Source organism: Bos indicus x Bos taurus, chromosome 26 (genome assembly GCF_003369695.1).
Source record: "Bos indicus x Bos taurus breed Angus x Brahman F1 hybrid chromosome 26, Bos_hybrid_MaternalHap_v2.0, whole genome shotgun sequence".
In the NCBI taxonomy this organism is placed as follows: domain Eukaryota; kingdom Metazoa; phylum Chordata; class Mammalia; order Artiodactyla; family Bovidae; genus Bos; species Bos indicus x Bos taurus.
In genome coordinates this window covers 40,702,654-40,774,742 of record NC_040101.1, presented here as the reverse complement: position 1 = coordinate 40,774,742, position 72,089 = coordinate 40,702,654, and the positions used below count along the sequence as shown (strand labels likewise).

The 72,089-nt window shown below is 41.7% G+C and overlaps 1 protein-coding gene across 4 annotated transcripts; it reads left to right on the top strand.

Annotated features, from left to right (window-relative positions):
• The first annotated feature begins 17,998 nt into the window (after positions 1–17,998).
• Positions 17,999–71,135, top strand: STAMBPL1 (STAM binding protein like 1). Of its 4 annotated transcripts, none has more exons than XM_027528901.1 (11): positions 17,999–18,406; positions 48,826–48,908; positions 52,281–52,498; positions 56,170–56,245; positions 58,423–58,518; positions 60,906–61,263; positions 62,930–63,054; positions 65,504–65,641; positions 67,586–67,698; positions 69,501–69,600; positions 70,818–71,135. In XM_027528901.1, the coding sequence occupies exons 2-11, from the start codon at positions 48,879–48,881 to the stop codon at positions 70,872–70,874; spliced, it is 1,311 nt and encodes a 436-aa protein (XP_027384702.1). In that variant the 5' UTR covers positions 17,999–18,406; positions 48,826–48,878; the 3' UTR covers positions 70,875–71,135. The 4 variants fall into 4 exon arrangements, with proteins under 4 accessions (XP_027384702.1, XP_027384701.1, XP_027384703.1 ...); XM_027528900.1 differs by lacking the exon at positions 17,999–18,406 and adding an exon at positions 18,469–18,646; XM_027528902.1 differs by lacking the exon at positions 17,999–18,406 and adding an exon at positions 18,950–19,369.
• Positions 71,136–72,089: the final 954 nt, after the last annotated feature.

Below are 72,089 nucleotides of genomic sequence, written 5' to 3'. Positions count from 1 at the left end.
TCGCTGCTCCTAACAACCTATAAAATTCACTCCTGCCCAAACATCCCTCAGGCAGAGTACTCCACTGCTTCTGAACCACTCTCCTCCTCCAATCCACAGATTGCTTTCCCTTAAACAAAGGACATTATATTGAACGGTTTTATTTTTGTCATTTGATGGCTACTATCTCCTGGCACCAAACACAGTGCTTTCTGTTTTAGCCTGTGACGCTGACATCGGAACCCTGTAAACTACTATTTCTTTTCTCTCCATTGGCTTCCTGTTGGGTTCTCCCAATAGGGAAATCTCAAGGGAGACTACACGGCTAATGAGGGAGAAAGAGACTCCCTCATGCCTCCATGTTTGCTGAGCCTATCCGCGTTAAGCCCAGGACAGCATTTCATTCTAGGAATAGCCTGGTCCAGCTTCCTTCCACACTCCCTGAACCAACCTAATCACACCCTTCAGCGGTCCCAGGACCAGCTCTCTCTCTCCCAACTTGATGCAGCTCCTCTGCTGAGCTCCTGCAGCATTAGCAACAACCAGACAATGACCCGTCTTTGTGCCTGGGTCTCAAGAATTTCAGGGTCCTTCCCGAAAGTTCCTGAATTCTGATGATCCAAACCTGTGCTCTCTGTTCCTCCAGTCCAAGAGGTAGTGGCTGCCCCTGAACTCTCTCAGTTAGCTCAGGAATCCCTCTTTCCTTTTCCAACCCTCCAATACCCACTTAACTGATTCCTTATATTAAATCTTTTTTTTGAAGTAACTAGTGTGGTTGTCCTCACTGGAGCCCCCTGACTGATATAATAATCTAGAGATGTTTAGACACTAAATATAGCATGAATTCTTAGTCCGATATGAGATACACAGGAAATAGCATATCAAGGGTGACATGCAGTTTTGAAATTTGGTAGATTTTGATACCTTTCACAGCAATTCCAAACTCTAGGAGCAAGACTAGGGAAAGGTTAGGGAGAGATGATCTGTTCCAGTTTTTGCAAAATTGTGAATAAGGGACATAGGTTTAACTCATATAAGTTTGTTATATGGTTTTAGAACTTTGGAGTAAACTGTTGTAGAGATAAAGATTTTGAGAATTATTAGCATATCAATCAATAGTTTTTACTGTAAGAAATAAGAGAGTTTAGATACCTTGTTACAGTCTTTTTTTCTTGTCTACAACCTGTACAGATTCCTTGGTTGTATAGTTATATCTTAAGAGTACTGGAGTGGGTTGCCATTGCCTTCTCCGAAATAATACAAGGACATTTGTTTTTCATTTGAGCACCTTTTAATGTTAAGAACTGCTATCTAATTAGATAAGGACTTTTGCTAATCAGAATGTGTTTCTGACTTTCATGTATTCGATGAGCCCCGACATTTCTTTCTGTAATTCTCTCTTGTTTTGTAATATTCACTTAAAATTAAGCCCAGGATTCAGAAGTCAAATTGCAGTTATACTTCTTGTTTTGTACTAACACTGGATCTTTATGTCAAGACTTAAAAAATCTTGTCAGATTTGAAATCACTTTTGAATTTTCCAGTAAATAGAGAAATTTATGATAATAGAGAAGGAAATGGGGTCAGCCAGCCCTGAAAATTTTTTAAAATCTGAGCATTGCAAGTGGGGATTTAAAATAGAGAACTTAATTGTTTAGCTCTTATGCAACGATTAATTCCATGGTGTGTTCTACTTCTGTGTCATTCTTCACCATGTATTTGCAGAATTAATTATAACATGCTTTAATGGAAACAAAAGAGTAAATACCATGCTTGCGACCCCATAGTCTTTGCAATGGTGACATTTTTGTTTCCTAATTTTTTTCAAATTTATTAAGAGACAAGCAAGTTTATTTTTGTTGCTGTTCAGTCGCCCAGTCATGTCTGACTCTCTGGACCCCATGGACTGCGGCACACCAGGGTCTCCTGTCCTTCACCATCTCCCGGAGCTTGCTCAAACTCATGTCCATTGAATCAATGATGCCATCCAACCATCTCATCCTCTGTCATCCCCTTCTCCTCCTGCCTTCAGTCTCTCCCAGCATCAGGGTCTTTTCTGATGAGTTGGCTCTTCACATCAGGTGGCCAAAATATTGGAGCTTCAGCTTCAGCATCAGTCCTTCCAATTCAAGGTTGATTTCCAAACTGACTAGTTTGATCTCCTTGCAGTCCAAGGGACTATCAAGAGTCCCTTTAACAAGAAACAAGAGAGTTTATTTTTATTTCTTGGTAAAAACAGAAAGTAAAACTTAGGAAGTAAATATATTACTAACAAATGTTATTACACTGATGGCTCTTTCAAGATACAGCTACCTACTTCTGCAAATTTTCCATTATTTCTACACTGACTCAAGAATCTGCTGGATGACTTAAATTGTAAGTGTCTTTCAATTTCGCTGTAAACCCAGTTTCACAGTATGAGACAAACACTTCAGGGTGTGAGTTTATTACTCTGACCCAGAATGAAGAATGCAGCCTACTTTACACTGTGACCTACAAGTTTATTTTATTCCTGGTGCTTTTCAGGGTTTAAAAAAAAAAAAAAAGATGATTTATGTCTACTCCTTTATGAGGTCCTGTGAAATGGTCCTATGAGCCTATGAAATGCAGTCTCAAGCTGTTATGGGATTTTGTGTGTTTGGTTTCAATTTATAATAAAGTGTTTTTTGGGTATATACCCTTCAGTCTTCTTCCTATAAATACGTATACACTATTTAGTTATTTGAGAAAAAATGAGATATTTTTGCATGATTTTTTTGCATCCTATGTTTGCCCTTCAACAGTACATAGTAACATCCTTCCATGTTATAAAATAGGCTTTAATATCATTTTTAGTGACTACCTAGCCCTTCCTTGATATCAAAGAAAACAGCTCTTATTTATTTATCACTTACCATGGGCTGAGCCCATCGCCAGCAGGCTTAACAAGCATGATTTCCTAGGACCCTCTCCCCTGGTGCTGCTTCCCCATGTTTACCAACTCACCATTCTCTTGGGGAGTCATCCCATCTGCAGCCTTGCCCCTCACCTTGTTAATCCCAATGATGATACTGGTTCTGGACACCTGTAACTTGCCTCATCCTAACCCTGAGTCATCCATGACTCTACAGGAAACCATCTTATTTGAGATACATGAAAACAAACACTGGAATCTGACCATATCTCTTCTTCTCTTGGAAAGATTCTGGTGTGCCTTGATTTGCCTTTCTATCAACAAGCCATGAAACAAGCAAATAAACAAAAGCAAAACAACCCCTCCAAATCATCCAGTGCGGTTAGAAGAGAGTAGAAAAATCCACCTACAATGCAGGAGACTCGGATTTGATCCCTGGGTTGGCAAGATCCCCAGGAGTAGAAAATGGCAATCCACTCCAGTATTCTTGCCTAGAAAATCCAATGGACAGAAAAGCCAGGCAGGCTACAGTCCATGGGGTCACAAAGAGTTAGACATGACTGAGCACACACACATACACACAGAGAAATGTATTTACTGCTTAGAGTGCCATCTGGTGCATTTTTTGCCAAGTGGCATAAACATCTCTGTTAGGAGCCATGGGAGCTACCCCTTGTGGCTCAGCTGGTAAAGAATCCGCCTGCAATGCGGGAGTCCTGGGTTTAATACCTGGGTTGGGAAGATCCCCTGGAGAAGGGAAAGGCTACCCACTCCAGTATTCTGGCCTGGAGAATTTCATGGACTGTATAGTCTATGGGGTCACAAAGAGTCGGACATGACTGAGCGACTTTCATTTTCTTTTTCATTCTAACAGTTTTCTAAGATGGATTGTGTATATTGTATCATCTTCCCTCTAAGAGTAGCCACTTTGACTAAACTCCAACTCTACATTTCAAGCTATGGTTTTCACATAGTTGGACCATAAAGAAGGCTGGGCACCAAAGAATTGCTGCTTTCAAACTGTGGTGCTGGAGAACACTCTTGAGAGTCCCTTGGATAGCAAGGAGGTCAAACCAGTCCATCCTAAAGGAAACCAACCTGAATGTTCATTGGAAGGACTGATGCTGAAGCTGAAACTCCAGTACTTTGGCCACTTGATGTGAAAAGCCAACTCATTGGAAAAGACACCGATGCTGGGAAAGGCTGAGGACAAGAGAAAGGGGCAATAGAAGATGAGATGATTGGATCACATCATCGACTCAAGGGACATGAATTTGAGCAAACTCAGGGAGACAGTGAAGGACCGGGAAGCCTGACATGCTGCAGTCCGTGGGGTCACAAAGAGTCGGACACGACTGAGCAACTGAACAACATTTCAAGTTAATTAAATATCACATAAAACTCTATTAATTTAAAGAATAATGGACTGATAGAGTGAGAAGAGCCTTAGAAGTCATCTTTTCCTTTACTACTTAATTTTAAATGCCTTTTTTTTTTTGGCTACTTCACACAGCATGCAGGATCTTAATTCCCCAACCAGGGACTGAACCTGGCCCCATCAGTGGAATCACCAAGTCCTAACCACTGGACCCCCAGGGAAGTCCTGCCAAACCATCTTGAATACAGTGGCCAGATGCCCTTTCAAACTGGCTTTTCATAAAGGGGTGTTTAGTGAAAGACATGTGTTTCTTCTATAACTTTTAAAAGTTTTATTATCATAAAAGTAATAGGTGTTCTTTGCAGAAATATTGAAAAAATAGAAAAACCATACAATTAGAAAAACTGCAAAAAATGAAGAAGCTTAAAATCACTTATGAATCCATCCCCCATCACCCAAGAGCTTCCCAGAATTCAAGTCATTTTCTAGGCACTGACATAATGCTAGAGTAAGTTATTTCTATTGCAACAGCTTCCCTGCTGCTGCTGCTAAGTCACTTCAGTCGTGTCCGACTCTGTGTGACCCCATAGACGGCAGCCCACCAAGCTCCGCTGTCCCTGGGATTCTCCAAGCAAGAACACTGGAGTGGGTTGCCATTTCCTTCTCCAATGCATGAAAGCGAAAAGTGAAAGGGAAGTCGCTCAGTCGTGTCCGACTCTTAGCGACCCCATGGACTGCAGCCTACCAGGCTCCTCCGTCCATGGGATTTTTCAGGCAAGAGTACTGGAGTGGGGTGCCATCGCCTTCTCCGAACAACTTCCTTAGGCTGTCAATATCGATCTTAATCAAGTTAAATCAGATTTTAATTAAGTATCTGCTGACAGATGCATTTGTCTCCTTAGTCTAGCCTGCATTGCAAGTATATCTTTTTAGCTTTGATATAGGGATTCCCTGGTGACTCAGACGATAAAGCGTCTGTCTGCAATGTGGGAGACATGGGTTCGATCTCTCGGTAAGAAAGATCCCCTGGAGAAGGAAATGGCAACCCACTCCAGTATTCTTGCCTGCAAAGTTCCATGGACAGAGGAGCCTGGTAGGCTACAGTCTAAGGGGTCGAAAAGAGTCAAATACAACTGAGCAATTTCACTTTCACTTTTGTCAAGGCTGAAAGAGTATCCAAATGCTTCCAGGTAGAACACATCACTTTCCAGAAAAGTAAGCTTGGCTATTTGCATACTAAATAGCCCGTAAGTACATAGACAGACTGTACCCCCTGCCCCTGCCCCATAAACACACTTTTGTTGTTGTTCGGTTTCTTAGTCATGTCTCTTTGTGACCTCATGGACTGCCACACACCAGGCTTCTCTGTCCTTACTATCTCCTAGAGTTTGCTCAAACTCATGTCCATTGAGTCAATGATACCATCCAACCATCTCATCCTCTGTCATCCCCTTCTGCTCCGCCCTCAATTTTCCCCAGCATCAGGGTCTTTTCCAATGAGGTGGCTCTTCGCATCAGGTGGCCAAAGTATTGGAGCTTCCACTTCAGCATTATTCCTTCTGAGGAATGTTCAGGGTTGATTTCCTTTAGGATTGACTGGTTTGATCCTATTTTGTGGCTAAAGAACTTGCAGGATGGCTCAGAAAAGTCTCTCCATCTGACTCTGCCCATCTGACTGACCTGCTAACCAGGGACTCATTTTTCACCGCTAACTGTAATGGTGACTAGTTTTTGAGTGCCCACAGGGTGCTGATCACTGTGCTAAGTACTTACTATAATAGCTCAGTGCGTAGCTATAAACTCCCTTTGAAGTAAATTATTATCCCTATTTTATAGATGAGTAAACTAACATTCAGAGAAGTTAATCCACTGGCTCAAAGGTCACACAGCTGCAAAGTGGCAGTACTAAGATTTAAACTCATGTCTGACTCCAAAGCACTTTCTCTCTTAATCACTGCCGTAAATGATCTTGCTTTTGGCAGATATGGCCTGTGTTCATGGTTCTAATGATCCAAGTTCAGAGGAAAACGCTGAACCAAGAGTAAAAAGTCTCACACTCAAACCTTAACTCAAAATTGAATAGTCTGGGGTCAGTAATTACCGTGAGGTAGATTTCCATTGAATTATTTTATTTGGTAAGATAGTTTCTCTCCCTGCATTATTGATCCCATCCTTTAAGACCTTGCTGTCTTCACTGAATGCATGCTAAGTTGCTTCAGTCGTGTCTGACTCTTTGCAACCCCATGGACTATAGCCCGCCAGGCTCTTCTGTCCATGGGATTATCCAGGCAGGAATACTAGAGTGGGTTGCTGCTCTCCTCCAGGGGATCTTCCTGACTCAGGGATCAAACCCACATCTCTTGAGTCTTCTGGCAGGCAGGTCCTTTACCAGTAGCACCACCTGGGAAGCCCAAGAAGTAATAAAGCTGTCTTCATTACTTCTTTTCATATTGCACAGTCTTCTTTCTGCCTTTTGATACCTGGTCTTTCCCTTTGCTTCCTTGACTGGACGAAGAAGCTATCAGTGCTAGGCTCTGGGGACTCCCTGACTACCAGTCTAGTCCTTGCCTTCCTTTGGGGTAACTGGTGAACAGTTGCCTCCCCATTTCTTTCCCAACACTTTCTTTTCACTTCCCTAAACCTGGTTGATATGCTACCCATCTTCTGAAAGCATACTCTTTACGACCAGTGAGTTGTAAATGGGAAAATCCAATTGCCTTCCTTCAGACTTTGTTCTTGCCATCCCTGCCGCATTTGGCCCTGTCCACCACCCCTTACTTAATGAGATCTTCTGCTCCCTGCAGTTCAGAATGCCAGCTTTCATCATGGCTGTATCAGTCCATTTTCTCACCAGGAAAATAAAGGTGATGATATGACCTACTTTGTTGAGTTGTGTGGATTAAGTGAGAGGATGTAAGCAAATGGGCCAGGAAAAGTCAGCAGTTTCACAACATTTCCCACACTCAGTTATACCTGGCTCTCTTCTAAGATTGCCCTTTTCTGGCTCCTCTTCCTTCTTCAGCCCAGCAGACATGGACATCCATGATGTGCAGGCCTTTCCCATTAAGCCTTTAGGCTTTCATTCATTTTCTGATCACCATTCAGCAACTAATCTCCAAATCTATACCTTAAGGTCTCAGGATTGCTAGGCATTTCCACTTGGCTGCTCTGCGTTTGGAGAAGCCAGTGGCAACCCACTCCAGTACTCTTGCCTGGAAAATGCCATGGGCAGAGGAGCCTGGTAGGCTGCAGTCCATGGGGTTGCACAAAGTCGGACACGACTGAAGCAACGCAGCAGCAGCAGCAGCAGCTCTGCATTCATTGCCAACACATCACCATCTCACATAGCCTATATAATTGCTTGATTTTTTTTCCTAGCAAAAACAGTGTGAAAATTAATAAAGGGAAACTCATGAAAATAGATTTGGGGACCAGCAGGGGGAGCCCTCACACATTTACCACTTGCCATCAATACAGATTCCAACAAAAAGAGATGTACCTTGCACCTCTGGCAGGAAGTGACTACTTCACTACCACCAACAGGAGGAAGATTTTCTTCTTACCTAGTAACAGCTCCACTAATGAGAGACTGCCACAACTCAGCCAATGAAAAGCTACTAGACTTTGACCTCCCAGTTTCCTCCAAAGGACTCATTTTTACAACAGGCTTTCCCAATGTCCTAGTCTCCTCTATAAAAGTACAGCTTCCTCGCCTTTCCTGTTCCCAAATAGATCCATCTGTGGTAATAAATAAATAAATGGCTATTTTATTGCTTTAAGTTAACAACAGCACCACTGTTTTGTAGTCCAGACTCTAAAACCTCCTTCCATCCCTTCCTGCCTTACACAGGAAGAAGCTAAATATGGTTTTATTTAGTCTTCCTAAGAATTCTACTATATTTACCCATCAATAAACTGAGGCTTAGATAAATCAACTGGTTTTTAATTTTTTAATTCATTTATTTATATTTTTTGGTCATGCTACCACACAGCATGTAGGATCTTAGTTTCCCCAGTCAGGGATCAAACCTCCAGTCCTTGCAGTGGAAGCACAGTCTTAGCCACTGGACCATCATGGAAGTCCCTTAACCAACTCGCTTTTGATGTAAAATTTGTCCGACTAAAAGCATCCATGTTTTGTCCTCGACTATCTTGCCACTTCACACCCAATTTCACAAATTCATTTATCTTCCATCATGCAGAAAAGATATCCACTTGCGTCTATATGGGACTTGAGTTCCACTTTATTTCTGACCCTTACTCTCGTGTGCTTTGCAGATTTTCAGTCTTCTCACCTCCACTCCTTTCTGTGTACCCTTTCTAGAAACACAATCCTTCACCTTTTGGCCTCACATACAGCCTTTTAGTTTCACAGGTTTAAGAGAACCAACCAATTAAATCATGCCTGGGAAAGTAATGTACAATCAGTAAAAGTAAAATCTAACACTGGCTAGTGGTGAGCTAACCATGTTTCCTGACCGTAATGGAACAGATTCAAGACTAAACTTGTGGTGCAGTCTACAGTGACCTTGACAAGTCATTGCTGCTTTCAAGACCTCAGTTTCCTCCTCTGTGAAGCAAGGAAGTTGGGCTAGATGATATCTGTGGTAACTTCGGATTCTCAAACTTGAAAATTCTGCTTGCTCAAGAAAATATACCGTATTTTCCACCTCAAAAAAAAATGATAACAAAATCTTTATGATTTAAAAAAAATGACGAAGTCAAAGACAGGGAATAAATATAACCTCTTAGCAATTAGTCTGCCCTCCTTTTCGCAGGGCAGACTGTGTTTGTATCTATTTGAGTCTAAAAACATAACGCATTACGACAGAGTGACCTATGATGACAAAGTCTGACATTTATTCAGAGTAACTGAATGAGTGCATAACGTGAGAGTCATGAGTATTTCGTGCTCTGGGGTAGAAGAATCCTGTAGTTCCTAGGAGACTTGTGTGAAACTACGCGGTTTCATTCAAGGTCTATTTTGTATCAAATACCTACTTCTATGGGAAATATGTTGCTAGAGACGAATTGGGTACCCATAAACGTGACTCAATATGACTATATTTAAAGACAAGACTTTTAGGGAGTGATTAAGGACATGAGGGAGTGTCCCAAGACATTTAGGGAGTGATTAAATGACATGAGTTTGGGTAAACCCCGGGAGTTGGTGATGGACAGGGAGACCTGGTGTGCTGCAGTCCATGGGGTCAACAAAGAGTCGGACACAACTGAGCAAGTGAACTGAACTGAACTGAACTGAAGGTTAAATAAGGGCCTTCCTGATGGCTCAGATGGTAAATGCAGGAGACCTGGGTTACCCACCCTAATATTCTTGCCTGGAGAATTCCATGGACAGAGGAAGCTGGCAGGCTACAGCCCATGGAGTCTCAAAGACTTGGACAGAACTGAGTAACTAACACTTTCATTTTCTTTTCAAGATTAAATAAAGTCAGAAGGGTAGAGTCCTAACCCTGAAGAATTTGTGGCCTTATAATAAGATGAAAAGAGAGAGAGATCTGTTTCTCCCCTGGGCCTCCATGTGAGGACACAGAGAGAAGGTTGGTGTCTACAAGACAGGAAGAGAGCTCTCACCAGAAACGCAGTTGGCCAGCACCTTAATAGGGACTTGCCAGTGTTCAGAAACATGAGAAAAATTCTGTAGTTTAAGCCACCCTGTCTATGGCCTTTTGTTGCAGCAGCCTGAGCAGACAAAGACATTAGCATGTATCTACATTATGAGACTAAGGTTAAGCCCAGTTGCACAGGTATCTTTAGAGATCTGCTATTTTTACTATTTGTCTTTGGAAAAGGTCATGTCTTTGCTCCCACAGCAATAGATTAAGAGTTGTATTTTAGGAAGCTTTTATTCTCTCCAATGAAAACTTCAGTTGGGCACATTTTTCTATAAACAGAAGATATTCTTCTTGCATTGCCCAGACATTTTAAATTTAAATAACAAATACAATGCTATCTTGTGTGCTTTTCTGCTTGAATCTATGAATAGCTGTTAAATAATAGTCAAAGCTTGCCACAGAAGGATTTCTATTACATGAAGCAGCCCCAGGGGAGATGCCACTGTCACAGGACACATTGTGACAGTAAGGGTAGGGGGTCAGGTGCTCTTCTATTAACACCACCTCTCTCCTGCTCTCCCTCTACCTGTCTGTCCCTCCAAACACATCCTTTATGTCTGTATGTAAGTCAGCCTGCAAACAAAGGTCTTTAGAAAAAAGTCTATTGCTCCAAACACTACTACTATTTATCCACATTTATCAACATATTATGTACAGAAATCCAAGGGATTAAATAATACCAGTTGAAGAGAGAATTTACATTTTCATCAAATGTCTGGATGTCAAAATGTTAAATTGTAGTAAGCCTTCTATCTGTAAAGCTCATTGTAGTTTCCAAAATATTCTCATATTTATCAGTTTCATAACTATATTAAGAGCTTCACAGCTACCTTTGTAATGTGGCCATCATTCCCATGTTCTGCAGAAAAAATTAGGCTCAGAAGGATGAGACTCAGGGCAGTTTGTAGGAGAAGACAAGTTTCCAGGAATTCTGAAACCTCATTGAGTATCCAGTATACTGGATATGAGAACATAATGGGCATAGAATTCTCTGAAGCCTAAGTAACTAACAGGAAGAAAGCACCAAAATAAATCCCAGGAGTGGAAAAAGCCAAACATGCCTGCAGTTTCCATTTTTGAAGCAGTTGTTTCCTGCGTTTACTGACACAGGCTAGTTGCCATAGTTATGATATATTTCCTCAATGAGGTTTGAAGGGAAAATAGGTTATTCAGAGCTTGGGTGGTGGTGTGTGTTCTCAGTCCTGCCAAGGCTTTGAGACCCCATGGACTGTAGCCTGCCAGGCTCCTCTGTCCATGCAATTTTCCAGGCAAGTATACTGGAGTGGCTTGCTATTTCCTAATCCAGGGGATCTTCCTGACCTAGGGATCGAATCTGTGTCTCCTGTGTCTCATGCATCAGTAGGCAGATTCTTTACCCCTGAGCCACCTGGGATTTTCCAGTGGTCATGTATAGATGTGAGAGTTGGACTGTGAAGAAGGCTGAGCGCCAAAGAATTGATGCTTTTGAACTGTGGTGTTGGAGAAGACTCTTGAGAGTGCCTTGGACTGCAAGGAAATCCAACCAGTCCATCCTAAAGGAGACCAGTCCTGGGTGTTCATTGGAAGGACTGATGCTAAAGCTGAAACCCCAATACTTTGGCCACCTCATGCAAAGAGTTGACTCATTGGAAAAGACTCTGATGCTGGGAGGGATTGGGGGCAGGAGGAGAAGGGGACGACAGAGGATGAGATGGCTGGATGGTATCACCGACTCAATGGACGTGAGTTTGAGTGAACTCCGGGAGTTGGTGATGGACAGGGAGGCTTGATGTGCTGTGATTCATGGGGTCACAAAGAGTTGGACATGACTGAGTGACTGAACTGAACTGAACTGAGCCACCTGGGAAGTCCCTATTCAGATAATAACAAGCCCCTTATTATTAATAACTCCTTGATGTCACAGATCATTGGTTTGCAAACTTTTCAGCCTCTGGACTCTATACAATCTTCTTCTTTTTCATTTCTTTTTTATTGAAGTATAGTTGATTTACAATGTTGTGTTAGTTTTAAGTGTACATCTATATAGTCTTAAAACAAGTTTCAAAATTATTGAGGACTCCAGAGAGCTTTTATTTATGTGAGTTACATCTATTCATTTTTTACTATACTGCTGCTGCTGCTGCTGCTGCTAAGTCCCTTCAGTCGTGTCCGACTCTGTGCGATCCCAGAGACAGCAGCCCACCAGGCTCCCCCGTCCCTGGGATTCTCCAAGCAAGAACACTGGAGTGGGTTGCCATTTCCTTCTCCAAAGCATGAAAGTAAAAAAGTGAAAGTGAAGTTGCTCAGTCCTGTCCGACTCTTAGTGACCCCATGGACTGCAGCCCGCCAGGCTCCTCCATCCATGGGATTTTCCAGGCAAGAGTACTGGAGTGGGTTGCCATTGCCTTCTCCTTTTACTACACTAGAAAATAATATAGACACATTTAAAATATTTATCAATGTAATAAAAATAATAAACTGATCCCATGTTAAACCAAACAACTCACTTTCATTACAATATAATGGTATTTTCACCAAACATAATGCAAATTAGTAAGAAAACTGGCCCTATTTTATATTATTACAAATCTCTTTCAGCATTTGGCTTCATAGGACATGACTGGATTCTACATCTGTGTCTGCACTCTAGCTGTGGAGACAGCATCCATGCAGCTCTGGAAAACTTTACTACAAACTCATGAGAGATTGAGGACAAAAATGTCAAATCATGGATTTATGTTTTCATGAAAACAGTTTTGACCTTGCTGAAGAGACTGGATAGTTTTGACTGTCTGAAAAGATTTCAAGGGTCACTTCCATATTTTGAGAACCATTGGTATAAACAACTGCAAACCCAAGAGTTTTAAGAACAAATGTTTTTAAAAATATGATAATTTCTAAAGCACATGCTTTTAAACACACAATCTATGAGATGAGTTTTTCTTCCAGTAGAATGAGTTGGTCGTTTTCATTCACTTTTCCCCTTTGATTTTAAAGATAATCCAGAATCAGGAAATTTTAAATCTGTGAAACAAAGAACAAGAATCCCAGTTCATCTGGTCTCAGGAAGGACCCCCAGTAAAGAAAGTTAAAGTTGCTCAGTCATGACCGACTCTTCACGGACACAGAACTCCTCTATCTGTGGAATTCTCCACTCAAGCATACCGGAGTGGATTGCCATTCTCTTCTCCAGGGAATCTTTCCCACCCAGGAATCAAATCCAGGTCTTTTGCACTGCAGGCAGTTTCTTTATCATCTGAGCCACCAGAGAAGCATTCCAAGGACCACCATTTTATGTGCACACACCAAACAGTTTGGGGAATGCACAAATGCAATTTCAATTTCTTAATCAATTTAAACTCAACCCTGCCCACTTTCTCTTTGCACTATTTGTTGCTGTTCAGACTCTAAGTTGTGTCCAACCCTTTGAGAACCCATGGATGGCACCACGCCAGGCTCCTCTGTCCTTCACTATCTCCCTGAGTTTGCTCAAATTCATGTCCATTGAGTCAGTGATGCTATCTAACCATCTCATCCTCTGCTGCCTCTTTTTCCTCTTGCCTTCAATCTTTCCCAGCATCAAGGTCTTTTCCAATGAGTCAGCTGTTTGCATCAGGTGGCCAAAGTATTGGCACTTCAGCTTTAGCATCAGTCCTTCCAAAGAATATTCAGGGTTGATCTCCTTTAGGATTGATTGGTTTGATCTCCTTGCTGTCCAAGGGACTCTCCAAAGTCTTTTCCAGCACCACACTTTGAAAGCATCAATTCGGGCCCAGGTTTTTTTACTGTCCAGTTCTCACATCCTTACATGACTACTGGAAAAACCATAGCTTTGACCATACAGACCTTTGTGGGCAAAAGTGATGTGTCTTTTTTTTTTTTTAATATGTTGTCTAGGTTTGTCCCATAGCTTTATTTCCAAGGTGCAAGTGTTGTCAGTTTCAGCAAATACGATGCTATTGGGATGTTGACTGATGGGGAGAACAAAGACTACTCCAAACTTGTGGACTTTTGGGTGCCCCAAGGAGGGCTGGCCAGCCGCCAGGCGAAGACCAATCAGAGGCAAGAAGTTGCCTCTTTGTCTTAAACACCAACACCCTGTGCTCATCCAACTTCTCTGAACAGACTTATCGCTGATGTTGTGGAACACGAAAAAAAAAACTCCCTACTACTCATCCAGTGAGAACGGTATTACTGTTTTGCCACTTATTACAGTTGGGAAATACTCAAATGCAGCATTACTTAATAAAGCAATTTAGAGTTGCATTCCAGTTTCTATATGTACCATCCACTAAGCAAATGACAGGGGAGACACTATCCCTTAATTCATTTTGTGAAATAGTGTGACCTTCCTTTCTCCCTCCCTTCTTTATTCCTACCTTTAGATTTTTCTCAAACATTTGTTATGTAACTATTACAAATGAGGCACAGTGATAAATTATTGTTGTTTTAGTCCTTAAGTTGTGTCCAACTCTTTTGAGACCCCATGGACTGTAGATCATCAGGCTCCTCTGTCTATGGGATTTCCCAGGCAAGAATACTGGAGTGGGTTGCCACTTCCTTCCCCAGGGGATCTTCCTGATCCAGGAATCAAACCCTTATCCCCTTCATTGGCAGGCTGATTCTTTACCACTGAGCCACCAAGGAAGCCCACTGTGACAGATAAAACATTACTATTTTTCTGATTACAATACTGTTTATTTTATTTCTTTTCCCTGAATAAGACAAAATCATGTTCTTTACAGGAAATTTAAATTATAGCAACGTGTAAAGAAGGCAATTAAAATTGCCCATAACTAATCTCTAGGGGGTAATTTTAATAAATTATCTTATGTGTTTTCCCTCTGTTTTTACCTACTTGAGATTATATATATATATATATATGCAGTTTTGTACCATTCTTATTTATTTAACATTGTATTGTAAGCAGCTTCATAATAAACATAACTTTAAAATCCAAAGTTGGTGATAAATATCTCAGTGGAAAAAAATCTTACTCATTTGCAATTTCCTTAGGATAAATTGCTTCCCGGAAGTGGAATTACTTTGGGCAAAGAGATGTGTGTATTTTATAGCTTCTGTTAAATAAATTAACGCACTGATAAATTCCATCCCTGGGAGAATATCCAAATTGCACCACCAGATAAGGGGCTCATTTTATTGCATCCTCACTAGCATTGAGGTCAACTTTTTTATACACAATCTTTGTTAATATAATGGATAAAGGTGAAAAATCCTATCTTTTAAAGAGATTAATATTGAAATAGAATCTCTACAAGTGGAAGAAAAATTATAGAACACTTTAAAATTCTCTAAGATAAAAGTTGTAGGGCATCCCTGATGGGTTAGTGGTAAAGAATACACCTGTCAATGCAGGAGACACGGATTCAATCCCTGGTCCAAGAAGATCCCATATCCTCAAAGCAATTAAGCCCAGCTCTTGAGCCTGTGTTCTAGAGCCCATGCTCTGCAACAAGAGAAGCCACCGAAATGAAAAGCCCAAATATGGCAACTGAGTAGCCCCCAGTTGCCACCAGAGAAGAACCTGTGCAGCAACACAGCCCAGAACAGCCAAAATAAAATTAATTAATTTTAAAAAGTTGTATAAATACTTGTGCCCACCTTATTATTGTTATTATCATTATCATTATTTATTATTATTTTTTTTAGGCCCCACTGTGCAGTGTGAGGGATCTTACTTCCCCAACCAGGGATCGAATCTGTGCCCCCTGCATGAAAAGCATGGAGTCCTAACCACTAGACCACCACAGAAGTATCTGTGCCTACTTTTCATAATTCAGTTAATGAAAGGGAAGCAGAGTTTGGATCAACCCAATGGCACTGTGTCAGAGCTCTCGTAGATAAAACTGAAACCAATTCTGGTTAACTTAAGCAGAAGGGAAATGTCTTGGAAGGCCATTACATCGAACACCAAAGAGACAGGAAGGTTGGAAACGCAGGCTCATCACACAGGCAGGGTCGCTGGGTAGTTGGCAGGAGAACAGGCAACACCGCCCAAACAGCCTGTGGAGGACACCACCGACACTGCTACTGGGCCGCCCCACTTCTCACCTCTGGCACTGCTATTTATGGGCACCACAAGCCACTTTACAGAGCATGGTGTTATTTCAAAAATGTCCTTTGACTCAGATTCCAGATTCAGAGACATGGATAAAGTAGGTCACGTGACAGTACCTTAGCTGGTACGGGGAGGAGACCATGAGTATGGCCATTTTGGCTTTTATGAGAGTTTGGGATTCTAGGCAACAAGACCATGATCAATGACTACTGTAAATATTTATGTGGGATTCTTTGTTTCAGAGTATTAATATTTTTTAGAAATCTTGAATAATTTTTTAAATAGCCAATGAATTTTAGATTGTCTAGTAGGTCATGGGGCTTCCCTGGTGGCTTAGATGGTAAATAATTCACCCTCAATGTGGGAGACTTGGGTTCAATCCCTGGGTTGGGAAGATCCCCTGGAGAAGGGCATGGCGACCCACTTGAATTCTTGCCTGGAGAATCCCTGTGGATAGAAAAGCCTGGAGGGCTATAGCCTACAGGTTGGGTCCCAAAGAGTTGGACGTGACTGGGCGTCATGAGATTATCTAGTTGAGGACTACACACTCAACTGTCTACCATATCCTCATGGTCAGTGAGGTGGGGTACAAAGGAATGGTGGGAGTGTGGGAAATTGAAGCGCATATTCCATTCCAGATGATGGCTGCTAGAACCCACCATAATCCAAAAATTGCAAGTTCTTCCAACTTTCTAGCACATGCCCAAAGTCTGAATTTTTATAAAGTTTCCTGATTTTACTTATTTATTTTCTTAATTTTTGGCTGCACCCCACAGTCTGTGAGGCCTTAGTTTCCAAACCAAGGATGGAGCTGTGCCCACTGTTTTGGAAGGCAGAGTCTTAACTACTGGACCATCAAGGAAATCCCCAAATTTCCTGATTTTAAAATTTAGACTCAAATTTAAAATTTGAAAGCAAAAAACCCCCCCTTAACTTCTCCCCCCAACCCCAATGACATCATTGCTTCTTAAAAATCAAGGGTGCCTGTAATAGTCAGATCTCTCCATTTCAAAACCCAGCACAGGTGTGTGTGTCCAGTCTCTTAGTCATGTCTCTTTAAGGACCCCAGGTTCCTCTGTCCAAGGGATTTCCCAGGCAAGAATATTGCAGTGGGTTGCCATTTCCTTCTCCAGGGGATCTTCCTGACCAAGGAATGGAACTGGCGTCTCCTGCGTCTAATGCACTAAAGGCAGATTCTTTACCCGCTGAGCCACCAGAGAAGGCCTCTAGGTAGGTAACCTGGGACAAATTACCTTGCTTCTTTGTATCTCAGTCATGGGAAAAATAGCAGTAACTTTTCTAAGGCTGTGGAGAGGATGACGTATGATTTCACGTCAAGAGTGCCCAGCTCAATGCCAAGGCCATACTAAAAACACTACACATGTTAATATAATATCCAGCATATATAATAGCTTTCATTACCAGAGGACAGGGAGTGGGCAGAAAGGAAGAGGACTAAAGTGTTTCATGGTGGTGGTGGGTAATGGATAAATCTCAAGATGGAATTCCTAACAGGAGGTCTAATGAGATTTTCCATCAAAACCCTTTCCTTCCTCTGACTCCAATGCGAGTGTGTGTGCGCGCTCAGTCGTGTCTGACTCTCTGCAACCTCATGGATTGCAGCCCGCCAGGCTCTTCTGTCCATAGGATTTTCCAGGCAAGAATACTGGACTGGGTTGCCATTTCCTCCCCCAGGGGATCTTCCTAAGCCAGGGAAGGAACCCCAGACTCCTGTGTCTCCTGCATTGGCAGGCGGATTCTTTACCACTGCGCCACGAGTTCACGCTCAAATCCTGCTGTATCACCACACGTGTACACTTAAAAGGCACCTACTCTGGTCCACCTGGGTGACACTGATGGCGGAGCAAAATGAGAATTCCGGGCGAGGAAGGGAGGGGCAGAGTTTCAGGAGAGAAAGTGCGCTCCATCGTTTCACACTCCCTCTAGGCCGAAAGCAGAGACCCGCTTCCAACCGCGAGCTCTCTCTGGGACCACTGGAGGCCGCCGCCGCCGCCGCCGGGGAGAGGGAGGGGGGCGGAGGCAGAGGCGGAGGCGGCACCCAGGGGCCCGAGCAGAGGCGGCCAGGACTATCGCAGGGGCAGTTTATTTTCTTGCCGCGGCGGTAGCAGGGACGGCTGCTGCAGGCTCGGTTTCGCCAGGCCTGCGCGTCGGGGTTTGAGGAGCCACGGCGGCGAAGAGAAGGAGGGGAGGAGAGCACCGAGACCCAACAAGTGAAAGCGGCAAAGCACCACCAGTCCGCAGAGCAGAGGAGGAGGGTCGCCGAAGCCAGGGAGCGGGCGCCTGCTCCCTGGGCGCGCTATCACCCGGCGGCACTGCCTTCTAGCAAAAGCCACCGCGGCCCGGGCTGCAGCGGCCAGACGGATGCCCAGGCCACACGGCAGGCGTGGAGAGAGCCGCTGCAGTCGCCGTGCCACGCGGGCTCCGGACATCAGAGGCTGCTGGTGAGTGGGCGCGCGCGCCCGCGGGTGAGCGCGCACCGGCACAGATGCGTGTGCACGCCGGGCGCGTGTGCCACCGGCCTGGCGCGCACTCGCCCCTCTTCCGCTAGCGGCGTCCTGTCCCGGGCTTGCTCCGCGGGAGGAAAATGCGCTTTGCCAGCCGCTCACTTCCTTCCTGCCAGCCCTGCGATCGCCTGTCTCCGCCTGCGTTGCCTCTGTCCGCCCCCCGGCGGGCCCCCAGGGGTTAGTTTCACCTTGATGGGGAAAGCAGGAAGCTGTGACTCCTGGGGGACAGGGCGGGACCCTGGCGGTGATCCATGTACCCGCGTGTGTTTCTGGTATAGACTTGGGGTGCTGCCTCCGAGACGGTTCAGAGAGCCCACCGCACTGTCTTTGGGGGTGCGTGGTGTGGGGAAGGAAGGGGCGAGGTTGGAAAAACAGGCGTCCCGGAGGGACGTGTGGCAGGTCTTTGTATCTGATGCTTACTGTTATGCCCTTGACGAGCCACTCTTAAGGCTTTTTTTTTTTTTTTTCTCACCTGAATAACGTATAAGCCTTAACTGAAAGCCTTAATGAAATGCACAAAGTGGCATGTCACTAAAACATAATTTTCCAGAACTTTCTGAGACAACCCCACACCGCTGATAGTCAAAAGCCTAAGGTGTTGTAATTACAGACATTCAGAAATAAAGAAATAAACAAGTAATTCAGGAAGCAGAACCTGATGGGGAGGATTGAAGGAAATCTTAAGTGCTTGAGTGGCATGGGGGTGGCTTTATGGAAATCAGTGTTTGGTAGTAAGTAAAACAGAAATCTAAGAGAGCTCCGGAGAACACACTGCGTTCCAAACATCCTGCTAGCCACTGAGAATAAAATGAAGTCCTGGGTTTTAAGGCGTTTCCGACTTTATAATGGATAATCATCAGGATGCTGATCTATGATTTCATGATTCAAGGCCCTGTCAAGGTCAGTATGGCAGATTCGTTTCAGCAGTTCCGTTACACCTGAATGTTTGATTTTCTGTTTCGAGTTTAGGGGAGTAGTTTTCTATGGTGGTTTTATATAGAGATGAAGCCTGTTTTCTGTTTTTCCAAACCTTGTTTTAGTTGGCAGTCTTTGTGGGATGGATGCTAACTTGAACTTCAAAGATGTTCTCTGTGACTCTGTTATAGTGGGCATTATGTAGCTTCTCTGTAAAGACCTATGTTTCCATTTAATACTGAGTCAGTGCCTTTGAGAATTAGGTTCCTCTTTACGATGTACTCCATTACATCTTTTTCATTCAGAAACTTGAGATGTTATTGGAATCCCCCTGGAAAATGAACTGGCTGCTTGTTTTCTGTTCAAGCATATATACAGCAATTTGCTTGCCTCTTGGGAATCTGCTCTTGAATATACTATTTTAACTGTAATTTATGTATCAGCTGGTTCTTGGGAATTTTAGGAAGAAACTTGTTTTCTTACACTCTTTTGTCAAGGAAGCACCATTTAAATCAGCAGGTAAAGAGTCCTACTGCTTTATCCACTGTGGTCTTCAGGGTCAGTTTCTTGCCTACTTTCATCCTGTTTCATAAGCCTCATTCCCAGTGAGAGGCTTGGAGGGAGAAATGGGAGCATCGTGGTCCCCAGGATGGAGGGGACCTCAGTAAAGAGACTTGTTCCTGGAGAGGAGACTGTTTCTGGGATTGGCTTCTGAGAAGGACTGATAAAAATAGTTAAAGAATTGTTAGCAATAGTTATCTCTCTCTCTCTCTTTTTAAGCACAAAGAACTTAACACAGTTTGATCACATTCCTCCCTCAAGGATTCTCCTCAAACCTACTTACAGCTACAATCCAGGGAGTGAGGTTGCCTTTTACAGAGAAGGAAAGCCTGGTGATTCTTGCTTAAAATCTGAGGGGTAGAAGAAATAGTACATGCTGCCCAGAAACCACCAGGTGCCTCCCTGGCGGACACATTCACCCATTAGACACAATTTTAAACCACTGGGCTTGTGATTCTGTCTAATCCTAGCATTTTTTTTTTTTTCTCGGCCCTGTGAAAAATTTAGAAGTAACTTCAGTTGAAACTACAAAAAGTGACTCATGGTCATTCTGGAAAATATGATGATCAGTTCTCTGTCTCTGGAGTCTAATATTTAAGCTGTACACTAAATATTCATTTAAATGAATACCAATTCTAGAATCTTCCCATGCTCACTATATAACCTCTTTTAATGTTGACTGTTTCTAGCCATCACTTTATAGGAATCATTAAACATTTCGTCAAAATGGAGGCAATTGATACAGTCAACTAAGACCAACTGAAGGAACAATAGCAATCCTTCTAAAACAAAAGGAAAAACCACTGTAGTGCTACCTACTGACTTGCTTATTTCAGCTGTCTGAACATGTGAGTTGTGCAACTGGATGTGTTGAGTGTACATTCAGAAATCCTGAGTTGACATCAGAATGTTCAACTCAGGAATGATCTGGATGTAGCTACATCTGGATATGCCTTTTGTCAGAAATTAGTTGGATTTCTAAGCAAATCAGGTGAACTTCTAGTACAATCCTTCATCTTCTCATGCTGAGTGGAAAAGTCACTTAAACATTTGACAAATAGCTAAGTCTTTGAAGTTCATGTTTGATTTTCTTTCTAAGTTTTAAATTAAATCTATACTATTTTGCCCATTGATATGGTTGGAAAAAAGACATTAATTCAGACCACTGGTTACTTAGCAACTTGTATTTATTAAAAGCAGCCCTGTGAGATAAGAACCAGTAATTCATATTTTTGCTTAGCTCTAGTTAGCCTTTCAAGACACTCTTGGAAATGAATGCATTGTGTGATCTTGAAAATGAAGGGTGGTATACCCCCACCTCCCCCCTTTTTTTAATAGTTCTCATTTTCCATCCTCAGTCATTGGAGGTTTACCCTGTGATTCATGATCTAATTTCAGAATGAAAGATCAGAAAGCTGACTGGAATTTGCCTAGATATTAACATTATAGTGCATATAATAAAGCAGATTTTTCTCTGTTATTCTTCCCTTTTGAAACTCCAGTCAAGCTGTTTAAGATGAGATACTTAAATATTTTTTAAGTTTTTTCTCTTGGGCTGTGCCCAAAATAAATAAAAATTTAAAACTGCTTATCATGGTTTTGAAGTAGCACAAATACTGCTATTCTCTGCATAGTGAAACACGGCCATTCTTATCAAGTATTTATTTGTTAAGTAGGCACCGGAGCACTTGAACTAAAGTTAAAGTCATGTTCCTTTCATGTCTTATTAAGGTCCTTGAAAGCAAGGGAGTGGAAATTTGATTTTGGTAACATAGCCAATTCAAGATAGGTTTCTTGAAAGGAGTAGGTGTGAAAGAATCTTTATGGAAGGGCACTTTGGCAATTGGGTGGGGAGTGGATTGGCAAAAGGAGAGAGTACAGGTATAATCTGGTGTCAGATAATGACAGCCTAACGGAGGATCCCAGTGACACTGGGATGAAGAAGGGAGAACTTTAGACAGCCAGACATCAGGATTCTTTGTTTTATGTGGAAGAGGAGGTGTTAATCTGGGGTACATACAGTGTGGTCACACACATATTCCACATCCACAGAACACCTCTCCACTTGATGCAAAGCATTATTTCCTCCCAAGCCATGATGTAACCTCAGAATCTTGCAAACATTTGACAAATGCTTATTAATAAAAGCATTAGTTATGAAACATGTGCCGTATGCTGGGCACTGTACTCAGCCTTTACATGTATTATCTCAAAGATGATGTAGTGGTTAGGAACGTGAACTCTTTTTGCCATTTATGAGTTATGTGTTTTGGGGGGAGTTCCTAAGTTCTCTGAGCTTCAGTTTATTTGTCTTTCAATTGGGGTGTTAGTTTTTCTCTCATGAGGTTTGGGGGAGGAGTAAATGAATAAATAGATATAAATGGAAAGTTCTAAGAAGTGTCTGACATGAGGTTAATTGCAACGTGTTTGTTATTATTATTATTAATTCATAAAACAATTTTATGCAATAGGTACAATTTTGCAGATTAAAAAACTGAAGCACAAAGAAGCTAGGTAAATTGCTCAGGGTCATTGCTCAGAGAGTGACAGAGCTGAGCATCAAACTTAGACAATCTGACTCAGTGTCTGCTTTCCTGACTTAGGTGGGGACACTTATTGGAGTGAGAAAAGTGGAGGCTTGTCTTCATGAGAGTTGGTGGTCCAATCATTTCCACTGTAGAGTTTATCGTCTCCTGTGTAGAATTAGTACCCAGATTCTTGTACAAAATTTTTGCTATTTTTCCTTGATGTTTAATGGTTTTGTAAATGGTATTTTTCATTAAATTCCTTATTAAGAAGGGTTCCAATTTGTTTTTGCCTAAAAGTTGACCTGTGTAATATATATTATATTCATTTGTGACATCCCTTCTTATACCTAGTAAACCTTTGCTGGAGGCAGGAAGATGTGTGTGTGTGTGTGTGTGTGTGTGTGTGTGAGTGAGTTGTTTTGTCATGTCCGACTCTTTGAGACCCCAGGGACTGTAGCTTGCCAGGTTCCTCTGTCCATGGGATTCTCCAGGTGAGAATACTGGAACAAGCTGCCATTTCCTACTCTAGGGGGTCTTGCTGACCCAGGGATCAAACCCAGGTCTCCTGCATTGAAGGCAGATTCTTTACCACCCGAGCCACCAGGGAAGCCCGTGTAATACGTACTATGTATCTTTTATACAAAGTGTGTGTGTGCTCAGTTGCTTTAGTTGTGTCCAACTCTTTGCAACCGTATGGACCCACCAGACCTTTGCAACCCTATGGACCTAGGGATCAAACCTGTGTCTCTTGTGTCTCCTGCATTGCAGGCAGATTCTTAACCCACTGAGCTACCTGGGAAGCTACAGTGTATGTAGAGTATACGTAATATAGTGTGTACATTATATAAATGTGTGCATTATAAAAATATACATTATATGTAATATATATGCTGTATAATACATTATATTAGGGAGATATTTACATTATATATAATCACTGGATAAGTAGAGATGTTACAGATGAGTATATATATTATATTATTGGAAATGTATCCAATATTATAATAATTCCAATATTATATTATTGGAAATTATTGGAAATGTAGTTTAAAAAATTTCTATGCCATCTCCCTTTATCCACTTTTTAAGAGTCTCGTATATCTCCCATTCATAAGCCATGGTGAAGTTATGATGCCATTTCATGACCATTTTTATTCAGAATATTTTAGAGTATTAATATTTTAATTTAAATATTTTAACTTGAATGTTAAAATTAAATTTAATTTTAGTTTAATTTAAATTTAATATTAAAGTTAAATATCAGCTATTCTTTGACTTGTTGAAATAATTACATCACATCTAATTATAAAAGCCCAGATCTTTTTTATAATTGGACCTGCCACTAACATTATATTATACTTCAGTTATACCTCAATTAAAAAAAATAGATATCAGATTTTAATTAGAGGTGGGAAGACTGCTGTGGCAACAAAGAATAAAAAATTCTCAATTCCTCCACAACTTCTTTGGGAAGGAGTATGTCATCACTGATTTCAATATTTTAACATTACGTTGTTGTTGTTGTTCAGTCACTCAATTGTCTCTGACTTTTTGCATCCCCATGGATTGCAGTATGCCAGGCTTCCCTGTCCTCTACTATTTCCCAGAGTTTGCTCAAGTTCATGTCCACTAAGTCGGTGATGCTGTCTAACCATCTCCTCCTCTGCAACTCTCTTCACCCTTTGCCTTCAATTTTTCACAGCATCGAGGTTTTTTCCAATGAGTTGGCTCTTCACATCAGGTGGCCAAAGTATTGGAGCTTGAGCTTTAGCAACAGTCCTTCCAGTGAATATTCAAGTTCCCTTGGGATTGACTGGTTTGATCTCCTTGCAGTCCACGGGACTCTCAGCAGTCTTTTTCAGCACCACAATACAAAAGCATCAATTCGGCGTTCAGCCTTTTTTATGGTCCAACTATCACATTTGTACATGACCACAGGAAAAACCATAACTTGGACTATATATGGCCCTTTGTTGGCAAAGTGATGTCTTTGCTTTTTAATATGCTGTCTAGGTTTGTCGTAGCTTTCCTTCTAAGAAGCAAGTGTCTTTTAATTTCATGGCAGCAGTTACCATCCACAGTGATTTTGGAGCCCAAGAAAAGAAAATCTGTCACTGCTTCCACTTTTTTTCCCTTCTATTTGCTGTGAAGTGATGGGAACAGATGCCGTGATATTAGTTTTTTTTAATGTTGAGTTTTAAGTCAACTGTTTCACTCACCTTTTTCAAGGTGAGGCTGTTTAGTTCCTCTTCACTTTCTGCCATTAGAGTGGTATCATCTGCATATCTGAGATCATTGATATTTCTCCCTGCAATCTTGATTCTAGCTTATGACTCATCCAGCCCAACATTTCATATGATGTACTCTGCATATAAGTTAAATAAGCAGGCTGACAATATACAGCTTCGTACTCCTTTCCCAATTTTGAACCAGTCGTTCTATGTAAGGTTCTAACTGTTGCTTCTTGACCCGCATACAGGTTTCTCAGGAGACAGATATTGTAGTCTGGTGTTCCCATCTCTTTAAGAATTTTGCACAGTTTGCTGTGAATCACACAGTCCAAGGCTTTCTCACAGTCAATGAAGCAGAAGTAGATTTTTTTCTGGAATCCCCTTGCTTTTTTTATGGTCCAACGAATGTTGGCAATTTAGTCCTTATAATTATTTGTTCTCATAAATAACTTTCAGAAATTTGTAACTCATTGTTTTTTTCTAAAGAGGCAAAAACTATTCTTGGTCTTGTGTAAAAAGTTCATGGATACTATTTAGTTGAGGAATATTTTTTAAATCTGACTTTTAAAAATATAGCCTGTGCTGTTTAATTTTACCCTTTTGTGTAAGTAATTATTTAACTGAAGTCCAGTTTATTTAAAGGAACCGTTTTAAAAATTTGTGAGTTTAAACTTGATTAAGAATGAAAGAATTTGAGTTTTGGTGAATTTGGTGTTTTGTTTTTACACTTTTGCTGTACTTAGGTTTCAGCAGTACTGCAGTAACTGAACCAAAGATTCAACCCAGACTCATATAAGAGATAACTGTTCAGAGACCCATCACAAATTATTCACTTTGATTGCTTCACTTAACTTGACTCTGGTTTATCTGGAAACAGGTGGCCAGTGATGAGTCATTTTTAACCCTTCTAGGCCCCAGTTAACACTGCCTGCCTGTTTTGTCTTCCCAGGTACTTAGAGGTACACTCTAAGGCACCTCTGAGGGTGGGTCTCTGGGGGAGTATTACATTTCAGACTTGAATGGCTAGGCCAATAATCAACTGTGCACCTTTTCATTAAAAGCAGAAAGAAAACTGTAATCACTAATGGCCATCTTGGTTAACTTCTGCTCATCTAAGGACCCTGTAATTTTATTTAACCTGTTGCTGGAGCCTTGTCTTTTAACTCTGGGAGCATGAATTTCAGCCACTGGGAAGAAATATGGGGAGGCCTTCATGCCTGTGGGTTCCTGCTTCAGTCATCTGATGGGTTGACTCCAATTTTTTTTTCCGATCTGTTTTGTCCTTGAAAGATTGGCTTTTAAGTCGTTCCATAGGTAAATTTTCTTTAATGGGAAGAACAATTGGAAGTGGTGAATGGAATGAGGTTAGAAAAGAGAAACCTGGAATAAATCCTTCATACATTCCTGTTTTTGTAAAAATGGGGCAGAGAAACTGCTTACTGAACCATTATACCTCTTTAAGGGGGAAAAAAAATGAAAATCATTTGGAGTCAGTAGTGGGCGTGGAACTTTTTTGTCCAAATGTTGAAAAGTTCAAGAAATTCAAATATGGCTTTGAAAGAAATGTAAATGACATTCTTAGGAGATCAAGGTTCTTTTTCTTTCCTCAGAGTGTTAGTGAAAGTGTTAGTCACTCAGTTGTGTCCGACTCTTTGTGACCCCATGGACTGTAGCCCACCAGGCTCCTCTGTCCATGGAATTCTCCAAGCAAGAATACTGGAGTGGGTAGCCATTTCTTTCTCCAGGGGATCTTCCCGACCCAGGGATCGAACCCAAGTCTCCTGCATTGCCAGCAGATTCTTTACCATCTGAGCCACAAGGGAAGCCCTTTCTTTTGGTCAAGTGTAATATTATTGAAAGACTTAGAAAAGTCACTAAGGCAGTGCATCTCAAACTGTCTCAAAAAACCAGAATGACTTCCATGTCACCCCTATAAGTTTTAAAAAAATTTTTGTTTTATTTTTTGGCCATGTAGTATGTGGGATCTTAGTTCCCCAACTAGGAACGGAACCTGTGCCCCTACATTTCATAGCCCCTGGACCACCAGAGAAGTCCTCCCATAGGTTATTTATTATTCAGTAAGTCTAGACTGGGCCCGGGAGACTTCTTTTAACGACCTTTTCAGAGAATTCTGATGCAGGTGGTCCATAAACCATACTTAGAGGAAAACCTATTTAGAAGCTAAATTTAATTTCATATTCAGATTTGTGCTTCTGTTTTTAAGTTTTATGCATTTATTCCTCTGACTTTCATATACATTTTTATGGAATAACATGTGTCAATGCTGCCTTGGGGTTTTTATAATGGCACCCAATACTGTGTTTTATTTCCTTATTACTACCTATTTTTAAATAGATGAAATCAGAAAACCACAGAGTTGGTGGGAAGTTTTAGAAAGGATGTCGAACCTTCTGAATGGCGGATGTTGGGGTAGGACAGGGAGGGTTTGATCAAAAAGAGAAGTAGAGGAAGCCATATATTATGAAGCAGTGGAAAACAAAGTCAATAGTGCACAGCACCGAGGGCTGGCAAGAGTGTTTGGACCTCTTCTGGTAGGCAGTAGGTTGCCAGTTGCTTTTTTGAGCAGGGGACTAACCTGACGCAAACAAGCCTTACTCTTGGGCAAGGGACACCTGATACCTGGTCCAGAAGAGAGGATTCATGAAGGGCAGAAGGGAGCAGGTGAGCACTTAGGCCTTGATTTTAGCAGGACTGACTGAAAGGTTCATGAAGCAGAATTGTCCCAAGCTGTTTTCCTTAAGGCCTTTGGCCAGTAAATTGCTGTCTCCAGCAGCCGCAGTGGTGGTGACACAGTGTTAGAGTCCACCTGCCAACAGAGGAGACGCGGGTCTGATTCCTGGGTCAGGAAGATCCCCTGGAGAAGGAAATGGCAACCCACTCCAGTATTCTTGCCCGGAAAATTCCATGGACAGAGGAACCTGGTGGGCTACAGTCCATGGGGTTCACAAAAGACTCAAAGGTGACTTTACTAAACAACAGGCAGCTAGCTGCATGTTATGGTGTAACATCAAGGTCACCCAGCCCAGCCGTCAGGACATATAGTCTCTCTCAGCTTTGAGAGCCCTTGAATAACTATATATTTCAACTAGTATCACTGCCATACCATGGTTGGGCATGAGTCTCACATTAGACCAGGGAAATAGACTCAGGGAATAATTGGTCAGAACCCATACATCTAGAAACTGGCAGGGCTGTACTAAAACTCTGGAGCTACCTACTTATGATGTATAGGCTCTTTTTTAAAAAAAGTATTATTTGATTATAAAGTGATACATATCTGTAACAAATTATGTTGAAAGTGAAAGTGTTAGTCTCTCAACTGTGTCCGACTCTTTTCGACCCCCTGTACTTTAGCTCACCAGGCTCCTCTGTCCATGGAATTCTCCAGGCAAGAATACTGGAACAGGTCACCATTCCCTTCTCCAAGGTATCTTCTCAACCCAGGGATCGAACCAAGGTCTCCCATATTGCAGGCAGATTCTTTACCATCTGAGTCACCAGCTGAAAACAGTCCAGTGTATGTTGTTCAACTTTTTTCTTGCAAACACCAACATACATTAAATACATATGTATTAGGAATACAAGATGGGAGTTGTGTTATTTTATAACTTGCTTTTTTTTCACTTGATGCTGTAACTCGGACAACTTCCTGGTTCAGAGCATACAGATGTAAGTCTTTTCTGATGGCTTCATTTACTATAGAAATTTTTTTTTCAAATAACCTGCATATTTCCATTTCCTCCTACATATTTCAGTTTCCAGAATTGTAATATGTTTAAGCTATTCTGCATTGATCTAGAGCAAATGTGTATTTGAGTGTGTGTGTGTGTGTATGTGTGTGTGTTATTAGTGTATTATTGGGCAGGACAGTCTATGGGAAAAACTTGGAATTGCTGGGTCAACAGAAACATGTACTATTTTTTAAATAGCCAATTTTTCTTCCAGTCTTCAATATTAAGTATGATGGATCATGTAAAGTTTATCAAATAAATGAAAATACCATTTCAAATTCATAGTTTCATAATTACTAGTGAAATTAACATCTTTCACATGTTGCTTAGCCATTCATAGTTCTCTTATGACTTGTTCATTTGCCTGTTTTTATTCAACTTTTTATCTCTTTCTTACTGTTACCCAAATATGCCTTATAGTTTAGACGTAGCTGGTATTATATATATTGCATGTCATGCAAACTTTTTTTCCTTTTGTTGTCCTTTGTTGAAGGAATTGTTAAAGTACTAGCTGAACATTTTACAAATATTTAATTTTAAGTAATTTCAGACTTACAGAAAACTGCAAAAATAGTACACAGAGTTTCTGTGTATCCTTTACCCATTTCCCCCAAATTTTAACACCTCATTAATCATGGTAGTTATCAAAATAGGATACTAACATTGTTACAGTACTATAATGTCTAGTCTACAGATGTTATTCCCGTTTCACCAGTGTCCTCCTGGTCCAGAGTCCCATCCAGGATCACACATGGCATTTTGCTGTCACGTCTTCTTAGTCCCTTTTGGTCAGAAATGGGAATCCCTCAGCCTTTGTCTGTCTTTCATCATCTTGACACGTTTTCGGAACACTGGCCAGTTGTTTTGTAGAAAATCCCTCAATATAGGTTTGTCTTATATTTCTTCATGAGTGTATGACTAAGAGTGTGGCTTAGTCTGGAAACAGCCAAAAATATCTGCCTGAGGAAGAGATGCTTAACTAACCCTGGAAGGATACAGAGGAAGTAAACGTGTAAAATGGAGGGTACAGAGAAGGCTGGTGGTTTGGCAGCTGGATCAGGCCCAGCTCTGTGGGAGCTTTTAAAGATACGTGATGTTGACAGTGATGGGAAGCTGTTAAAGGGTTTTAAGGGAAGAAATGACAATATTTGAATGGCATGCCGGTTGTATGTAGAATTAAACAAAGAGGGACGTGATGGAAACAAATAGACCAATTAGAAGGCTATTCTAGTGATGCAGACATAATAAAAAGTGACACAGATTAGGCTCCTCTGAAGAAAGATGGTGAGAAAATGCAGATTTGAGAGTTATCTTGGAGGGTGACTCAGTAGATATGAGCGATAGAATGGATGTGGATTGAGGGAGGAAGGAGATGTATGGCAACTATTTCCAGGTTTTCCCGGGTTTGTGTAACTGATTGGATGTTGATGGCATTCACTGAAATACAGGAGAAATCTCTTCTGAAGTCAGATGCTTCACCATCTCTGCTCCCCTTACATGCCAACATTCACAGTATCTTTGCCTGCTTGTGCTCCTGCATCCCAGTCTGTCCACTTCACTTCCAAGCTCTATGTATTTTCCCCTCAGAATCTCTCCCAATAGCTATTTATCCTGCTACATTCTTTTTACCACTCTCAGTCCAGTCCTGCGGTACCTCAAACACAGCTGCATCCTTGCCTCCTTTCTGAATTGCCAGTATCTTTTTTTCTATGTAAGTTTACCCATCATTCACAGACTCTGTTTTTTTCAGCTTCATTGAGGTTTTATTAACAGTGTTAGGTGCTCAGTCATGTCCAACTCTTTGCATCCACATGGACTGAAGCCTGTCAGGGACCTCTGTCCATGGAATTCTCCAGGCAAGAATACTGGAGGGGGTAGCCATTCCCTTCTCCAAGCGATCTTCCCAACCCAGGGATGGAACCCAGGTGTCCTGCATTGCAGGCAGATTCTTTACCACCTGAGCCACTAGAGATTACTTCATTTGAATAAATAATGTACTATGTGTCTAGTTTGGGCGGATCACTTTATTGAGCAGAGTTGAGGATTAGACAAGAAGCTAAGCAAAACTGAAGAGATTCAGGGTCAGGTTGCCTCATGATAAAAAGAAACTGTCCTTGTCATACTCCTTACATAAAAATAAATTGCACACAGATCAAAGGTATTCATTAAAAAATAACTAACCATAAAATTACTAGGAGAAAAAGATTGGTAGACATATTTAAAATTTTTATCATTAGTGAGTTTGAAGACCCTCTAAAGAATGATGTATAACGCAGATATCATCAAGGAAAAATAGATCGATTAGGCTAAAACTTTAAAAATTTGGTACAAAAATTAAACAATCTTCAACAAAAACTCCAACTAAACTAATAAATATAGAATAATGATATAGAAGGACAGAAATATAAAATTCACCATTTTCAAACTCTACAGAAATAACTGCTTCAGAAATGAATCATCTTTGAACGCTGAAATGAATAGGCAAAAGTATATTTGCATTTCTCAAAGTAACTCGCTATAAGATACTTTGTAATTGTAAGAGGAAAACTAGTGTCTTTACAGGGAAGAAACCTGGCAGATGTAACTTAGGTGATCGAATTTGACATCGGGTAACAAGGCAAATCGGTGTCTTCCTGAAGTACTGAGAAGAATACGTCACCACTTCTGAGGTATTTTTGCCCCCAAAATGCATAACTACCTGTTGTATTTTGTATTTGTAGCACTTACCACAGTTTTAATGATTTATTTGTGCAGATGGTTAATATCTTAGCATCTCTCTGCTCAACTTCCTGCCTCTAGCAGAATATAAGTTTCATAAGATGAATAGTGTCTGAATCTTTTCTCACTAGCTCCTAGCATGAAGTAGGAGCTTTATAAATAATGTTGAATCAGTCAATGAATGAATTTACTTAGAGGTAATACTGTACAAAAAAGATCTTCACGACCCAGATAATCATGATGGTGTGATCACTCACCTAGAGCCAGACATCCTGGAATGTGAAGTCAAGTGGGCCTTAGAAAGCATCACTACGAACAAAGCTAGTGGAGGTGATGGAATTCCAGTTGAGCTATTTCAAATCCTGAAAGATGATGCTGTGAAAGTGCTGCACTCAATATGCCAGCAAATTTGGAAAACTCAGCAGTGGCCACAGGACTGGAAAAGGTCAGTTTTCATTCCAATTCCAAAGAAAGGCAATGCCAAGGAATGCTCATACTACTGCACAATTGCATTCATCTCACATGCTAGTAAAGTAATGCTCAAAATTCTCCAAGCCAAGCTTTAGCAATACGTGAACGATGAACTTCCAGATGTTCAAGCTGGTTTTAGAAAAGGCAGAGGAACCAGTGATCAAATTGCCAACATCCGCTGGATCATGGAAAAAGCAAGAGAGTTCCAGAAAAGCATCTATTTCTGCTTTATTGACTATGCCAAAGCCTTTGACTGTGTGGATCACAATAAACTGTGGAAAATTCTGAGAGAGATGGGAATACCAGACCACCTGACCTGCCTCTTGAGAAACGTGTATGCAGGTCAGGAAGCAACAGTTAGAACTGGACATGGAACAACAGACTTGTTCCAAATAGGAAAAGGAGTAGGTCAAGGCTGTATATTGTCACCCTGCTCATTTAACTTCTGTGCAGAGTACATCATGAGAAACGCTGGGCTGGAAGAAGCACAGGCTGGAATCAAGATTGCCAGGAGAAATATCAGTAACTTCAGATATGCAGATGACACCACTCTTATGGCAGAAAGTGAAGAGGAACTCAAAAGCCTCTTGATGAAAGTGAAAGAGGAGAGCAAAAAAGTTGGCTTAAAGCTCAACATTCAGAAAACAAAGATCATGGCATCTTGTCCCATCACTTCATGGCGAATAGATGGGGAAACAGTGTCAGACTTTATTTTGGGGGGCTCTAAAATCACTGCTGATGGTGATTGCAGCCATGAAATTAAAAGACACTTACTTCGTGGAAGGAAAGTTATGACCAACCTAGATAGCATATTCAAAAGCAGAGACATTACTTTGCCAGCAAAGGTCCATCTAGTCAAGGCTATGGTTTTTCCAGTAGTCATGTATGGATGTGAGAGTTGAACTGTGAAGAAAGCTGAGCACCAAAGAATTGATGCTTTTGAACTGTGGTGTTGGAGAAGACTCTTTTGAGAGTCCCTTGGACTGCAAGGAGGTCCAACCAGTCCATTCTAAAGATCAGTCCTGGATGTTCTTTGGAAGGACTGTTGCTAAAGCTGAAACTCCAATACTTTGGCCACCTCATGCAAAGAGTTGACTCATTGGAAAAGACTCTGATGCTGGGAGGGATTGGGGGCAGGAGGAGAAGGGGACGACAGAGGATGAGATGGCTGGATGGCATCACCAACTTGATGGGCATGAATTTGAGTGAACTCTGGGAGTTGGTGATGGACGGGGAGGCCTGGAGTGCTGAAATTCATGGGGTCGCAAAGAGTCGGACACGACTGAGCGACTGAACTGAATTGAACTGAATGCTTGTGGGAAAGAGGTAGTTAACCTTGGAACTGTTGAGTTCTCACTCAATCCCAGTTGGATGCCATGGTGAAAGTGGCTGGAGTGAAGACACAGTGCTCAGACTAAGCCTTAATTGAAGCCTTGAAAGAAACATGGAATAATTAAGAGAAAAGACTTAACATAAAGTGTGTTAAAAGAAAAAGCTAGCTTAAAATTCAACATTCGAAAAACTAAGATCATGGCATCCGGTCCCGTCACTTCATGGCAAATAGATGGGGAAACAATGGAAACAGTGACAGACTTTATTTTCTTGGGCTCCAAAATCACTGTGGATGGTGACTGCAGCCATGAAATTAAAAGACACTTGCTCCTTGAAAGAAAAGCAATGACACACCTAGACAGCATATTAAAAAGCAGAGACATAACTTTGCCTACCAAAGTCCATATAGTCAAAGCTATTGTTTTTCCAGTAGTCATGTACAGATGTGAGAGCTGGACAGTAAAAAAAGGCTGAATGCTAAAGAATTGATGCTTTGAAACTGTGGTGCTGGAGAAGACTCTTGAGAGTCCCTTGGCCTGCAAGGAGGTTAAACCAGTCCGTCCTAAAGGAAATCAGTCCTGAGTATTCATTGGAAGGACTGATGCTGAAGCTGAAGCTCCAGTACTTTGGCCACCTGATGGGAAGAGCTGACTCATTAGAAAAGACCCTGATGCTGGGAAAGATTGAAGGCAAGGGGAGAAGGGGGCGATAGAGGATGAGCCAGTGGGATGGCATCACCGACTCAATGGACATGAGTTTGAGCAAGCTCCGGAGATGGTGAAGGACAGGAAACCTGGCGTTCTGCAGTCTATGAGGTCGCAAAGAGTCAGACACGACTGAGTGACTGAACAACAAAGGTGAGGGAGGTGGGAGGAGAAAGGAACTACCTCTACTTCATTTAAAATGAGGCAGGAGTTTGTTCTAGAGTAGGTACTGTTCAGCTGATCAAGGCCAGGCATTTAGAGGTTATTGGTAACTGTCTTAGAGAACTTTTTCCTAATGCACTGAGCCTTAGGTTTCAATGAACATAAAGATCTTCTGGGGCGCTTGATAAAAATAGAGATCTGTGGGGCACCCTTCCCAGAAATTCTGACTCGGTGAGGCATAGAAATCTGTTTCTTGTTAACAACCACCCTCCTCCTCTACTGAGTAATTATGCTGCAGGTGGCCCAGGAACCACACTCAGAGGAAACTACATCAGAGTGGAGGGATGTCAGCTGCAGGGAAGGAAAATAGGAAGTGAGTGGGGTGTGCAAAGAGAAACAGTGGGCTGGACTGCCACTTGCTAGTGATTTTGGCAATACATAGGGGCTCCCCTGGGAGAAGACGACGGCACCCCACTCCAGTATTCTTGCCTGGGAAATCCCAGGGACGGAGGAGCCTGGTGGGCTGCAGTCCGTGGGGTCGCACAGAGTCGGACACGACTGAGCGACTTCACTTTCAGTTTCCACTTTCATGCATTGGAGAAGGCAATGGCACCCCACTCCAGTACTCTTGCCTGGGAAATCCCATGGACGGAGGAGCCTGGTGGGCTGCAGTCCGTGGGGTCGCACAGAGTCGGACATGACTGAAGCGACTTCACTTTCCACTTTCATGCATTGGAGAAGGAAATGGCAGCCCACTCCCGTGTTCTTGCCTGGAGAATCCCAGGGACAGCGGAGCCTGGTGGGCTGCCGTCTCTGGGGTCGCACAGAGTCGGACACGACTGAAGCGACTTAGCAGCAGCAGCAGCAGGGGCTTCCTTGGTGGTTCAGCCGGTAAAGGATCCACCTGCAATGCAGGAGACATAGGAGATGATTCCCTGGAGGAGGAAATGGCATCTCACTCCACTGTTCTTGCCTGAAACGTCCCATGGACAGAGGACCTTGATGGGCTTTAGTCCATAGGGTCACAAAGGGTCGGACACGACTGAACGACTAAGGACACAATTGGCAGTATAGGGAATTTTTTGAGCATTTAAAAGTAATCTGCCAGGGAAACTTTTGGAGGGACACAGCCTGTTTGGATTTTGTCCACTGCATTGAAGAGATTGTCTAGTTCAAAACCAGAAATGTGACTGCAGCTGTCTACTGAAATATGTTGAACAGTTAGAATATTTCCTGTGGTTGAGGAACCCTGGAGAAGCGGTGGATGAGAGGTATTCTAGGAGAGGTTTTGCTTTTGAAAATAGTGCTGGATTAAATTCATCTCGTTCATGTACTGCCCTTAGAAAATACATGAAAATTAAATAAAATTGATTAATAATGCCCAAGGACTGACCTCATCTCTGGGCTTCAGGCATCTGGCAGGCAAAGAAAATGATATTTAGCAATTTTATTTCTGATTCATTATGCTTTATTGAATTAGATAAATTCTGGATGGTATTTTCTTAAAAGCAAATTACAATAAAAGGGAAGTATGTTCAAGTGGATATTAGAGTTTGGTGGTTTATGGGCAGCTTATCTTTAGAATGCATAATTTCTAGGAAATTTTAGTATTTTAACAGCAAGATAACACAATTAGGCTCTTGTGAATTTATGGTGACAAATTAGCTGCATTTCTTCCCAGCACTTCAAATTCATTTTCCAAATGTTTTATGAAGTTTTTATTGTTTTATGAAAATATTAATTGAATCATCTCATTTAAAAATACAACAGAATCATGAATTAGTACATTTATGAGCATATGAAATGCCTTTTGAGTATCACAATTTATTTTATTTTTGTATTGAAGTATAGTTGATTTACAATATCATCTTAGTTTCAGATGTACAGAAAACCAATTCATTTATACATATGTATTTTTTCTAATTCTCATCCATTATAAGTTATGTGACATTGATGTACTTGTTATTTATCTATTTTATATATAGTATTGTATATCTGTTAATTCCCTGCTCCTAATTTATCCCTACCTCCATTTCCCCTTTGGGAAGTTTGTGTTCTATCTCTGAGTCTGTTCTGTTTTGTAAATAAGTTCATTTGTATTACTGTTTAGATTCCACGTATAACTGATATCATATAATACGGCTTTTTCACTCAGTGGGATAATCTCTAGGTTCATCCATGTTGCTACAGAGGCAGTTATTTCATTCTTTCTTATGGCCAAGTAATTTGAATACCACAACTTAGAATTTATATTAAAAACCAGCAAATATTTTAAGTTGAACTCTCTTGGTTAGATAATTATGCATTGAATTTCTTTTCTTTTAATGTTTATTTTTATTTATTTACTTATTTTTGGCTGTGCTGGGTCTTCATTGCTTTGAAGGCTCTTCTCTAGTTGCAGCCCGTGGGGGCCACTCTTTCATTTTGGTGCCCAGGCTTCTCTTGCTGCGGAGCACAGGCTCTACGCTGTGCAGACTTCAGCAGTTGCAGCTCCTGGGCTCTAGAGCACAGGCTGTAGTTTGTGGCACGCAGGCTCAGTTTCCCCACGGCACATAGGATCTTCCCAGACCAGGGATCAAACCCATGTCTTCTACATTGGCAGGCCAGTTCTTTACTGCTGAGCCACCAGGGAAGCCCTACATTGAATTTCTTAACTACGTATTCCAGGTGTTCAGTCCACAGACATTGAATCATCCTGCCTAAGAAACAAGTGGAGGGAATGGATGCCCTTTTACTTTCTGGCAGCAAAAAGACTATGAATCAGATACTAGTAATGCCAAACTGAAGTCTCGTTTCTGCAATAAAGGCTACTGCTCTTATCCGAAGGCCAAGAATTTGACCTTCCCATGATTTCATCATTAACTATTAAATATGAATTGCCAGTATCACTGTGTGACTAATGGTAGGAACTCTGGGATCTTACACACCTAGTTTTAAGTCTTTGCTTCACCACTTAGTTGTACTTCCCTGGTGGCTCAGATGGTAAAGCGTCTGTCTACAATGCAGGATACCTGGATTCGATCCCTGGGTTGGGAAGATCCCCTGGAGAAGGAAATGGCAATCCACTCCAGTACTATTGCCTGGAAAATCCCATGGACAGAGGAGCCTGGTAGGCTACAGTCCATGGGGTCGCAGAGAGTCGGACACGACTGAGCGACTTCACTTTCACTTCACCACTTAGTTCACTTGCTTACCTATTCTAGGCTCTAGTTTTCTACCCTTTAAAATGGAGATGATGATCATTATCAGTTGTTGAGTGCTTCCTGCCACCAAGCCTCCTGCCACGTTGGTTTCACAAGCATTTTCTCACTTTACCTTCTCAACAGCTCTTTCCTTCCTTACTGTTATCAGTCCCACTTTGACATTTGGGTAGCTGTGACCCCGCAGTTAGTGATTGGAATTGGAATTTGAACTCCTGTGGTTGACCCTGGAGGTTGGATATCAAATGTCTAGACTCAACTGCCTCCTGTTTGATAAAGCTATTGTGAGGACTGAGCTCACGGGGGTTAGTACATGATTTCAGTTAACCAGAGAAGGAAAGCTTTCGGTTAGTTGTGTGTGTGTTAGTCGCTCAGTCGTGTCTGACTCTTTGCGAACCCATGGACTGTAGTCTGCCAGGCTCCCCTGTCCATGAGATTTCCTAGGCAAGAGTACTGAAGTGGGTTGCCATTTCCTTCTCCAGCAGATCTTCCCACCCAGGGATCAAACCTAGGTCTCCTGCATTGTAGATAGATTCTTTACCATCTGAGTCACCAGAGAAGCCCTATGTATTATTATTGTGATAGCTTTTGCTGAATTAAAGGTGATATACATAGTCTTACCTCACCTTCACAGAACTCAGCTTGCTCTTATCTAGAAGGAAGTGGAGGGGGAAAAAAGGTAAGAAAGATGATTTTTGAGCAACCAAATTATAAATCATGTAGCAGTCATCGTAATCAGCATATAGTTTAATCACAGGAGACTATACAGGAGATCCCTTCAGACCTGTGTCCAGTTCAGCTTTGGTTTTACGAATAAGCTTAAATTACAGTGATTGAGCTAGGCTAAAAGGAGAGAAAGACTGAAGTCAGAGCGGTTTGGTGAAGTAATTTTTCTAAGTGATTTTCTAGATGAAAGCAAGTTAGAAATAGAGGGAAACATTGCTATTAGCAGGTACATTGAAATAAGACTGAGTCACCAAGAAAGAGTGTATAATGAATTGTGTGTGTGTGTTTAGTTGCTCAGTCATGTCCACCTCTTTGCAATCCTATGGACTATAGTCCGCAGACTCCTCTGTCCATGGAATTTTTCAGGCAAGAATACTGGAACTGGTTGCTATTTCCTACTCCAGGAGATCCTCCCAACCCAGGGATCTCTTGGGTCTCCTGCGTTGGCAGGTGAATTCTTTACCACTATTTATATTTTAATCAAAGAAAAATATAATACTATCTTAGAAATATTTACTTTGACAGTTCAATCTCACAAAATTCTCCTCCTTCTTTGTCTTACTGATATTCAGAATCACCACTTTGACCCCTGGATTCACATAGGTAAATACCAGTACTTCCCTATATTGCCAGAGTAACCCTGTATCAATTAGGTGGCAGATTATGGAATCCTAAGAGTGCCTTAGACAATGGTACTTGTCTTACACAATAACAGTTCAGAGGAGAGTGGTTTCAAGATAACTTCAGCAGCTCAGCAGTATCTGCAAGGAGCCAGGCTCCCTCCACCCTCCACCTCTGCCATCCTCCGCACACCAGCTGCCTCTTAGGCTTGACCCATCTGGGTTGCAAGAGGGCTGCTGCATTTCAAGTTTTACATGAAGACACATGTCCAGCTGATGAAAAGGCACATGTTCTGCAGTCTGTTTGTATTGAGATGAAAGTCTCTCAGAGTCCTCCCAACAAATTGCTTCCTTCTTGTCTCTTTGTCCAAGATTTGGTCAACTGTCAACTAGTCAAGTCCTGAGTGCCACAGAGTCTGGAAAAGTGAGTATCTCTAGTGAGATTGGACCCTGCTGGCAGGAAGAATGGTGGGGGTTGGAGGAGTGGGCGGCTGTTGGATAGACAACTGACAGTGTCTGGCAAAAAGCTAACTGCAATGAAGCAAGTAGTTAGATATTAGTCATTTCTGATATCTATAATAAAAGTCTGTGTCACTTTACTTTCCTAACCATTTGTTGTGAAAAGGGGCTGATTTTTTTTTATCTTCCTACTGCAAGCCAGGAACTATAATAGAATTTTGTTTGTGTGTTTCTTTAAATAAATTTCCATTCCAGTTCTTCTGGAAAGCTGTTATTTCTCTCCATTTAATAGATGAAGATAAAGTGCACAAAAAAGTTAAATAAGACACCATAGCACTCCTGTCTCACAAGTGGTAGATGCTTGAATCTCCTACAGGTATATGCCCCCAAAGCCTGAACTGTTGGGTTAAGACTATGCAACGACTTCTTCCTGGTGTCAGAACGAAAACTGTACTGCACTATGAGAAATAATTCTTTTATGGCCCAAAGTGCGACTTGATTGCACTCAGAGTGGCCTAGATTTACCTCACAGTAATTTAAAACATATGTTGGGTGTGGTGATTTATTTAATAATCTTTCCTGAAGCGACTGCATTCCTGCCGATTGATCTAAACTACACTGCCGAGGTGTGTTTCCCTTTGGATATCCTTCTGAGGATGGGCTTCCCTGGTGGCTCACATGGTAGAGTCCGCCTGAAATGCAGGAGACCTGGGTTTGATCTCTGGGTTGGGGGACGGCTATCCACTCCAGTATTCTTGTCTGGAGAATTCCTTGGACAGAGGAGCCTGGCAGGCTACAGTCCACAGGGTTGCAAAGAGTCAGACATGGCTGAGTGACTAACACAACATCCTCCTAGGGATAGGAGACAAACACCTGATCCCCAATGAGTACTCGCATATAGTACTTAACAAGCATATTAAAAAATCAACAAAAGCTAGTTCTCATATTTGGATCAAATTTCACATTTATCTTACCAATATTTTAATACAAATAAGATATCCTCTGAGTCATGGCATATTTCTGATCTACAAATATTACATAGAAATAACTTTCAAGTATAAAAAAATAATCTTGGGTTTTAATGTCTGAATCCTTCCAAATAGCAAGAATGGGCTTAGGTCATTTTTTCTTTTTTCCTGAAGCAGGTCCCAATCTGTAAATGTGTGACTCAGGAGCTCCATCTTTCTGCATCTGTCATTAAAGGCATGGGAGTGACCCTTTGCTTCCTTTTATCTAAATCAGATTAGGTCACTGCAGCCCACGGCCTGGGTTATGATCATTTCCTTTATCTCCAGCTGTAAACTTCACCCTTTTCTTCCTGGAAAACATGAACTATAACCCAGTGGGGAGAAGAAAGACTGCTGGATTGACCAATTAGAAATGAGAGTCCAGGACATGCGTGAGGTGTTCTGGCCTCTCTCACCTGCCAGCAGCCTATACCTGCTTATCCAGTTCTATACAGCAGTCAGTCTGAAAGGAGTGCCAGGGAGCCAATGACATGTTTGTGCCAAGGTCTCTCTGCTGTCGTGTGTGCCCCGTCGCTAAGGAGACTGTTCACTGCCTGGTTGGTCTGTATTCTATACTTTGTATTCTGGAAAGTCTGGTTCTGTGTGTGCAAGGAAGTTAGGATTCTGAGCTTACACACACACACAGTAAGAAAAAGAAGGAAAATTAAGGGAATTAAAAATTAAGGCTCAAAAGAAACACTGTGTTAACCGGTCGGACATTTTCCTCTTATTCTTGGCATTACTTGCTCCTGGCTATAAAGTACAAGATCGTAGAGCTGCTTCCACATTTCCTTGGGGGCAGTTGAGACACATAGCCATCCAGATGGGACCCTGAACCCAGAAGGATCCTGGTGTTGGGTGTAATAAATACCTTGAGGACATAGAGAGTAAAAGTCAAAGCTATATCAGTTTGGAGAGGGTCGTGCCCCTTCCCAGGCCACTCTTGGCTGAGATTTGATTTTTGCCCCACCTCCTCTGGGCACAGTCAGGAATTGCTCAGATGGTTCTTGGAGCTACTTGTTAGCTGTTCCATGGATGCCGAGGTTGGTCTCCGTGTGCTCATTGTAAATATATGGTCCCGATACTCCTTCTGTGCCTGATTCCCCCACAGTGTTGTATGTGAGGATGAACAGAGAGAGGACTCTTTACACTTTAAAAGGTCCATTCAAAGAGGAAATATGTTGTGTCTTTAGAACCTACAGTCCAGAGATAAAGGCAAGAAAACAGGAGCTCTGAAACAAAAAGAACTTTCAAGAGGTATCTTACAGGCTAAATGTATCACAAGGCTGTAGTTTAGATGTTATCAAGCTTCAGGATGGAGAAGGCAATGGCACCCCACTCCAGTACTTTTGCCTAGAAAATCCCATGAACGGAGGAGCCTGGTAGGCTGCAGTCCATGGGGTCGCTAGAGTCGGATACAACTGAGCGACTTCACTTTCACTTTTCACTTTCATGCATTGGAGAAGGAAATGGCAACCCACTCCAGTGTTCTTGCCTGGAGAATCCCAGGGACGGGGGAGCTTGGTGGGCTGCCGTCTATGGGGTCGCATAGAGTCGGACACGACTGAAGCGACTTAGCAGCAGCAGCAGCAAGCTTCGGGAATATGGGCTCTTCTGGGAGCAGAGAGTAGGGAGCAGGTTGGGACTAAATCAGGCATTCCTGATGGATGTTTTTGATTAGTTGTAGACCACTCTGAGGGTTTCCCTAGTAGCTCAGCTGGTAGAGAGTCCACCTGCAGTGTAGGAGACTCTGGTTCAATTCCTGGGTCAGGAAGATCCCCTGGAGAAGGGATAGGCTACCCAAGCCAGTATTCTTGGGCTTCCGCGGTGGCTCAGATGGTAAAGAATCTGCCTGCAATGTGGGAGACCTGGTTCGATCCCTGGGTCAAGAAGGGTATAGAGGAGGGAATGGCAACCCACTCCAGTATTCTTGCCTGGAGAATCCCCATGGACAGAGGAGCCTGGTGGCTACAGTCCATGGGGTCACAAAGGGTCAGACACAGCTGAGCGACTAAGTACAGCATGGCACAGACCACTCTGAATTGACGGAGTGGTGAGGAGCCCAGTTGTGAATGAGAGAAGTGAGCCTGGGAGGGTCCAATGAGGATGACTAGCAAGTAGATACTGAAGTTGGGACTCACACCCAAGCTGAAGCCAAAGGCTGTCTTTGCACTATGTGTTCCTGGAGCCTCCACTTAAAAAAAAAAAATTTAGGCTGTGCTGAGTCTTAGTTACAGAACCATCCTAGTTCCTCACCCAGGGATCTAACCGAGGCCCCCTGCATTGGGAGTGCACTGGACCGCCAGGAAGTCCCAGAGCCTCCACTTTGAAAAGGGACTTTGTATTTTATTTGGGTATGATGTCGAGTCCTTTCCCTGTGCCTTTGGCATCCTCTGGGGTGTCCTGTTTCTGTGTATTTCTGATCCTCCAAATGCAAGGTTTATCTTATCTCTGGCACTCGAGGTCACCTTCAGTCTGCCCTCCCATGATAAGTGCTGAAGTGTGAGAATCTGGAGAAGACAGCATTTCCAGCATCATGCCAACTCTCCTGTCACTGATGTTACATGGATTACTTCCTTCCTTCAAGGACCATTTGCTTCTTATTACGGCACTTAAGTTGTCTTTCCTTCTGCTGGAAACGGAGGAAATACTAGACATCATATTGGCTTGATCCACTGCAGTCAGCAAGGCGCCACCACGTCTTCCCTCCCTTGCTGCCCACAGTCCGTTTTCAATAGCACACCCACAGTCACTTTTTAAATTATACCGCCATGGATGTCCCTCATTTGCCCATAGCCCTAAATAGTTCCCCATTTAACTCTGAGTAAAAGTGAAAGTCTGTTTGGTGACCTTGTGGTGACCTCTTACTTTCCTTACCTCTCTTGTTTCATGTCCCACCACTCTCCTCTCCGTTCACCCCGCTCCTCTTGCTTTTTGTCAAACACACAAAAAGACGCATTGCCACTTTAGGGCATCTGCACTGGCTCTTTCCTAATCCTCATCTCCTTCAAGCCCCTGCATCTTTTTGGCTTCAAAGTGGGGTGTGTGTGTGTGTGCGTGCCTGCTCAGTCGTGTCCAACTCTTTGTAACCCCATGGACTGTAGCCCACCAGCCTCCTCTGTCCATGGAATTCTCCAGGCAAGCATACAGGAGTGGGTTGTCACTTCCTTCTCCAGGGGATCTTCCCAACTCATGGATCAAACCCACGTCTCCTGTATCTCCTGCATTGGTAGGTGGGTTCTCTACCACTGAGCCACCTGGGAAACCCTTGAAAGTGATACCTATCTTGAAAATGCCATTTATTACCTGCTGCCTGACAGATGCCCTCTGCAGCATTCCTGATTTCTTACTTTTTTTTCAATAATACGTATTACCTTCCAGCTTCTATACAGTTTATTTATTGAACAGGTTTATTCTCTGTATGTTTGCTCCACAAGAGCAGAAATCTTTGCCAGTTTTGTTCACTGATGGCCTCCACATACCTAGAATAATGCCTGGCACGTTCTAGGTGTTCAGTCCATGTTTGTTGAATGAATATAGGATTGAATTAATAAATTGACTATTAAGACAATTAAATGAGCCACCTGTAAGTTCTTAAAGGCTGGTTAGCACCTTTGGAAGATACATTTTAACACAGATCTACAGCCAAATATTTAGTAAGCTTTTGTTATTTTCCAGGGAATGTGATGGGAAGTGTACTGTATACTTTAAGGGAATTACATTTTCATTTGTTCAACAAATTGTATGTGGAGGGTGGGCGGGGGCGCTTCCCAGGTGGCTTAGTGGATAAAGAACCCACCTGCAATGCAGGAGATGCAGATTCAATATCTGGGTGGGGAAGATTTCCCTGTAGGAGGGCTTGACAACCCATTCCAGTAATCTTGCCCGGAAAATCCAATGGACAGAGGAGCCTGGCAGGCTATAGTTCATGGGGTCCCAAAGAGTTGGACATGACTGAAGCAACTGAGCATGCATGCGTGTGTGTGTGTGCGTGTGTGTGTGTGTATTTATGTATGTGTATTTATGTGAGTGTATATATAGACCTTATTATGTAGGAAGCACTGTTAGAAACTTAGGATAGAAGACAAATAATAACAAGTGTTCCAAGTATCAGGCTCAGTGGAGCCAGATTCTCTGATTTTTTTTTTTAAGAGAAGCTTTAATCTGAATTTTTATATGAAATCTCTCAGTTTTTAAATGTTGATAACTAAATTAGAATTTCTAAACTTACTGTGACAACAAAATTAAATATTTATCACCACCATATGTTGCCTTTGGGCTTTGCTTATAATATCTGCTAGTTTGAAGGATAACATGGTATCAACTCAGAAGCAGTCTGAAACTTGTAGATGATAAGTGGATCTTAGAGGATGGACAGGATTTAGGTGTGCTGTGGGGATGAAAGAGGGAAGGAGTGGTTTTTTGTGGCTTCTGGTACCTGAAGCAAAGGTGTGGAGGCAGGACAGGCAGAGTGCTGCCACCAGGGTTGCGGAAGGGTGATGGAGAAGGTATATTCTTAGCAGTCATGGCAGTCGTCTCCCTTGGGTTATACTGAACTACCCTCTTAGGTTAAACTTACCGCATTTGTCAGTATACAGATCTAAACAAAGTATTAGGTAAGACAGAAACTTACCTTTGTCATAATGGTCTGAGTGTAAGCAAACTAGAGTGCTCCTTTTCTCGATTCGCTAAGGCTCATTCTCATAAGCCAAAGATGGCTCAGCTGCAGGTTAGCATTCCAGCCGATGGGAAGGGAAGAGTAGGATGGGTGAAGGCCATGACCCTTTCTTTAAAGGCAGGGTCCAGACTTTGATCACAGTACTTGTGTTCACACCCCGTTGGCCAGAACTTGGTAACATGGCCACATCTGATTCCAAGAAAGCCAAGAAGTGTAGGTTTTTACCCCGGTGGCTATAAAAAAGTTACATTTTTATAGTAGAAAAAGAGAATGGGTATTGCTGATTATATAGCCATCCGTCACATTTGCTCCTGTGGGTATTGGGTTCTCTGAGGTAAGGTATCTCTTATTATATCCTCAATTTTCTAATTATTTTAGTAAGACTTCAGTGGTACAAATGGAAGGTGATCCTTTTTAAAAAAATTCTATTTATTTATTTGTTTTTGGCTGTGCTGGGTCTTTGTTGCTGCACGGGGTTTTCTCTAGTTGCGGCAAGCAGGGGCTGCTCTCCAGTTCTCATGAGTAGGCTTCTCATTGCAGTGGCTTCTCTTGTTGCAGAGCACGGGCTTTAGGGTGCTAGGGCTTCAGTGGTTGCAGCCCATGGGCTCAGTCATCGCAGCTCCCAGACTCTAGAGCACAGGCTCAATAGTTGTGGTGCAGGGGCTCAGTCGCTTCACTGTAGGCGGACTCTTCCAGGACCAGGGATCAAACCTGTCTTCAACATTGGCAGGCAGATTCTCTACCACTGAGCCACCAAGGAAGCCCCGGAAGGCGATCCTTGACAATAAGTTTTTCATCTTTTAGTTTCTTATAGGCCTCTGTATTTCTGGTTAAATCAAAGTAGCTTATCAAAGTAGCTTGGTGAGGTTTGTTTTTTGTTTGTTTGTTTCTTTATTTGCATAAAAGGTCTAGAGCAGCTGGTTTTCAATTTTTTTTGTTGTTGTCTTGGGACCCTTTTGTACTCTTAAAAATTACTAAGAACCCTTAAAAGATTTGTTTCTGTGGAGTAGAGTTAAAGAGAGGTTTAACTATTGGTTTTCATCTATAGCAACTCAATAAATTCTGGTGTTTAAGATATATTTAATTAAACAGTTTATACATCTAGAAGCTCATTATGGAAAGCTTTGATTTCTGTGCACGCTTATCATTGCTTTTGGCCACCCAGCCCTGCATCTACCTTTTCTCACTTGGCAGGTCCTACTTTGCCTCCTATGGAAGAGTAAAGATATTTGCACTTTCAACCACTTTTGCAGCCTGGCTGCAGGCATGTGACCGAGGTTCTGCCGGTCAGACGCACTTCCATCTCATATTTTGAAATAGAAACCAGTGACATGAGAATGTGTGTGGCAGCTCCCCAGGTGGTTTCCAGGACAGCAGCTGCTGTTGGCAGTGGAAGCTGCTGGCTGCCCTACCCGTCAGCGACAAGCAGCAGGCCACAGCTGCTGTGTGACTTGGGGTGATGTTCCCAGATATGTAGCCTCCAAGCCCAGTTTCTCCGGCCCTCTTGGAAACTTGTGATCCTTCCATTATCATTCTGTGGGTTCTTTGCTTGAAACTGAGAATCCTGCTTGATCCATTCTCAGATGCAGTGTCTTTCAAAGCATAGCTTGGAAGTCTCATGAAGCAGAATTACCTGGACCACATCCTAACAATCCGTGCCTGTCGGTGGACTTGAAACTAATGGATCCAGAATCTTTTTGAGTTCCAGGAACCTGAATTTCATTTATTTTATTTTTTCTTCTTTGGCCATGCCAAAGATGCTTCCCTAGTGGATCAGATGGTGAAGAGTCTGCCTGCAGTGCAGGAGACCCAGGTTTGATCCCTGAGTTGGGAAGATCCCCTGGAGAAGGAAATGGCAACCCACTTCAGTATTCTTGCCTGGAAAATCCCATGGATGGAGGAGCCTGGTGGGCTACAGCCATAGGGTCACAGAGAGTCGGAGACAACTGAGCGGCTAACACTTTCTTTGTTTGCCCATGCCACCTGGCATGTGGGATCTCAGTTCCCTGACCAAGGATCAAACCCACCCCCATCCCCACTACATTGGAGCACAGAGTCTTAACCACGGGACCACCAGGGAAGTCCCAGCAACCTGCATTTTAAACATCTCAGGTTTATATGATTTTAGAACTGCTCTCCTAATGTTTCCAACTTTTTAAATTATTTGTGCTATGTTTAAAGATCTGAGTAAGCCCTCAAAGAATTCACTTTCTGTTTTTAGGAGACTCTAATCAATGAGTGACTAGTATCTCCTGTCCTCTTCTCTCTCCAGCCAGCCTCAAATTCTCCCTAAGCCTCTTTGTTCTGTCTCTTCAACTCTTGTAATGTCTTTATTTTTCCTGGCTTATTCTCCCTGCTGCTGCTAAGTCACTTCAATCGTGTCGGTTGTGCGACCCCATAGACGGCAGCCCACCAGGCTCCCCTGTCCCTGGGATTCTCCAGGCAATAACACTGGAGTGGGTTGCCATTTCCTTCTCCAGTTCGTGAAAGTGAAAAGTGAAAGGGAAGTCGCTTAGTTGTGTCTGACTCTTAGCGACCTCGTGGACTGCAGCCTACCAGGCTCCTCCGTCCATGGCATTTTCCAGGCAATAGTACTGGAGTGGGGTGCCATTATAATTCCCCCAGTGGGATTGCCTATATTCAGTGGTCCCAGGATTGATTTGGATTTTAAAACTATACGATGACTGGGGCTTCCTGCAGGTCATTTCTTTCTTGGGCATTTCTGCAGCCTGCTGGTCCACAGCTTGATGTTTACTGCAGGGATCGCTGGAGAGGATGAAGGTGAGAGATCGGAACATACTGAGTGACTTTCCTTGGAAAGCTTTTCATTCATGGATTCAAGCCAGAAAATAGCACAAAAGGATTGAATAATGTACCTCTGAAGTTTCTAGTATCACAGAAGGTTATAACTTGAAAGACGCTTAGCTCCCTTATTTCATGAATGAGGAACTGAGGAGAGGTTATGTGTCCAACATCACATAATTGATTAGTGGAGTTTAAAAGCCAAAATAAATTTAGAAGTGGGAAGTGATAATGCAGTGCTTGATCTAAAGTAGCATACAAGGGAAAGAGACTAGCATTTATTGAATGAGTATTTGAACTTGGGTACATTCACCTAACATCTTGAAGTCTCAGCTTTCTCGACTGCAAAATCAAGATTCTAATAAGAGCAAACATTGATATGAAATTGACTGTGTGCTGGGAACTGTTCTAAGCACTTTATATGCTAGGTCATTTAATCCTTACCACGTGGACATGACTCAGGTACTATTATTTTTTCCCTTTATTCAGATGTACAGAAAGCTATATATTTACCTGCAGTCACCCTGATGAAATATTCTGTTTTCTATTGCTGCATTACAAATCACCCCAAGCTTCATGTGTTAAGACAACATACATTTATTATCTCACAGTTTCATGGGGTCGGGAGCCTAGGCAGCCCAGGCATAACTAGGTCCACTGCTCGAGGCCTCACAAGGCAGCAAGGAGGTGTTGACCAAGGTTAGGATCAGATCTGAGGCTTGAGGTCGTATTCTAAGTGCACGTCATTCTTGGCAGCATCATCTCCCTGTAGCTATGGAACTCATGATGACTGAGTCTTCAAGGTCAGCAGAAGAATATCTTTTTCTTTGAAAGGTCTCCCACTCTGGATAATCTCCCTTCTGGATAAAAACTTAACGTCAAATGTTTAGGGGCCTTAATATATCTGCAAAACTCTGTTCATCTTTGCCATATGACAGGATGTAAACATGGGAGTAATGTCCCATCACCTATGCCATGTTTTGCTGAGGTTAAAAGCTGGTTACAGGTCTTCTCTACACTCACGGGGAGATGATTATATAAACCTGAGCATCCCAAGGTGTATCACAGCACCATCTTAGAATTCCACCCACCATAAGCCAGGAAGACTTAGATTAAGCCCAGACTGGATCCAGGTCTAAGAGTCCATGCTCTCAGTCACAATGACCTTCTTTCTCCTTCTGAAGCAAGTAAACCCACTTTATAACCTTGCATGGTGTTCTAAGAAAGATAACACCCAGCAGATTCTTACTGGGTACTAGGCAATAATTAAATCTCTTCATACCTCCTCTTTTCAAAGTCTGCTTCAAGAAACCTTATAACCACCTGCAGTTTTGTATGTTCAGAAAGAAATTTCCAGTAGTCTATGATTATATAACTTATTGCAATTGGTTCATATTTTTTCTCAGGCAGAAATAACCCTGGGTTTTGGGATACGAGACCTGAGTTCTCAAGAAATAACCCTAGCTCTGCTTTTTTTGCCTTTGAAACAGATGAAGTGATTGAGAAGAAACAGTGAACATCGTCATCTTGTAGACAGGACAACATGGATCAGCCATTAACTGTGAACTCCCTGGTAGGTGGCACCAACTGATACTTTACACGTGGTTCGAAAACCCAGAAAGAAGAACAGAAACATGCCAGATGTGAAATGAGTCACGATTACTTCAAGAAGTTAAACACTTGCTGTTTTCATCCATCTGTGTGGTCCTCTCCTTTGAGGAAGTGACTAATAAAACCATCTTTGCTAGAATTAAAAATAATTCTTTTTTTTTCCATGAAAGTATGAAATTTTAATTCTCTGGTTTGGTTCCAGGAGTGTAGTTCTTTAGCACGACACCAGAGAGAATTTCAGAGATGACATTGTAACAGGTACTTCGACTGTTCTGTGCCTCCGTGTGTCACAGATGAAAAATTAGAGGTTTACCTTGTGTGGTAATAGCTAAGGAAACATTGTATGTTTAACACTGAGATGTGGCTTTGGGATCCTTGTGTAAATGTGTAAATACCTGAAACACTTGCCCTTTTCATCTTTTCTCCTTACAGCCAACATAGTACACACCTTCTTGAACTACATCTTAGGAGAAATAATGTGCTAGAGAGGAAATAACAGGGGCCTAGGGGTCCCATGGGTTTATTATGTGTCCCAGATCAGTCTCTGAATGTGAATATAGCGACATTATATAATCTCCATGGCCCAGTTCTGTACTTTGTGCCTTACGACTTTTGGAAACCAGTTTTAATGTTACGAGCCTATCACTGGGGCTTGATAAACAAAGGTTGTCATTACCATCCACCTTCTCCTGATGACGTTCCCAAACCCACTCACTAACCTTGTCGCCCTGGGGGCAGCAGTAGACTGAATACCCTCTACACACAAAGCTTAGCACCAGAACACAAACACGGGCCCATTGCTTGCTCTGCAACAGGGTAGTGTTCTCTCTCTGTGGAAAAAGTCCTCCAAAGTTGCTCAGTTGCTTTTGTGAGTATGTTTGAGGAGCAGAAAGTTGTAGACACTTTTCATTTTCTGACACTGTATTGTCAAGACTGCCTCATTTCCACCTCTGCAGAAGGAGACATTTTCCTGGAGTTCCTCGTGTGTTTTTCTAGAACATTATGTGCAAATAATTAAAATTTTAGTGGACATGTCGATGTAAAAAATGAACACTAAGGCTTTGTCATCTGGAAAATTTTATTTACATCCAAGCAGTTCATATTCAAATGAAAAATTATAGATTGATGGAGAGTTTAGGCTCTTTCCCAGTTTATTTCTGAAATCAGTTTTAAACTTAAGTAGAGTAGCACCATTCCCATAGATGGAAAATAAATATTTTTTTCTTCAGGTAAAAAGATAGTCTAATTATAATCACATTGTTCCCTTTCTGTCTTCCTCCTTTATTTGATATATTTATTGGTTATCATTTGTGTTACAGGGAATATACTATATTCCAGAGCACAAAGATGAGTATAAAATGATTCCTTTCCTTCAAGGAGCTTATAAGGAGTCAAAAATACTTGTAAACAAATAATCATAACTCAGCATAGACTGCATAGTAAAAAAATGGAGAAGTTACTTTTGTGCATGCAGGAGGCTGAAGTCTGCCCTAATTTTCCTAGATTTTTTTTCTAATGTCACTGAAGCATTAATCTGTGGTCATATAACAGCATTCTTGGAACACAGTCAGGATTATTTGGTTACATGGGGTTTATGCCGTTTCCTCACCAGCAGAGCTGAGAAGCTGCTGCAGAGACTCTGTCCCACAGAGCCTAAGAGATGTGCTATAGGGCCTTTAACAGGAAAAAAAGATTGTTGACTTTTTCACCTTTCAGAAGTACTGACTTTTTATTGAATAATTATCCTGAATTTATATGTTCTGTGTTTTTCCAAATGTGTATGTGTTTTTATTAATAAAACACAAATGTATTAATATCACAGATCCTTTTTCAGTAATTATTATCATTATTTTCTTAGTCAGGGATGAATTAACAGTAGAATTATGTTGGGGGGGGCTGAGGGGGAGTGGGACGGCAGGAAGGTGGCGTGTCCATATGCTGAAAAAGGCTTCTCTTAAGACTTATTGGTGGGGTTTTATTCACTTGGTAAAGATTTAAAGAGGCCCTGAAAGCTCATTAAACCAGGAAATATCAATAACCTCAGATATGCAGATGACACCACCCTTATGGCAGAAGGTGAAGAGGAACTAAAAAGCCTCTTGATGAAGGTGAAAGTGGAGAGTGAAAAAGTTGGCTTAAAGCTCAACATTCAGAAAACAAAGATCATGGTATCTGGTCCCATCACTTCATGGGAAATAGATGGGGAAACAGTGGAAACAGTGTCAGACTTTATTTTTCTGGGCTTCAAAATCACTGCAGATGGTGACTGCAGCCATGAAATTAAAAGACGCTTGCTCCTTGGAAGGAAAGTTATGACCAACCTAGATAGCATATTCAAAAGCAGAGACATTACTTTGCCAACAAAGGTCCATCTAGTCAGGGCTATGGTTTTTCCATTGGTCATGTATGGATGTGAGAGTTGGACTGTGAAGAAAGCTGAGCACCGAAGAATTGATGCTTTTGAACTGTGGTGTTGGAGAAGACTCTTGAGAGTCCCTTGGACTGCAAGGAGATCCAACCAGTCCATTCTAAAGGAGATCAGCCCTGGGATTTCTTTGGAAGGACTGATGCTAAAGCTGAAACTCCAGTACTTTGGCCACCTCATGCGAAGAGTTGACTCATTGGAAAAGACTCTGATGCTGGGAGGGATTAAGGGCAAGAGGAGAAGGGGATGACAGAGGATAAGATGGCTGGATGGCATCACTGACTCGATGGATGTGAGTCTCAGTGAACTCCGGGAGTTGGTGATGGACAGGGAGGCCTGGTGTGCTGCGATTCATGGGGTCGCAAAGAGTCGGACACGACTGAGCGACTGATCTGATCTGATCTGATCTGATTTTGGAATAGAATTGAATACATACAGTAACTTCGGATCCAAAACATGTCTTGGAGACCCTTCGAGTATAATGATATGATGCCTACCCTGGCAGGAATCCATCTCTTGGCTTACTCCCATAAGGATATCAGATCAGATCAGATCAGTTGCTCAGTCGTGTCCAACTCTTTGCGAACCCATGGATGGCAGCAATGGTCAATGATATTTTACCTAAAATGACCTACACATACCCAGGAACTGCCACATAGCTGTAGCTGAAACCTGCAAGAGACCTTAGTCCAAAAGAGTGTATGTTTACCCTGCAGATATGTGCTTTTCTGGTGTGCAGACCACATGTTTAAGCAAAAAGACCTCTTTTATCATGTTATTAACTCATTAAAAAAAAAAAAAAAAACTTTCCTTAGGTTCTGATGTCAGATATTTAGTACAAAAAATACATCTATAATTTCAGTCTGTTCATTTCTTCTTATAACCAGAGATTCAAATTTGGCTCTGCAGAAAAAGTTAGCTGCGATGCCCGACCACACGGATGTCTCCCTCACCCCAGAAGAACGAGTCCGTGCTCTGAGCAAGCTGGGCGGGAACATCACCATCAATGAAGATATCACTCCACGCCGCTACTTTAGATCCGGAGTAGAAATGGAGAGGATGGCATCTGTGTATTTGGAAGAAGGAAACCTGGAAAGTGCATTTGTCCTTTATAATAAATTTATAACGTAAGTATTTTATCTTGGAGATCTTTGAAATGAGAACATTGGGAGCAAATATTTACATGCTATTTTGATGAGACAGCTTCAATGCCAGGCATGTATTCATACTCAGATCAAATTTACAATTTCCAGAAGCAGGAGGGGGTCAGGTTTTTAAGTTACCAAGTCATGTACTCAAAGGTGTCCCAATATCGTCTCTGAGGCTTAGGGGTGGAAGATCAGAGATGAAGTGAGGTGCAGGGATGTATATCCATAGGCCAGCACTGTAACCTGAGTGCCCACTTCTTCCTCTTCACAAAATTTCTTGTTCCCTGTCATTCTCCCTTCACAAGAATGCAAGCCTTAGAGAGCAGACATCATATTGTGGCTCTATCTAGAGCATCTGAAACGTGCCATTAACGTTCTTGAAGTTCAATTTGATGGGTTGAAACAAGGGATAAATTGATGATCCTAGGAAGGAACTGATTGGGGGACAGAGTGTAGTAGTTGATTTAACATTGTAGTCAGTATTTCTTAAGGCAATTATTTAGCTGTGTAAGAGTTGGTGTGTATAAAAGATCTTCCAATATACTGAAGTGGCAGCCTCAAAATAGTCGTGTAAAAATATACTTCACATTAGATAGAGATTTGTTAATAATGTGTCCTCATTTGAACTAAAAAATGAGATTTGGACTTTCTGTACCGATTTGCCATCTTACTGATGGTGAAGACCTCCTGTTACCAAAAGTGATCTGATCAGAGCCGAACCCCTTATTTTTGTTTCCACTGAAAGTCACTCATTGATTAATTGTATTAATTTACTTGGGGATTTAATCTGAGGCCATGCAAGAAGTTGAAAAGATTAACTGTTTTTTGAAATTTGCTTTTGGCTGCGATGGGTGTTTGGTGCTTTGTGCAGGCTTTCTGGAATTGTAGCCACTGGGGGCTACTCTCTAGCTGTGGTGCCGGGGGGCTTCTCTTGTTGTGGAGCACAGGCTGTAAGCACAGGGGCTTCAGTAGTTGCCACTCTCTGGCCATAAAGCCCTAGCTTAGAAATTGTGGCACACGGGCTTAGTTGCTCCTCGGCATGTGGGGTGTTCTCGGACCAGGGATCAAACCTGTGTCCTCGGTGTTGGCACGCAGATTCTTATCCACTGCACCACCAGGGAAGTCCAAGATCAACTGTTTTAAATGCTGCATCCGTGATTCTACCATGGGTGAAATTAAAGGCAATTAGTATGGTATGCAAAGTGGTCTCTTTCAGCCAATAAAAACACTAAGTAGTTAATTGAAACATGTCTGTGGTGAATCAATAATTAAACAATGTCAGAGGAAGGAAGAACGCGCTACTATGTTAATCCAAACTAGTATTTGCTTTAAGGACCATTCGTTGATTTAACAAATATTTATTGGGCATTTATTATGATGAGATGGACACTGTTCTACAGGCCGAGGATACATCAGTAAGAGGAAAAAAAGAAACAGAATTTCATGCCCTTGTGGAAGCAAAATCTTAACTTTACCTGGAAACAATGAACCTGGTTTGCTGTAAGGATTTCCCTTCATTTTTACTGTCCCTTGTTCCTGAAAAGGTGATGAAAAATAATTAACTATTAATTCAGTTCAGTTCAGTTGCTCAGTCATGTCCGACACTTTGTGACCCCATGAACTGCAGCATGCCAGGCCTCTCTGTCCATCACCAACTCTGAGAGTTCACTCAAACTCATGTCCATCGAGTTCATGATGCCATCCAGCCATCTCATCCTCTGTCGTCCCCTTCTCCTCCTGTCCCCAGTCTCTCCCAGCATCAGGGTCTTTTCCAATGAGTCAACTCTTCACGTGACGTGGCCAAAGTACTGGAGTTTCAGCTTTAGCATCAGTCCTTCCAATGAACACCCAGGACTGATCTCCTTTAGGATGGACTGGTTGGATCTCCTTGCAGTCCAAGGGACTCTCAAGAATCTTCTCCAACACCACAGTTCAAAAGCATCAATTCTTCGGTGCTCAGCTTTCTTCACAGTCCAACTCTCACATCCATACATGACCAATGGAAAAACCATAGCCTTGACTAGACGGACCTTTGTTGGCAAAGTAATGTCTCTGCTTTTGAATATGCTATCTAGGTTGGTCATAACTTTCCTTCCAAGGAGTAAGTGTCTTTTAATTTCATGGCTGCAATCACCATCAGCAGTGATTTTGAAGCCCAAAAAAATAAAGTCTGACACTGTTTCCACTGTTCCCCCATCTATTTCCCATGAAGTGATGGGACCAGATGCCGTGATCTTCGTTTTCTGAATGTTGAGCTTTAAGCCAGCTTTTTCACTCTCCTCTTTCACTTTCATCAAGAGGCTTTTGATTTCCTCTTCACTTTCTGCCATAAGGGTGGTGTCATTTGCATATCTGAGGTTATTGATATTTCTCCCAGCAATCTTGGTTCCAGCTTGTGCTTCTTCCAGCCCAGAGTTTCTCATGATGTACTCTGCATAGAAGTTAAATAAGCAGGGTGACAATATATAGCCTTGACGTACTCCTTTTCCTATTTGGAACCAGTCTGTTGTTCCATGTCCAGTTCTAACTGTTGCTTCCTGACCTGCATATAGGCTTCTCAAGAGGCAGGTCAGGTGGTCTGCTATTCCCATCTCTTTCAGGATCTTCCACAGTTGATTGTGACCCACACAGTCAAAGGCTTTGGCATAGTCAATAAAGCGGAAATAGATGTTTTTCTGGAACTGTCTTGCTTTTTCCATGATCCATCTGATGTTGGCAATTTGATCTCTGGTTCCTCTGCCTTTTCTAAAACCAGCTTGAACATCTGGAAGTTCACAGTTCACATATTGCTGAAGCCTGGCTTGGAGAATTTTGAGCATTACTTTACTAGCGTGTGAGATTCCGTTAAGGATTCTGGCTGACATTTATCTGAGTTATGAATTTTCATATACGAGTTTTTAATACACATATATATACCACGTTGGGCTTCCCTGGTGGCTCAGCTGGTAAAGAATCCTCCTGCAATGTGGGAAACCTGGGTTCAATCCCTGGGTTGGGAAGATCCCCTGGAGAAGGGAACAGCTACCACTCCAGTATACTGGCCTGGAGAATTCCATGGACTATTCCATGGGGTTACAAAGAGTTGGACACGACTGAGTGACTTTCACACCATGGCACTGCTGATTCATCAGGGGCCCTTTGAGTCTGTTTCTGTTGAAGGTGTTTTTATCCGTCTTTCCGGACTCTTACGTTTTCATGGGGTACTCAGTGTTGCCACCACTACACTCAAGTAGAATGGTGCTCTAGTGGGGTTACGTGCCCAAGACCTGAGAAAAACTAAAGTGATGTGATCTGTCGAGGAGCATCCTGACTTTACCCCTCTTAACCTCAGTGCTTAGTTTGCCGAGCTTAACTCCTCTGTAATGCTAAAATCATATTTATACCAACCTTTGATGGCAGATGGAAAGAATATAGATTAAATAAGAAGGAAAATGGCAACCCACTCCAGTATTCTTGCCTGGAAAAATCCCATGAAGGAAGAGCCTGGCAGACTACAGTCCATAGGGTCAGAAAGAGTTGGACAGGACTGAGCACACATAAATAATGTTATTAACCATGTCCTTTTGAAAAGGAGGTTCATCTTATATTAGAAACCATCACTGAGCTTTTTCTGTCCTATAACTCTAAGGATGTGTTTTCTCTTTCTCCAGTTTATTTGTAGAAAAGCTTCCCAACCATCGAGATTACCAGCAATGTGCAGTACCCGAAAAGCAAGATATTATGAAGGTATTAAGTGATCAACTCTCTCTGAAGGTTCAAGTTCCCCAAGTATCCATTATTGATTCATCCCTTTTCTTTCCTCCTCTGTCTAATCCTCTCGAGAGTTTCAGTACAAAAAAAAAAAAAAAAAAAAAATCATTCCATTAGCTACGATATTTCAATCTCTTCTTAGACCTTTAGTCATCATTACTGTGGGATGTCTACTTAAAATTTGGAGAAGAAAATAAAAAAATCAAGAATGCACTTGATCTTAAGATATGAAGAAGGAATTATTTTATGATTCCTCTCAGAGATTGAGAGAATAGTTGTCTGTTTCCCCATACTTATTTAAGACAATCATTTTGGCGGGTTTTGGTTATTCCATACAATTCTCAACTCAATACCTGTTTGAAAATCGGTGTTGATTATCAAGGCAGCCACAAAGTTCTAGTCATTTTCTTCTTATAGTACTCACCTCTTAGACAATGAAGACTTTAGTGAGTGACCTGAAATATTCCAAAGGAAAAGGAAGGCTATTGAAATGTATTTATTTAGCATCAATGTTTGCTACATATATAGTTTCAAATATCTTTAGCTGAGAATATATCCTCTCAGATAACATTTAAGCAGTGTTTTCCATTTATTTGTCTTAAGTAGTTTGGGTTGATTTTATATGATGGAGATAATGTTCACAAAGTCGATCACAACATGAAATTTGAAATTACTCTCCAAAAGTATTTTACCACATAATGGGATAAAACTCTCTTAGCCAGTTATGTCGGGCTTCCCTTGTGGCTCAGTGGTCATGAATCCACCTGCAATGCAGGAGATGTGGATTGGATCCTTGGGTCAGGAAGATCCCCTGGAGAGGGAAATGGCAACCTACTCCAGTATTCTTGCCTGGGAAATCCCATGGACAGAGGAGCATGGTGGGCTACACTCCGTGGTGTCACAAAGAGTCAGACACCACTTGGCAACTAAACTACAACAACCAGTCATGTCAGGTCTGAGGGTGCCTGTAAGTAGAACACAAATGGTCATCTACATTGTTAATTTCTGTACACTGTCTGAGGGGTCATTCCTTATCCAGCCTTCGTGTAACATTTCCCTTCAGTTCTCTTGTTCATTTAATGTTAGAAAGTTCTGGATGGAAACCAAGGTGTTAGGCTGCCAAGATGACTCTTTTATTCTAACTTGGTGGTGGTGGTTTACTTGCTAAGTCATGTCCGACTCTTACAACCCCATGGACTGCAGCCTGCCAGGCTCCTCTGTCCATGGGATTTTATAGGCAAGAATACTGGAGTGGGTTGCCATTTCCTTCTCCAGGGGATCTTCCCGGCCCAGGGATTGAACTCGGGTCTCCTGCATTGCAGGCAGATAATTTACCGACTGAGCTACGAGGGAAGCCCACTCTAATTTAAGATTATTCTTATTTTCACTTATAGAGAAAAAAAATTCTCCAAAAGCATATACATTTTCTGTTTGTGCTCATTGAATAAATGGATCGATGGATGACGAAAGATTAAGAGCACAGAAATTTTAATGGAAGAGCTTAGCTAGAGTTAGGAGTTTGGGGTTTTAGTCATAAGGAGGCCACAAGTCAGTTGTATGACACTGACAAGCCTTTTGATGTCTCTGAGCCTTTGTTTCCTCATCTGTACTAAGGCTGGGGTGGGTACTTGAATGGTATTTTCATGCCATCAAGAATCACTGAGAAGTTGTTTGAGATACAGATCCCAATCCTTTCTCTGAATATGTTGATTCAGAAAATCTGGGGTTAGGCCTGGGAATCTGTATTTTTATAAAAGGTGCCTCAACTGCTTTTTACAGTCTGTTAAGCCTAGGGATCTCTACTTACCATGTTCTCCAATGTCCCTTTTAACTATGATGCCATATAATTTACATACCATGGGATGTGCAGTTGCAAGTCCACTACCTGAAAATGAGGTACCTACCTATACAAAATGCTTACCTAACCAGTGGAGTCAATAAAGGTCTTACAAAGGGGATAATTTCTTCTCTTCTCTGCTGAAAAGTTGTATTTTGGAGCCCTAGAAAATACTGATTTTTCCACCTTCCTGTTTGGTTACTTGTGTCTTGATTTCTAATACACATACCAGTTGTTTTTCTTTCTCAGCTGATGATCTGAAAGACTATACTGAAAATTCTACTAATCAATGTGTATATATATATTTTTTTAAAAGAAACTGAAGGAGATTGCATTCCCAAGGACAGATGAATTGAAAAAGGACCTTTTAAAGAAATATAACGTAGAATACCAAGAATATTTGCAAAGCAAAGTAAGTTCAATCGGTGCCTTTATTTCATGAATTGTTTTCTGTGCAAATATTTTTTTGAATTTTATTTTCATGAGTTTTTCAAACGTCATATGCATTTGAGTTGAAATTAAAGAAACAGTGATGGAGAACACATTAAAAAGTTGATGTTGATGTCCAGGTTAAGCACTTGCACCAAAGGTGTGGTAATTTTTATTTCCCAACAAGATCTAATAAAGTGAAGCATTAGAAAATAGACTTTCTACAGTAATTTAACCAGAGTGTTCTTTCACTGTTTACCTGAGGCTGCCACAACATTGTCAGTTTGCTATACCCCAATACAAAATTAAAAGTTTAAAGTTGGGGGAAAAAAAGAATAAATTTAGAGCTCTTTGACCAACTCTTGCCAGCGTAATCTTGAACCAGATGGCTGCTCTTTAGCGATGAAAGGAGTCAGTAAGAGAGGTAGGGAGAATAGTACATAGTTTCTGAGGTATCTAATTCAATTCTTAAATATTTTAATGTTATGTTATTATATTCTTAAATATTATAATTACTATAATAACATAGAATAATATCTAGCCGTATGAGTGAAATGTAATCATATCATCAAAGGATGATGACTTCTGGATTCTTACTAAATAGAGAGTGAAAAGAAAAATTATGTCTGAGATCAAAGGGCAATGAGTGATGAAACTGAACGATCAGTCTATAAGATATTCCAGTTCAGCACTTGAACTCTTAAGGTTTACAGCTTCTGTTTTGCTGTTTTGTTTGACAATGTGTTTATGTGCTTTGAAAGTTTCACTATTACTGATTCTCAGTTCAGTCCAGTCTCGCCGCTGAACATGGTCACAGGCCTTGTTTACTTCCTTTGGTGTCGCTGGAAGTAGGTTTGAGTGAGCCGTGTGCACTGAGTAACAGAAGGAAGGTTGAAATCAGAAGATTCCCTCCAGGGTGGATAGTGATCATTTGATTTGAACTGTGAAAGATTGGGGCTTCCCAGGTGGCCCCTGGGAAGGGGTTACAGCGGTAAAGACCCTGCCTGACCTTGGTCAGGAAGATTCCCCTGGAGGAGGGCATGGCAACCTACTCCAGTATTCCTGCTTGGAAAATCCCTATGGACAGAGGGGCCTGATGGGCTGCAGTCCATAGAGTCGCAAAGAATCAGACACGACTGAAGTGACTTAGCAAGCACACACACTCGAAAGATTGAAGTAATTTTGGCGGCCCAGACAGGACAACAGGAAGGGGGAGCAAAGCCTGAGTTCCCCTCCCTACTCAGCGGTGTGAACGCTAGTCCCCTCTGCTCTCTGGGAGCAGCAGCATCAGCAGTTGTAGTCTGCTGTTAGTGATACCAATTACTGCATAGTCCACAATAGGATCCCAAGTATATGACAGGTAGAAATATTTGGGGAGATAGCATGGCAGCCTTTATGTCTGGGAGATATAGACATAGCAATAAGCCTTTGGTGCAGGCAACACTCACGTCACCTGCAGTCTGTTAGAATGCAGATTCTCTGGCCCCACCCCAGACCCGCTGAATGCCAGTCTGCCCTGTAACAAGACCCAGGGGATTCGTGGACATAAAGTACTGCTTTAAACTGTGTCCCCCACCTCGCCCCTGCCTCCTGGTAGCTCCCAAAGTTTAGTTTTCAACAGAATTATTTGGGAAGCTTCTTAAAGATTAATTCTCTGACCTAATAAAGCCTAGATATTTTTGTTAAGGCTGGGGAGTTTGGGAATCATCATTTTTAACAAAGCTCCGATTAGTTTGTTCTAGTAGAGATGATGACCCCATTCTGAGAACCACTTTTTAGGGATATCCCCTTCTCCATGAAGTCCCAGCACTGTGACTTCAAGAGTCAGATGCAAAAAGGTTCAAGGGTGTGGTACTATCCCCAAGAGCTTTCAATGATGATGGCAGCGTTCTCTCTGGTGCTGTCTGATATGGGAGCCACTAACCTGTGGTACTTAACACATGGCTAGTGAGACTGGGGGATTGATTTTCGGATTTCATTTCATTTTAATTAAATTTCAGTAGTCACATCTAGCTAGTAGCTACTATACTGGGCAGTGCAGTCTAGGGTAATATGACCATTCTGTGAAACAGTCTGATCAGCCAGGCTATGCAGACAGTCCTGACTTTGATTTTCTAGTATTTAAAAGCACAGGAGGATGGAGGGAACTTGATTATCCTGGCTCATCTCTGGTAAATTATGAGTGGATTCCAAACTGCTCCTGAAATCAGATTAAGGGGCTTTTGCCACTATGTTATATATTTCTCTGGTGGTCTCAGGAGTGTCTCTGTAGGCATGTGGGAGTATCTAGCTGTGTCTGCTGGAAGATTGAAAGCATCTGCTTTTTTGGCCTGGAAACTAACCTTTTCCTGTGGCAACCACATTTTCTAGAACAAATACAAAGCTGAAATCCTCAAAAAACTGGAGCATCAGAGGTTGATTGAGGCGGAAAGGAAGAGGATCGCCCAGATGCGCCAGCAGCAGCTGGAGTCAGAGCAGTTTTCGATTTTTGAAGATCAGCTCAAGAAGCAGGAATTAGCCCGGAGTCAGCTGCGAAGCCAGGAAACGCCGGCACTGTCAGAGCAGATCGATGGCAGCGCTTTGTCCTGCTTTTCCACACACCAGAACAGTTCCTTGCTGAACGTACTTGCAGATCAGTCTAGTAAAAGTGATGCAACCAGTTATGCTGGCCACTCACCTCCCGTCAACAGGGCCTTAAAGCCAGCTGCCAGTCTAAGTGCTGTTCAGAGTAAGTGACACATGCCCACAAGACATGCAATCACCTCTTTTTTGGTTTGTTTTTCATTTTTTTTTAATTTATTTATTTTTAATTGGAGGATAATTGCTTTACAGTATTGTGTTGGTTTCTGCCATACATCAATGAATCAGCCATCGGTATACATATGTGCCCCCTTCTTGAGCCCCGCTTCCCACCTCCCAGCCCATCCCACCCCTCTTGGTTGTCACAGAGCACCAAATTTGAGCTCTGTGGGTCATACAGCAAACTTCCACTGGCCGTCTAATTTTATATACAGTAATGTATATGTTTCAGTGCCACTGTCTCAATCTGTCCCATCCTCTCCTTCCCCTCACTGTGTCCACAAGTCTGTTTGCTATGGAACCGTATTTCTGTTGCATCTGGGCAGGGTCTACTCATTGTATGATGAGCCCTGGTAGTTCCCCTGTATGATGTGGTGTGAATGACTGTGTCATCTGCGTTTTGCTATATGTAACCTTAACGTTCAGGAAATGTGATTTGCCCCTTGATAGAGCAGAGACTCAGAGAAGGCAATGGCAGCCCACTCCAGCACCCTTGCCTGGAAAATCCCATGGGTGGACGAGCCTGGAAGGCTGCAGTCCATGGGGTCACGAAGAGTCAGACACGACTGAACGACTTCACTTTCACTTTTCACTTTCATGCCTTGGAGAAGGAAATGGCAACCCACTCCAGTGTTCTTGCCTGGAGAATCCCAGGGACGGGGGAGCCTGGTGGGCTGCCGTCCATGGGGTCGCACAGAGTCGGACACGACTGAAGCGACTTAGCAGCAGCAGCAGCAGCAGAGCAGAGACTGCATAATAAACAAGATTATATTTGATCATGGTACAGATATTTTAGAAGAGAAAAATTATGAGCGTTTTTTTCATTCATGTATTTTAATCAAGAAACATAAATCCTAAAAGGTAAACACTTAACACTGGAGAAGAAAGAAGATGCTGGCAAACTTGTTTGTCCAGAACTTTGCTCAGTCATTAAATGTAAATATTTAGCATTTCCGTGGCCCAGGAGGATCCGCACACATGGGTGGTTAACCTCCCAATGGATTATGTGTCTCTGCCAAGAATTAGTGCTGCTTGGGACTGTTACATCAGTGCTGGCAGGTTTCCAGAACCAAGTGGGAAAATTTCCCAGCAAACGCTGTCAGATGGAGTTTGTATTTCTTTTTATTTGGAAAGACTTATGATAAGCAGTCATGCTATAAATTACTCTACTGCCAGCTATTTCTGAAAACATGGTGCTATTACTTAATGATGACCAACTTCCATAAGATATAAGCAACACGTGGCAAACACGAAAAAAGAATATCCTAAGGCTTACAGAATACGAGATGTGTCGTCTGCAGCCTCTTTGCTTTGTGCCAAGTGAAAACAGCACACACGCATGTGAACAGTTGATCCAAGACCCCAAGATGTACAAGCGCTTGTACCTTTTTCCCACTTACATATAAATAATCTGTATGCAAAGGGTAATTCTACCTTCCCTCTGGTCACTGTTCACTTTTATAAGTTTTAAAATAAAATGCAGAAGGGGAGCACCAGATCATTTCATTTTTAGAATTTATATTTACCTGTAGTCACTTGAGGGAGGGGATGTAAGGTTTGTTTTTTTAGCTTTTTCTCCCTTTTCTGTTTCTTAGATTTAGTGGTTGAAGGACTGAGATGCGTCGTTTTATCAAGAGATCTTTGCCACAGATTTCTGCTGCTGGCAGAATCCAATACAGTGAGAGGAATAGAAACCTGTGGAATACTCTGTGGGAAGCTGGTATGGACTGTGTTCATGTCTTCTCTGCACAGGATACTGTCAGGAAAACTGGCTTTCTCGTGATGAGTTGAGCAGAACAGAAACATCCTCAGTGTCATTATGAAATTACCTGTATATAGACTAACGTGATAAAAATACTGTCATTAATGGAATTATCCTTCTAGAAAATAGATTGCAAAATCTCGGGAGGCTATAAAGTTTGTTGTAAAGAACTAATCACACTGTAAATTAAGTGTTTAGAAACGGGGGTTTTCAGATTTCCAGAACTGTCTAGTTTTCTAAATCAGATTTCCCTTGTAATTGTTAGTTTTGCATGCATTCCTATAATTAACTCAACTTGCTTGTATCTGTGGCAGTGATAATCTTGCCACCCTTTTTCAGATATGTGATGAATAAAGCTAGGGTGGTGTTGTTTTCTTTAAAGCAATAGCTTCAGCAAACCGGAATCACACAGCACCGGTCATGTTTAAGTATGGAAGATTTTATCAGAAATAAGTGATGAAAGACAATGTCAAACTAGAAGGAGATAAAAGAGAGAAGATGCGTATGTTTTTCTGCTTCAAGAAAAATATACTGTCTTTGGGGTATCAGTTTATATTTCTGAATTCAGGCACATTTTCATTCCTAAACATTTACTTGAGGACTGTTATTTAATGGTATGTTTCATTCCCTGGTGGCTTAGAGGGCAAAGCGTCCACCTGCAATGCGGGAGACCCGGGTTCAGTCCCTGAGTCAGGAAGATCCCCTGGAGAAGAAAATGGCAACCCACTCCAGTACTCTTGCCTGGAAAATCCCATGGACGGAGCAGCCTGGGAGGCTGCAGTCCATGGGGTCGCCAAGAGTCGGCACGACTGAGCGACTTCACTTTCACTTTCATTCAACACATATTCTCCTACTGTATTCCAGTGTTGCGTTATCGAGGTTTCCTCAGAGGAAGCAGAGAAGATAAGCACAGAATAACCTGTCATTTCCTCCCCACAGCCCACCTTCTTTGCCCTGCAGGGGGGCAGTATGATATGGATTTGTCTTCCCCAAGACCACATGTTGTACTTAGTTTGATTGATTCATTCATTCTTCCTTCATCCCTTCATCAAACAAATATTCACAGGCCCTGCCCTAGATGTTGGCATTCAGAAGCCTGCAATAGCCACAGTCTTGCCACGTGATACCTATATGATGCTTGTAAAGAACCAGACAGATGATTAATTATAAATGGAGCTGGGTGCTCTCAGTGGAAGTGTAGGGTATCCTGGGAAGGTGTATGGGAGGGGGTCAAGAAGGGCTTCCCTTGGGACTTCCCTGGTGGTCCAGTGGCTAAGACTCTGCACTCCCAATGCAGGGGGCCTGGGTTCGATCCCTGGACAAGGAGCTAGATCCCACATGCAGCAACTAAGACCCAGTGAAGCCAAATTAAAATAAATAAGTGATTTTTAAAATTAAAAAAAAAAGAAGGGCTTCCCTTGAAAGGTAATGTTTACATTACATATGTTTAGAATACATAAAGTTAGCCATGAAAGGAGGGGCTGGGGTGGAGGGAAGTGTTATAATCAAGGCCAAAGGAATAGTGCCCAGTTTGCAGAGGCATCCTGAGAGCAGAGACAGGGTCGTGCTGTCGGAGGGATAGCTCCTCACTGCACAAACATCTCTTATCTGAGGATCCTATCACTACAACCCTCTTCCTTTCAACTCTTTATCTTTTACCTAAGGGGATAAAGGAGGGAAAGGGGGTCACAGAGGAAGAGATGTTTGGATGGCATCACCGACTCAGTGGACATGAGTTTGAGCAAACTGTGAGAGATAGTGAAGGATAGGAAGGCCTGGCGTGCCACAGTCCATGGGGTCGCAAAGAGTCAGACGTAATTTAATGACTGAACAGCAACAAAGGGATAAAAGATTTTTTTCTTTCCCCTTTATCTAATTGCCTGTCCAAAACAGTGTCTTAATTATGGAAAATCCTCGTGAATCCCTACCCCCAATAGTAGAAGAAAGTCGTGAGTCTTCAGATGAAATTAAATAATAAGAAAGACCATCAACCTTCACAAACCATTAGAAATCGTCCTTCAGTAAAACCCCAGAATTCTTTAATGACCATCTCCCCTTCCAGAGAAACCTGCTGCTATTTTATTCTGATTTTTCTATGGCAGTTCTAATGCAGCATTTTACTTACTATCTAAACTCCCAGGGATCAGCCCAAGATACGGATTCCTATTTATGATACATTTTTCTGTTGTGAAAATGGGTTTCAAGCGCCAAACAGTTGACTCTCAAAGTTTTTGGTAAATGATCCGTTTTGAAGTCTGGGCCTTTGTTTTTGAATTGTGATGTGGGTGGGAAGAGGATGATGTAAGTGGTGGGTACTTTCTAGTCTTATTAAAACATCACACTTCCTACTCAGGCTTTTTTTTTTCCTCTCAGGTGTTTATTATTCTCTATGCTCTTTGTTTTTCAGACACATAATGAATTTACTATTACCCACTTAATAGTGCCCAAGCAGTCCGCGGGACCAGACTATTGTGACGTGGAGAATGTAGAAGAATTATTCAGTGTTCAGGATCAACATGATCTCCTCACTCTGGGGTGGATCCATGTATGTTCGACCTTTTGGGTTTTAGGTTGTTGTTGGTTTGTGTGTGTGTGTGTGCATGTGTGTGTGTGTGTAAGGCTTTTTTCCTCCTGGAGGAATTTCAGCTTAATCGAAATAATTTATTATTTTTAATTTTTCCAAGTGTAATAAATGCCATCATATTAAAGCATTTTCTTCAATGTGAGGCAATGTCTAAATCTGTCAAATCTGGATTTGGAGAGGGCTATTATAAATATCCTTTTTTTACTACCATTCCAAGTTAAAAGAAGAACTTTTGGAAGTCAGGTTGGCTTGTCTTAATGATTTTATGTAGTCTAATGGAGGCCTAGGCAGATTTTTATCTGTCTAATGTGATTAGACAATTATTAATATTCCTTTTCCATTGGCTGTGGGTCTAAAGTAGATTAAGAAAATTTCTGAAAATGTTTCTTTTAAACAATGTTTGTATTTGTTAAATAGGGACCATACACTCCATTGTATAAATACCTCCCCTACAGGCCACGGATACTTGTGCCGTTGTGTATGTAGCCACGGAATGGGACCAAAAATTTGTGTTCCAGCATTTTCCAAGCCACCGTAGAAGCGGGACAGGGCTTATAAATCAAAAGACCTGAGTTTAAATATCAGCTCTGCTAAGAATTCACTGTAGGAATGCTTACAAGTGATTTAAGCAATCTCAGCATCAGCTTTTCTTCCATAAAATAGGGACATAATAATGGACTTCATATGTCAGTGAATTTCTCAACACATTTTCTTCTAGGGACCCAGAATATTGAAGCAATTGTTATTGGTGATGACATGGTACTTTTGCTATCCAGGTTTTCCCTATTTGGTAAACATTTTTCCATCCAGTCTCACACTGGGCCTGGGGTAGGAACAAGTCATCTCACCAAAGACTGAGAAAGAACCACCTTTTATTTTGCTTGCTTTATAGAGAAGTATTTAATAACAATGTTAAAATAACAATAACGGCAATAAGAGCAATCATAACAGCTAAGGATTTTGACAGCTTTCTGTGTACTGGGCACTGTTCTATGAATTTTACATTGGTTGTCTCATTTAATTTTCATAGTAATCCCATGAATAAAATTATTATTATTGTTATTTTACAACTGATGACATAGGTTTGAGGATGTTAAAGAATTTTTGCAGTGTCATACAACTAGTAAGTGAGGAAGCCGGGACCCCGCATGAATACAGCCTTGGATTCATGATTTAAGTGGTTACATTCCTTTTCGAAAGTGGTTGGAGTTTATTGTGAATTTAAAAATCATTATGAATGCATGCATTTTTCATGGTCAAATATAGACTTCTGATTTGCCTCTCATAAACACTTCCGTATATAGCCAAAACCTAGAAGATAGTTCTTTTAATTTATAATCTCCCCTTTCCTCTCATCATGCAAGATGGGCGCCAAACATCTTCAACAGCTCTGAGAATTCCTTTCTCTTATTGTAGGGGGCGGAGATCCATGAAAGGACACCAGCATAGTGGGATATATTTAGCAAGAATTTTCCTTCTGTGTCCACAGTTTCATATCTTAAGTATCTTGCAGTTGAGGTTCTGTTCCTTGCAGGCAAGTTACTTAAAGGAACCTCAGGATCTTTATACATAAAACTGAGATATTAATAATAAGTATCTCCCAGATGAGTTGCAATGATTAAATGAGGGTCTATTTAAAGCCTCTGGCAAATCTCCAATTTTATCTTTCCCAGTAAGCAGAAAGTATATAAACACTCCCAAGAGTCTCTTTTCAGAGTTAGTTATTCCATAGATGTGTGAAGGGAAGGATTATGTCAGTAAGACATTTTTCAAAACCCTTATTTGATTCATGGTGGTAAAAAATATAAAGCAAACAGCTAGAGTTTTTTCTTGGAATAGGCTCTGGTTTTGGCTAAGATTTATCTGTTGCTTGTTCAATAAGATTGTCCTCTTTTCTTTTTATAGACACATCCAACCCAAACTGCATTCTTATCCAGTGTTGATCTCCACACTCACTGTTCCTATCAGCTCATGTTGCCAGAGGCCATTGCCATCGTCTGTTCACCAAAGCATAAAGAGTGAGTGTAACTCAAGAGGGTTTAAGTAAGGTTTCACCCGGGGCTGCTGGGTTCAGGCGTGCCCACACACCAGGCTGAAGCCCTTGGATAAGCAGGTACACCATGCCCTTAGGGAAAAGAGGTTGGTTCCTGCTGGCTTCCAAATATGTGCAGCTCTGCGGTCTTTTGCTTTTTAAGATCTTTTCCATGGTAGAATTACCATGGAATTCTTTCTTTAGTTAATGTGACCTTGAAGTGGATAAACCAGATGTTGTTTCAGTTTGCCATTTGGGATCTTAGTTCTGTTGTATGATTTCTTTTGTGAGAAGATGTCCAGCTCAGGGAATTCCCTGGTGGTCCAGTGGTTAGGACTCCACACGTCCATTCGTGGGGGCATGAGTTTGATCTCTGGTCAGGGAACTAAGATCCTCTTCCCACACAGTGTGGCCAATAAAAAAAGAAAGAAAATTTCCAGATTTAGCTTAATTATCTCCCAAATCTTAAGTCTTGGGGACAGTGATTATTGCAGCACAGTTATGAGCAGAAGAGTCAGCCATTGGAATCCCAGCTTGATTAGTGACCACTGTGAGCCTCAGTCTTGTCAGATCCCTGATACCTGCCCATCACAGATTAATGTGAAGGTGAACCTAGATGATCATTTATGTAAAGGGCTTAGCATGGTGCCTGGAACTATAGCCAGCACTCAATACATATTTGCTGTGACTGTATAAATATGAGTTATACCATAGAAATACTGCAGATTCAGTTCCAGACCACCACGATGAAGCAACTAACACAAGTCACATGAATGTTTTGGTTTCCCAGTGCACATAAAACTTTGGTTCACACTGTCGTCTATTAAGTGTGCAATAGCTTGGAGAAGGCAATGGCACCCCACTCCAGTACTCTTGCCTGGAGAATCCCATGGACAGAGGAGCCTGGTAGACTGCAGTCCATGGGGTCACGAAGGGTCAGACACGACTGAGTGACTTCCCTTTCACTTTTCACTTTCACGCATTGGAGAAGGAAATGGCAACCCACTCCAGTGTTCTTGCCTGGAGAATCCCAGGGACGGCGGAGCCTGGTGGGCTACCGTCTGGTTGCACAGAGCCGGACACGACTGAAGTGACTTAGCAGCAGCAGCAGACTTAGCAGCAGCAGCAGCAGCAGCATTATGTCTAAAAAACTGTACATACCTTAAATTTTAAAAAACCATATTACTCAGAAATACTATCATCTGAGTCTTCACCAAGTCAGAGAAGTAACAGCAAAGATCACTGATCATGCTTTTCCATAATAAATACAATAATGAAAAAATTTGAAGTATTGTGAGAATTACCAAAATATGACAGAGATTTGAAGTGAGCAGATGCTGTTGGGAAATGGCTCCAGTAGACTTGCTTAATGAAAAGTTGCCACAATCCTTCAATTTGTAAAAAAACGCACTATCATTAAAGGGCTGTGAGTAAAGTGCAGTAAAACGAGTATGCTGGTCATTTTATGTATGACGGCATACATGATAGATAGAAGATAGAAATATCCGTCACTTGTAATTTCTTCCCATGGGGTCTTGGCTTTTCCTCTGAGGTCTCCCACTGCCCCGTTACCATCCTTCAGGCACTCAGCATTAGCACTGGTCTCTCCAGTCTTCCTCTAGGCCGCCAGCACAATATTGATTTTTTTTAAAAAACTGTGAAGTTTATAGTTTGTAGTTTCTTTCTCCATTCCATTTGAGGAATATGTATGCATGTGCCATTCAAATAAAACATCTGCAAAGCCCAGATGATCCTTAATTTTTTGTACCTTTTTTCCCTAAAATTTAGCACCGGGATCTTCAGGCTCACTGACGCTGGCATGCTTGAGGTTTCCGCTTGTAAAAAGAAGGGCTTTCATCCACACACCAAGGACCCCAGGTTGTTCAGTGTGAGTAGATAGACAATGCTGATTATTTTCTGTACACAGTATTTACTTTTCACCCCTTCCTTTTTTTGAAAATTGAAATATAGCTGATATAATATGTTAGTTTCAGTTGTACAATATAGTAACATTTTCATCCCTTATGAAATGATCAGCACGGTAAGTCTAATACCATCTGTCCCCATACTAAGTTATTACAATATTATTGACCATATTCCTTATGCTGTATATGACACCCCTGTGGCTTAAAAAGATGTGGTGTTGTATATGTACACACACACACACACACGCACACAGTGAAATATTATTCAGTCATAAAAAGATACAGTCAATCTTGTCGTTTGCAACAATATGGATGATCTATAGGGTATTATGCTAAGTGAAATAAATCATACAGAGAAAGACAAATACCATATGGTTTCACTTATATGTGGAATCTGAAAAGCAGAAACAAAACAGTAATAGATATAGAGAACAAATGGGTGGTTGACAGAGGGGAGGGGGTTTGCAGGGTGAAACAGATGAAGATTAAGAGGTAGAAATCTCCAGTAATAAAACAAATAAGCCTCTGTTTTTTAAGAGGGAAATAGTAGCAGTATGATATAGGATAAAACCCTTTATTGCTTAGTTTAGAGTTTTCTTATCTCAAAAACTTAATCAAAATCTTTGTATTTCCTTCTGATGTCTTGTCGTTACTATTTTATTTACAAAGGAAAGAGTATTTCTATAGCATGATTACATATAAAGTTTCCTTCCCATCACTGTATATATGTGTGTCTATATATATTTAAGCAATTATAGTTTTCTCTGGAGTCCCCAAAAGCAAGCAATTATTAAAGAAAATGAGATTAAATGTGTGTTGAATTATTACTGCTTGATACGACCATATTAGTTTTTTATAACAGTTCAATGAAAACTGTAATCCTGTTTTTTGATGAGCTTTGTATAACTCTGAATACATCTTTTTCTGTTTGCTTGGCTTTGCCCTGTCTGAGACATCAGAGAAACATGATTTTGAAGTTAGGATTTATTTAACATGAAAGCTACTTGGCACCTTCTGTGAATATTTTCTTGCTGTTGAAAATGAGTATATATGGTTATGTTTGTTCTGAGTGGAAATATTTTTCAAAATTAGGAACATTTTTAGATCAGGAAATTCATACTCCTCCTCTAGAGAGAATCATGTTAAACATTATGAGCTAAAGCCAGTATTTCTTTCCTAGGTATGCAGACATGTATTGGTGAAAGACATAAAGATAATCGTGCTGGATCTGAGGTGATACGTTCTGAAGATTAGCGCCCTCCGCGCCAGACACTTACCCATGGACACGTGGTTGCCGGATTTTCTTAAGATGTTTCCAGAAATGACTGATATTTTATATTTATACATTTTAGATCAGAGAGTTTGATATTTATTACTTTTGCACATTTTGACGCTTTATTTTTGGGTTGCTTTGTCTTAAGAGGTTACAGTGGATTTGTCAGTATCCATTAGTGTGCCTGAATACTATGACCACATAATAAATTGTGCTGCAAACAACCTGTCTGGTTTTAAGCTTATTTTTTGGATGTATAGTTGATGTACAGTATTATATAAGCTTCAGGTGTACAAGATAGTGATTCATAGTTTTTAAAAGTTATACTGTCTGGTATTTTGAGAGACCTCTGCATGAGTTTTCAGAGCTTCACATGTTTCACTATTTTTTTTTTCCCTGTAAAATGCAGTTCCAAACAAGAAATTCTGAGTGCCAGGTGATCTCTAGGACAGGCCATCTGTTTCTGCAACTTCTCCCTGTGGGTGGTCAAGAAGAGTGTGAGAAGAAGTTCAGCGGCAGTCAGTTGAGTGCATCCTGTGATTTTCAGTGTCAGGGAGTCCTGGCTCAGAGTCTGCAGTCAATCTTAGTGTAGGAGACCAGAGCCTGAGCTACTATCCAGGGGTCAGGTGTCGGAGGGCCTGAGATAACCTGTGATTCATGAACCTGATTTAGAGGAGTAAGAGCAGAGACACTTGAGAGAGGAATTTAAAAAAAAGGCTCAGATGGAACCATAAAACCTATTTCTGTGAAAGTCAGTGGGGTGACTGGGAGAAGAAATGAGGCATAGGAAATCCTGATAATTCTCAACCAAAAAGAAGAAATAAAATCATTTGAAAAGAACATTTGTAATTAAAAGTATCTATATAAACCAAGGCACAGGGAATAGGAAGAAAAATATGTTTAAACTGAATAGGGTATCATGAATACAATAGGCTTAGAATGGGGTTTGTGACTGGTACCTGGATAATAAAAGTGTTTACTTGGATTGAAAGATAATGGATTAATAGAAGGAAAGAGGGACTGATGGAGTATGTTGGCAAGTTGAATTGGTAGGAAAACCCTGAGAGTGGAAACATTATGAAGAAAATTTAGCCCAAAAGAAAGGGAGAAGAAAGGAAGACAAGCTAACCTGATCTAATGTCTCTTTTTAAAGTCTTGCCTGTCAACCACAGCTTTCCC

Bases quoted from the DNA above. Each gene is read 5' to 3' on its own strand.
- STAMBPL1 (XM_027528901.1), top strand. From the start codon at position 48,879: ATGGATCAGCCATTAACTGTGAACTCCCTG. The intron at 56,246-58,422 runs GTATTAAGTGAT...TTTTTTTAAAAG, and splicing joins AAAAGCAAGATATTATGAAG to AAACTGAAGGAGATTGCATT. The intron at 65,642-67,585 runs GTATGTTCGACC...TTCTTTTTATAG, and splicing joins TCACTCTGGGGTGGATCCAT to ACACATCCAACCCAAACTGC.